Source organism: Microtus oregoni, unplaced genomic scaffold (assembly GCF_018167655.1).
Source record: "Microtus oregoni isolate MIOR12 unplaced genomic scaffold, Mior012 000118F_ref0000498, whole genome shotgun sequence".
NCBI lineage: Eukaryota > Metazoa > Chordata > Mammalia > Rodentia > Cricetidae > Microtus > Microtus oregoni.
The window spans coordinates 677,793-748,469 of record NW_024544747.1 but is presented as its reverse complement, the minus strand read 5'-3'; the positions used below and the strand labels follow the sequence as shown (position 1 = coordinate 748,469).

Genomic DNA, 70,677 nt, shown 5'->3' with positions numbered 1-70,677 from the left:
GGAATGGCTCAGGTGCTGTGTAAATACTGTTGCACCTACGCTGTGCCCTCAGCCCACCTTTTCCCTTTTATTTTGAGTCAAGGTCTTCCTAAGCTTCCCAGACTTGCCTTTGAGCTCACTCAGAAGTCCAGGCACTGAATCTCAGTACGCCTGCCTCTGCTTCTCCTATAGCTGGAACCGCAGGGGTGGTTGCCTTTGCTATGTGAATGTGCCCACTGTGGCTGACTGCAGGCTATTGTGGTGATATCACTGAAGACAGACGTGGGAAACGAGGTTACAGTTTGTGTTCCTGTTTGTTCCGGCACACACACACACACACACACACACGGGGTGAGGGGGGTGACTGCCCCCGGGCTGGGAGGCATCACATGTTCCTAGACATAACCTAGCGGCCACTGAGATATAAAGAAGGAACTGTGCTCTGACCACAAGACTTGAGCTGAGAGCCCAGACTTGCCCGTGTGGGCCCAGCCCCCAGCACCGCCCTGGTGACCCAGTCAGGTTCTGCCGGTTGGGCTGCAGGTGCTAGCAACAACTCTAGCCCAGTAAATATTATGAGGCATATAACCAGGCACAGCTCCCAAGACAGCCAGGCTGCTTCTGGGGAAAACTCCCCAGTGCTCCTAACCTGGAAGTGGCCAGGATGGTCAGGGGACAGATCCTAGGTTCCACCGGCTCACCAGCCTTCCCCTTGAGCCATGCAGAGGGTCCTGTCTTGCCATGAAGTTGGGGCAGATTCTACCCTGTCTGCAAGGAACAGTCTGAGAGAGGGATATTTTCAAACTACACAAGGCAGCCCACAGTCCACTAACAGACGCCTGTTAAGTGTCTCCACCAGCTCTGAAGAATGAAGAAGGCCTGGCAGCCAGTGAGGGCAATAGCACACTATGGCACGCTGAAGTACATATGGATAAGTTAACCTAGAACTGTGATGTAAATGGATTTATTACTCGATTCATTGTCTCAGAAAAGCTTAGGAAACTCTCTGACAGAAGTCCATACCCCTGACACACACAAACCCTAGAAAATACGAGCTGAGCCAAGTGTTCTGGCACACACCTGTGATCCCAACACTTAGGAAGCTGCCACAGACAGCTGACAGACAGAGACAGACTGTGGCCCAAAGTCAGCTTGAGCTACATGAGAGCAGTGTTTGATGTCAGGTCTAGGGTAAAGGTCTAGGGGTTAGCTCCTCTGGTACGCTGTTGGTCCGGCAAGCACAAGGTCTTTGGTTCAGTCCCTAGCATTACACATGGTACCACACACCACACATGGTACCACACGCCACAATGGCACCACACGCCACACACGGTACCACAGCCACACATGGTACCACACGCCACACACGGTACCACACACCACACATGGTACCACACACCACACACCACACATGGTACCACACGCCACACACGGTACCACACACCACACATGGTACCACACGCCACACATGGTACCACACGCCACACACGGTACCACAGTCACACATGGTACCACACACCACACATAGTACCACACGCCACACATGGTACCACACGCCACACACGGTACCACATGCCACACACGGTACCACATGCCACAATGGCACCACACGCCACACATGGCACCACACGCCACACATGGTACCACACGCCACACACGGTACCACAGTCACACATGGTACCACACACCACACATAGTACCACACACCACACATAGTACCACACACCACACACCACACATGGTACCACACACCACACATGGTACCACACACCACACATGGTACCACATGCCACACATGGTACCACACGCCACACATGGTACCACACGCCACACATGGTACCACACGCCACACATGGTACCACACATAGTACCACACGCCACACATGGTACCACACACCTGGAACCCCCGGTGGAGGTGGAGACAAGTTCATCCTCAGCTACATAGTTTGAGGGCAGCCTGGGCTATATGAGTCTGTCTCAAAAATAAAAAGTTTAAAAATAAGTTTCAGTAAAGCCTGGTGTGGTGGCGCATGCCTTTGATCCTGGCACTTAGGAGACAGAGGCAGGCAGATCTCTGTGAGTTCAAGACCAGCTTGGTCTACATAATGAGTTCCAGGTAAGTTAGGACTACAGATTGAGACTCAGTCTCAGAGACAGAGAGAGAGAAGCAGAGACAGAGAGAGAGAGAGAAACAGACACAGAGACAGAGAAAACAAGGTAAGAGAGAGAAGAGGTTTGGAGAGGACAGAGGCTGAGGCATCTCTCCCAAACAGCCCTGAAATTAGGAAATAACCTAATTTTTTTTTTTGTTTTTGTTTTTCAAGACAAGGTTTCTCTGTGGCTTTGGAGCCTGTCCTGGAACTAGCTCTTGTAGACCAGGCTGGCCTCAAACTCACAGAGATCCACCTGCCTCTGCCTCCCAAGTGCTGGGATTAAAGGTGTGCGCCACCACTGCCCGGCCTGAAATAACCTTAATTTCTTAACTAACCCCTAACCCACTCAGTTCCCAAAGGAAAATCATGAGCTCTTCCTCCAGTCGCCCTGAGCTGAGTCACATCTGCATGAGGTCAAGGCACAGGCGGCATGTTCAGAGGAAGACCTCGGGACTGGGGCAACAGACAGCAGCTTCCTGGACCTAGGGCCTGTCTATGACCACCCAGAATCTGGTGTTGGGGAATATGGACCAAAATGGCATATAACTGAAGAAGATCTGGCAGCAAACACATGCAGAGAGCCCAGATTGTGCTGGTGGAAATGGAGGAGCAGGGAGACCCATCGGATAGTCCTACACAGTGTCCTTGTTTCATTGCAAAGCAAAAGGAGGCCCAGAGAGGGAATCAGCTACCTAAGGTCACATAGCAAGATTCAGACAAGCACTTAATAGGCTGGCACTCCTTCATCCGTAGTTTGGAGCCTGACTGGGGTAGAGTCACCCAGAAGGGACCCTCAGTGCCTGTATCTCATCACACTGTCACCCACCACCTAAAACCTAAGTGCTGTGTTGGGTGCTTCAGATGCAGTGACCTAGGAAAGAATGACCTACTGTTCCAGCAGCAGTGGGGACAGTGCTAGGAGCTCACCGCCTGACACCACCTTCTACGCAGTCAGGAAGCTCTCCTGTCCAACCTCAATCCTTCCTGATGCCACATTAGCCTGGTTCCTTGCAGTCTTGGAGGCCTTTGCTTGCTCGCTTGCCCGCCCAGCCTGTACTGCCCAGGCTCTCTCCCAGCTCCTGAGTAGCTAGCCCATTGCTGCATGACCTTGCCTGCTACAGTGCCATGAAAGCTCCAGGGGCTAAATCAGCTTAAGTTTGGGGGGATGTGGAGACATGACTGCTGAAGGATGAAGTTGGTGGAGGAACTGAAGGGAAGATCCCACCCAGTGCCTGACTTTTAAAATCTGGACATGTCAGTTCAAATGTGGATGGGGGTATCTAAGCCTGAGGTACTTCCTGTCCTAGATACAAATAATACAAGCCTATTGTTGACATTTTTAAACAGCAGACAATAAAATAACTCTTGAAAGAATACAGGGCAGGAGACATGATTCATTGGGTAAGAAGCTTGCCGTCAAGCCTAAAGACCTGAGTTCGACCACAGGACCCATGGTAGAGGGTGAGACCTGACTTCCTTAAGTTATCCGCTGGCCTCCACATGTAGATGCCCACACACATACATAAAACATATGTAAATAAATAAATTTAATAAACTTTTAAATAATGTTAGGAAAATTAAAACAAAACTCTTTCAAAACTTTGGTCCCCTGGAAGCCACTAGAACATGAGGGCACAGCCTTCCAGGCACACAACTGCCTGCCAGCATCCTTGACTCGCAGCCTGTTGTCTTTACACTCACTGCAGGCCAGATGCTGTTCCAGCACTGGACACAGCAACTGGGAATCCAGGCCTGGGCTGAGGCCACAGCTCGTTAGTAGAGTGCTCACCCCACATGTTCCAGACCCTGGATGTAAATAAGGAAAAGAAGAGAAAAAGAGAAAAGGAAAGATAGCCAGCGTTGGTCTTACGTGTTACAATCATGCCTGTGATCTGTGTTTACGTGTGTGCGTATCTGTATATTCATACGTCAAGAGTGGCACCACATCCCGTGCAGAGGAAGCATCATTTATAACTGTCTATATGGTTTGTTTTAGTTTGTTTTGCTTTGGTTTTTCGAGACAGGCTTTCTCTGTAGCTTTGGAGCCTGTCCTGGAACTAGCTCCTGTACACCAGACTGGCCTCGAACTCACGGACATCCGCCTGCTTTTGCCTCCCAAGTGCTGGAATTAAAGGCGTGCTCCACCACCACCCGGCACATATGTGTTTTTATAGTGAGACCACACAATACACAAATATTCCAACAGGCTTCCCCATCTGTGCACACTGAGTGTTCTCTTACACAGCTTCTCACACACGCATACACACACGAGGGAGCCAGTGGAGGGAGCAATGTAGCGAAGTCCAGACCTGGTCCCAGACAGTGCCCAGGCTTTCCCAGGACAGACTCATTCCCAGCATTCCGGGCAGGAGCAAGATTCTCCCACACTCGACTCCCCCTACAGGTGGCCCAGGTTCCTGCAGCCTGAACTGTGCTGGGGACCTAAAGGAAGGCTACCCCAGGAACAAGGCTTCCCAGAAGTCCCTTCTCACCACCACCTCCTGGGTGCAGGGTGCCCGATGCTGGAATAAATCATCTAATACGGAGGAGCCTCCGAGAGCTGGTGATTCGCGGCCTTTTTCAGGACTTAAATGTCACAGATGGTCCCGAGAAAAGTCACAAAACTTAGTTGGGAAGCTGAAGCCTGAGTCAAAGAAAGAGCTAGGTAAGGTCAGGAAAACAGGTTCCCATGGGCTGAGGAGGAGTGAATGTGGGATCTCAGAAAAGAGACTTAGTCTCCCTAAGCTCCCCATCTATGATCAGGGAATAAGAACTCCTACTTCTCATAGGAGCGCTGTCCAAACCAAAGGCAGGCATCAGTTGTTGCTTTTGTCAGGATTAACATCAAACCCCCCTGGCCCTCTCACCTTCCAGGCCTGCCCTGTTGGATACTGGCCTTCCTGAGTCTACTCCTGCTCTGACAGAGCTTGAGAGTAGCAAGGCATGAGTTTGAACATGCAAAGAGATCATGTATGACCAGGTAGAACTGCCTGTGTGTGCTCACAACAGCTCTAATGAAAGGGTAGTCATACACGGTGGTACATGCCTGAAATCTGGAGGCTAAAACAAGAGGACAAAACCTGGGCAAACCCAGACTGTCTCCAGAAAAAACAAGACCCCCTGCGTGTATGGAACGTGTATGTTGAAGAGTGGGGGAAGCAGAGCCTTCGTGAATGAGCGCCAAGGGTGTGCGTGTGTGCCGATGTGTAAGGAGTGTGAGAGGGATGCAGCGTGCCAGAGCCAGGTGCTATGAATGTGTTAGAGCCGGTAGCTGAGGTTGCATGTGAATGCCCATGTCCCCACATATCCCAAACATACAGCACTTGGCATGGGGGCTTCGTCGCTGACAGCACTGTCTGGTGCTGTAGGACAGACAGACTCTGACTTGACTTTTTTCTCTTCCTAAGCTTTGAGGTTTTCTAAGGAAAAGCCAGCTCCACCCCGCCCAGCCTCACACCTCCTTCTGATCGAAACTGGAAAGAGACCAAAGTCAGGCTGCATGGGATGCTCCCTCTGGGTCAGACCTGTAGGCTGGTGTCGTTTCTCCACCCCTGTTCCTCTGAAGAGCTAACTGAGAACTTCAACCCCCTCAAGACAGGAAAAGCCTCTCAAACTGCCTGTTCAGGCGCACTCCCTGCCATGGGCCACCCGCAGGGCTCTTCAGAGCCCAAGACCATCTCCTTTCAGGGCCAGAGCTCTGCTCCACCCATATCTCTCCAGAAGCAAAATCAGGAAAGGACTAAGGGAGGGGCCCTCAAGGAGGAAGGGCACTCAGAGGACAGGGGGGCTGGCTAGGGGGTGCTTCCTTCATGGCCTCTCTTCCAGGAAGTCACCTCTTGTGGTTGATACCATGCACGAAGATCACCATTTAATGAGAAAACTAGTTTCTGCCATGTGACACCACTGGCTAGCCTCATTTTATAGCTGAGAAAACTAAGGCTCAGCCAGCCTACAGAACTCATCCTAGATCGCACAACCAAAGGTGGCAGAACTGGAGTTTATAGTCTCCAGTTCTGTAATGCCTCTTTCAAATCCTGTGTCTGTCTGCTCTCTGACTGGCATCAACACCCCTGCTCTTCTCCCCGCTCTAGGGGTAAGGGGAGCCCAAAGAGATAGACATGCTCACAGCAGATGGAATACCTAGGGTAGGTGGCCGGTGGTCAGAGGGACACATAATGACCTCAGAGAGAAAGGGACATGCATGAATAGAGGAGAGAGATGAGGAGGCTGAGATCGGGTCACCTCCATGGGGAGGGTGGGCGTGGGAGCTTGTGCAATGCAGTGCAAAGAGGATGGAACTGCAGGTCTTTGCCTAAACCCCTCAGTTCAAGTCAAGCTGCAATGTCTCTGCCCCCTAAGCCTGGGCCTTCCTCCCCACAGCTACTCCCGAGCAGGAGTCTAGGGCCCTTAGAGACCCAAGCACTGGGTATCATCCTGACATCCATGAATTCCAGTCCAAGAATGTACCAGGTTCTGTTTGTCAAACTCCCTGTCCCCAGAAACAGAGAGGCTGGGGGACCTCCAAGGGATTCAGTGACCAAAGGAGTGGTGGAGGGAAGGAGGGCCTGGGCAGGCATGGCAGAAGAAATAGCAGAAGCCGGTAAATGGGGAACGCTAGGGTGGGATTAAGGGGCTGGAGATGGGCTCCTCGCTGAGGCCACGCTAGAGCAGAGTGCGCTCAGGAGAAGATCCCATCCAGCTGGAAGGAAAAAGCAATGTCAACATCCGCCATGACTTTCTTCCTCCACGGACAGGGGTCATTTCGAATGACAAGTCAGTGAGATAGGAAAATTCCAGTCAACATCCCCTCCCTGTTTCTCCCTTTCCACAAAAAATAAATAAATAAATAAAAATAAAAAAATGTCACTGACACAGCAAGAGCTAGAGGTTGAACAGGTGAGCGTGTGCATCCATGAGACGATGGAGTCCGTAAGCCATGAGAGGAGGTCCAGGAGGTCCAGACAGATGGGAAAATGGTGCCCCCGTTTTCCCCTTCTTGCAGTGTTTTCACCAGAGACCAGAGCCTCTTTCTTAGTCTCTCAGGAAGACCCTGCGGGAAGAAAAGTGTTGCTTGCTATATTAGTACCAAATTTGCCTCTGCTTTAATAGAGAGCTGGAGAAAACAGAAATATTTATGGGAGCCAGATGTAAAATGAGGACAATAGCCCCTGCCTGAGTTATGGTGCCGATTAAGGGAGGTATTGACCATTTAGCCTGCACTGTAAGGGAAGGGTCGGGCACCTCTCTCCACCCAGGGCTAGAAAGAGGATGCCTGCTTGAGCAGACTGGCAGGTGCTAGCCAGGGCGGTCCAGACATTCTCGTTTGCATATCAATTGCTTGTGCCCTTTCTAGTCACCAACATCTGTCTCTCCTGTCACTACAGAGCCCAAATTCTCTGTCCCTGCTTTTATGCCATTTCCTGGACTCCTTATAGCTGGAGGACCCGGGAAAAAGGAAAGAGTTCAAATTGAGGGACAGAGGGTCGGAGATATGACCCAAAGTCTGAAGAAGCTATGGGCTTCTGCCGTCCGTGGAAAGCTAGCTTAGGGCGACCCCTACAGGACAATCTCAGAATGCAAGGAGATTGAGAAAAGTGAGCCTGGCTCCTCCCCTCTCCGCGCTCCCAGACTGTAACTCTGCCTCGTACCAAGGATCCCAGTAGATTCTGAGTCAGCCCAGAAGTTTACATTTCTCCCCTCCACTAAGTAACCAAGACCAAGTGAGTCAGCATGGTCTTACCAAAAAGCAGCGCAAGGGTATATGGGAACGTTGGGCTATAAGCGCCATCATTAAGTATCCAACATGGGTGCCAGAGCCCACCTTAGGCTCACGTGGCCCCCCAGAGGACCAGAGTGGAAAGGTTTGTGGCTCCACCTTGGGAAGAATTTAGGGAGCAGAGAGGATAAGAAAATAATGGGGAGAGATCCTCCCACGGCAGAACACGGAGACCCTACAAAGTTCCCGACGGTGAGGCCCATCCCACAGGGGAGAAAGCCGGACAGATGGGACGGAAGCCCAGGCGAGGAAGAGCTCCTCACAGCAGCAAAGGATGGGGGTGGGGCCCGTGTGACCTGGGAGGACTCCCTCTTCTTTCCCACCCAGAGTCAGTTTCTGCCTCTGCAGTTCAGGTGGGAAGGAAACACCCAGAGAAATGCAGCCACAGCAATACTGGACTAGGAGGGGAGGAAATGGCAAAAATGCTCTGAGCCTGCACTTGGCTTGTTGACATACACAGAGGATCTGCCTTTGCCGTGGGCTCCTCCACCTGCATGCACCCTTGCCTGCCTGAGCCCCGGCTGGCCTGTGAATGGGGGCACTGGAGAGGGCAGGGCAGAAGGGTGTGTGCATGAACAAGTGAAGTCATTCTCTCTGGGTGGTTCCTCTTAATTAGTGCCCTGAAAAACTCCCAGCCAGCAAAATCGAGTCCTGCCAACTGGGAGCCCCACCCTTCTGGCTCATCCAAGCCCTAGGGACAAAGGGGGGGGGTAGATAATCTGAAGGCAAAAGAGAAAAGGGCCTGCTGAGGGCCCAAATATTGAAAAAAAGCCTTCTTAGCCCTCCATAGACCCTTCGGTAGGAGGGGACAGGATGCAGAGGCTGGGAGAGCTTGTCTGAGAAGTTTGAGAGCTGGAGAGTTGGAGTGATCTCCATGTCCCAGACCTCCAGGAGTTCAGGCCTGGAAAATGACCAGTGTCCAGTCCTGGAGGTTACCCTGCTGATAAGACATCAAAGGCCAGGCACGAAAAAGTCTTCTGAGCTCCATCTGTTCCTTTCGCCTTTATCCAACTTTCTAAGCAAAAAGTCATCTGGTTCCTCCTGGCCAACCCCAGAGTCCACCAGAAGGCTGGAAGCAGTGGGGTTCTCTGTGGAGGGGACAGACAAGCATTGTCTCCTTCTTCAAGACCCCTAGCCATACAGACTAGGCACCCTTTGGCTTGTCACCTCTCCCTCAAAACCCTTTTCCAGGGTGACTCTTACCAAACTTCCTAGGACCTGTGTGTCCTGTCACCCGGTATGAGCACTCCATGGGGACCTGACATCCGTTCCCCCATCAAGTGTAGAGAACAAGGCCGGAGTCCTTCTGGACCTCACCTCCCTCCCAGACCCTGGCAGGAGTCAGACCACAATCTACTCACAGAAAAACGGCCAGGCACTGGGAGAGAGCAGACACATTCAGGACTTTTCTAGCACAAGGATAGGAAACCTATCTGAATCACAGCCCGACTCCTAAGAGTCACTGTGTGACATCAGATGTGGGGCTCATCCTTGTAGGTCTAAATTCGGTGAGGTGGGCGCAGGTCAGACATGGGTGCTCAGCGGAGAAGCGAGGTGAGCACAATAGTGAGATGCTAACTGGAAGGCCAGGCCGTCGTGGCCTGAGTTCTCAGCAGAGCCGGACAATCCAGGCCCAGGCATGGGGCTTCTTCCTAGTGCTCACGCTCTCTCTCTGTCTCTCTGTCTCTGTCTCTCTCTCTCTCTCTGTGTCTCTGTGTGTGTGTCTGTGTGTGTGTGTCTGTGTGTGTCTGTGTGTGTGTGTCTGTGTGTGTGTCTCTGTGTGTTTTTGTGTGTGTCTGTGTGTGTCTCTGTGTGTTTTTGTGTGTCTATGTATGTGTGTGTCTCTGTGTGTGTGTCTGTGTGTGTGTTTCTGTGTGTTTGTGTGTGTGTCTGTGTGTCTGTGTGTGTGTCTGTGTGTGTCTGTGTGTGTATATGTGTGCCTCTGTGTGTGTGTCTGTGTGTGTCTCTGTGTGTTTGTGTGTGTGTGTCTCTGTGTGTGTGTCTGTGTGTGTGTCTCTGTGTGTGTGTGTCTGTGTGTGTGTGTCTGTGTGTGTGTCTGTGTGTGTGTCTGTGTGTATGTGTCTGTGTGTGTGTGTCTGTGTGGGTGTGTGTCTCTGTGTGTGTGTGTGTGTGTGTGTGTGTGTGTACTCTAAAGAACAATCTTCAGATTCCTGCAGCTCCAAGGCTGGGGACAGGGACCACAAGGCAGAGAGGAGTGGGGTTACCCGGAAACCGTGCATGCGGGGCCCAAAGTTCTCTCTGTCTCCTTCGAGCTGAAGAGAGCTGAGCAGCCAAGTGCTCAGAGCCAAACCCTGCAACCCAGGACTGGCCGGGAAGAAACACCTCTGTAGACCAGCAAACCTACCCAGAAAGCCTTCAGGCCCTGCCAGTAGGGTATAGATTGGGGGGAGGGGTGTACCTTACGGCTCAGTTGTTGCAAGAGGGTGTGGTCTGATTTTAGGCAACAGTGGAAAAAAGATGGGGTGACTGGTGTTGGGGACAGAGGAGGGTGTGTTAGAAAATGAAGGCGTCCTGACCCTGGGGCTGAGTGGGAGCTGCACAGAACAGGCACCGCCCTGACGCGGAGGCCTCCTGCCCCGCCCAGCTGCCTGCTGGTTCCCATCACACCCTGGACAGTAAAACCTGATTTTATGGTTCCTGTGGGGGTTGCTGCTTTCCTGGTTGGGGGGGGGGGGGGGGAGGTAGTTGTGTCTGTAGATGGGCACAAATACACTTGTGTTAGTGTGTATCTGAACATGTATCCACGTCTAAGGTTCTGAGTGGACAAAGGCCCTGTGTGTTTCTGGGGCTGTATCTGTGTGACAGAGAAGCAAACCTACCATTTCTTGAGGATTTGTCAATTCCTAGACACTTTCTATCTCCACAGCAAACTATCCTAAGAAAGGACTTCCGGCTGGTCCTCCTGGGCTTGTACACAGTAGATGGCAATCCAGGCCTGCCTTCTGAACTTGTCTGGGTTTCTTTGCAGCTGCATTGTGCTGACGCCAAGGCCCAAAATGTCGGCAAATAGCTGGAGTCACCAAAGTCTTAGGATTATGACCTTCCTAGTGCGGTGCTCTTCTGAAGCAGAAAGTAGTCGGTGCTGTGAATGACGTGGAAGAAAGAACTTTGGCCATGAGACCGCAACAGGAAGTGCCAGGGTTCAACCCCACAGCAAACAAGGGAGTCTGTATCCTTTGAGAAGGCACTGGGCATCCCCATGTCGCTACCTGGGAAGAGCCCGGAGGGGTGCTGTAAGAACTCAGAGCCCCCTCCTCACTATATGCGCCTCCTACGGATGTGGGATGGCCCTAACAAGCCGGTGGCATGGCAGGAATGATCTACAGAAACTGCCCCCACCTCACCTCCGGAGCCTAGAGCTCCCCTGGGGAGGCAGAGGTCGTGGAATCTGCAGGTCGCCAGGGTCGGTCGGGGAGGGGGGACCTGGGAACCGGATGCAGCGGGCCACTGGGGGGGCGGGCGTGGCGGCGCGGGCCGGGTGGCAAGCTCACATTGGCTGTGTGCAAGCGCTCCCACGGCCGCCGGGGCCAGGCGGCGCCACCGCGCCGGATCCACGATGACTCACCCGCCACCGCACCCCTCTGGCCCTATGCCGTGCCTCTTCCCACCCAGGCCCTCCCCGCTAAGCCGGGCCAGCCTGAGTCAGCAGGGAGCCGCCCAGAGATGGTGGGGGTGCGGGAATTGCCCTCTGGGACAGTTTGCCCACTGGGGGACGGGGAGAGCAGAGTCTAACATCTGGGGGTGGGGGTTCCAGTGTCTATGCAGTGAATGAAGGAGCTTCTGTTCCCTTGAAATGGGAGATGTGAGGGTGCTTGTACAAAAGGAATTCTGTCTGCTTCCTTGAGGTTTGCAGGCCTTACTTTGGCAAGCCTAGATGACAGACTGGTTTTCTGGAGTCTCCAGGTTATTCCTTTGTGGTCACTCGATGGCTACTGTTTTCAGATCCTTTCTGCACCCTCTACCACCACCCCAGTTTTCTGCCTGGCTCAGGAATTCTTTGAGGAATTCTGCTCTAATTCTACATCCCTCCAGGTGGCCAGGGCTCTTGTGGGTCAGGCCAGATTATATACCATAGCCCAGACTCAAGGTGCCATCTCCACCTCCACGCTCTTGGTAGAATGTCAAAGCACAGCTGTAGAAGGTAACTTTAAAAGGAAAGAAACCATGTTTCCTGAATGTTTTGTGGAAGAATGGATGAAGAAAGTATGGAATATATACTTTTTCTCAAGAACAATGGCAATGGGGTTTTGATCCTACTGCACGTACTGGCTTTGTGGAAGCCTAGGTAGTTTGGATGCTCACCTTACTAGACCTGGATGGAGGTGGATGGTCCTTGGACTTCCCATAGGGCAGGGAACCCTGATTGCTCTTTGGGCTGACGAGGGAGGGGGACTTGATGGGGGAGGGGGAAGGGAATGGGAGGCGGTGGAGGGGAGGAGGCAGAAATCATAAAGAAAGAAAGAAAGAATGGGGGTTGACTCCGGTGGGGGGGGGAGGAAAGAAACCCACAACTGCCCTGCAGTACTTTTGGGGAGCATCCTACCTTCTGAATACAAGGAGCACCAGTCCCATTTCACAGAGGCCAAACTCGGGCAGAGAGGAGGACTGTCCCAAACCACACCAGACAAGAAAAAGGAAAGTCTAATTTGAACCCAGAGCCATCAAATTCTACATCATAAACTCTTGCACTAGCTCTGGCTGCCTGGGTTCCTCGTTAGTGGTCACCTGTGGCAGCCGTAGCACACTTCAGCAAACTTGGGCCACATCATGTCAACCTTACTCAGGCTTTTCCATCCCCGGGGAGGGTCCCTCCAGGCTGAATAGAGAACAGAAAGAAGCCACCTGTCAGCCTATGTGGGCTTGGGTGGGGGTGACAGAGTGTTCCCAGTCTCCAGGTAGGAAGGATATTTTGAGCTTAGCCCACACAGTATGTAAGGAGCTCCTGCAGACACACACACACTCACACACAGTGGCTACCACTGACCTCTGATCTCCATGTATCCCTGCACACACACGGCATGTCACATATTCACAGGAAAAAAATCATTTTTATTATTTATTTTTATTTATGTGTATGTGTGTGTAACACTAAATAAATATGTTTATAACTGTGATCTGTGTGACAGATCAGGACACTCATAAAGAACTTAGCTGCACACAGAAATACAATGGATTTCTTGAAAAACAAAACAGCACAATTGAGCTGCAAGCTACTTTTATGTTGGAACACTGTTTTTATATGAAAGAAGAATGAACAGAGCTGGGCGTGGTGGCACACGTCTGTCACCCAAGCTCTTAGGAGGATGCGGTGAGGTGAGAGGATGGTGAGTTTAAGATTAGCCTGGTCTACAGGGTGACACACACACAGATGTATATATCTGTATAAATATATACAAGCCCTCATGATGATTTCAGTGTTTAATCCAGTTTTCTACATCATATAACAAACTACAGCAGCATTCAGATGATCTGCCCAATTCTGAGCCAGTACTTTCCAGTGGCCAGCGCTGCTGCTACAAAATCCTGTGGGTGTAAAAGACAACTCACAGTGGCTAGGCCTGGTGGCAAAGGCCTATGGTCCCAGCTCTTCACGAGGCTGAGGCCAGAGGGCAGAGAGCTGAAGATCCGTCTGAGCTAAAGAGTGAGTTCAAGGCCAGCCTGGGCAAGTCAGTGAAAAACAAAACTTTTCAGTGAAGAATCCAGCTCTGGACATTGCTCAGGGTGGAGCACTTGCCTGCTGTCTGTATGGGAAGCCCTACATTCAACACCTAAAACCCAGCACAGAAGAAAATGAGCAGAGCTGCTCCATGCAGGCCTACAGTTGTTTGTGGTCATCTCAAACACACACAGACCCAGCAAGAAGGTGGTGGAATATGAGGATAAATCAGTCCTGGGTCTGGCCAGACCCACTCAAACTTCAACCTAAAATCTCAAGCCCTCTGTTCTCCATATCACTCACAGGACAGGTCACAGCAAGCTATGGCTTCAGGCCTAACACCTGGGCTACTCGTGTGCATAAAGAGGGACACACAGGTACACATACATACAGTCACGCATCCACACACACATGCATATATGCACACATGTGCACAGGAATACACATGCCTGTGGGAAAGACATCTGAACACTGACTCCCATGGATGTCTTCCCTGAACACAATATACAAAAGCCACACAAACGACATACAAAAGCCACACACAACATACAAAGGCCACATACAACATACAAAGGTCACACACAACATACAAAGGCCACACAGGTCTTTCAATAAATGCCACCCGGGCACGTGGCCTTTCCACAAACCTGCAGCCACGACACCTTACCAAGACCCGTGGGTGCATGGACTACAGAAACACACATGAATCAAACACATGTAATCACACATTTCACCCCAGCACACAAGGAATCCCCACAAGACACACCACTGCCCCCACAACCTTCCATCTTGGTGAAAACAAAGCCCAGGCTTGCCCCATCACCTCTCTCCCCTCCCTGCTGGAGACAGGCCTGCCCTACCTGCCCCAGCCTGCTTGGGTGGGGCCCCACCTGCTCCCAGAAGCAGCTGCCAGCTCAGCACAGGGCAGGCGGCCCATGCTCCAGCACACTGCCAGCCCCACCCCCTCCTCTGCCTGCCACCTCAGCATCTGACTTAGGCCAGATGGGGCCGGCCCTTGTCAGCAGGCCAGCGGTGGGAGGAGGAAACAGGTCCTTGACAGCAGGGCTGGGGGCCTGAAGGAGAGGCCCTGCTAGCTAGGCTCCATGGGAAGGGGCCACTCGGCTCAGAACTCCCCCATAACTGGGGCCTTCCTTTTCTTCATATTAACCTCTGTCCACCAACACTGATCCCCATAGTCTCAAGTAACTTCCTGGGGACAGAAAGCAAACACACTAGAGCCATGCTAAGTCTACGAGGTGTTGCTCCAGAAGCAATGTACTCTCACAGCCCTGCTGCTGGACCAGGAGACAAGAGCAGAGACGGTGGTTGAAGCACAGAGCCCTGGGACCCTGAGGTTCTGTGGGACCTGCTAAGACCTGCTGTCCAAAAAGAGTTGGCCTTGAAGAAATTCCAAGGATAACAAAAAGTAAAAAACTAAGAAAAAAAGCATAATTAAAGATGATTTAATTAATTTAATTAATCCCCACAACTACACATATACACACATATACATACACACATATACACACATATACATACACACATACACACATATACATACTCACACACATATACACACTCACATATATATTCTCACACACACACACACACACACACCAGTGCTGGAAGAAGCAGGGCAATAACAAAATGGTAGAAGAAGAATCAGAACAGGGCTGAGTTCAAGATTCAAGAAAGGGGACTGGTCAAGAAAGGTCAGTGGTTAAGAGAGGGGACAGAAAGCACGGGTCAGTGGTTAAGAGTACTTCCTGCTCTTTCAGAGGACCAAGTTCATTTCCCAACACTGACATCAGGTAGCTTTCAACCACCAGTCCCAGGGGTTCAACAGCTCTCCATGTGTGCACACACATGTGCAGGCACACACGTACACACACTTTGGGGGGGGCATTAAGAGACAAGGTTTCTCTGTGTAACATCCCTAACTGTCCTAGAACTCGTTCTGTAGACCAGGCTGGCCTCGAACTCACAGAGATCCTCCTGCCTCTGCCTCCCGAGTGCTGGGATTAAAGGCGTGTACCACCATCATCCAGTAACACACACTTTTTTTAAGGGTCAGGAAAGTTCCTCAAGCAGCACTGACAAGACTCAGGCCTTAGAGACAATAGGTGAAGGCGTGAGGCCCTTCTACCCTCCATTCTGCTGGCTAACAAGTCCATTGTGGGCCTTGGGGCCTGTTCCACTTCCAGATCTGGGTGTCAGCAGCACCATGCTCAGGGGTGGGAGACTCCACGAAGCTCTGTGCCTGATACAGAGCTTCTTCCACACTTCAGCAAACGTCTTTTGAACACCAGTCTGCCATTGCTCGTGTCCAGAGCCTCATGTTTCCTGGCTTGGTGTGAGCATGTCTGTCTGAGCCTGCTTATATCTGTCTGTGCCTGTGCACGTACAACCTCTGCATAGCTTACTCTGACCTCCGGTGCAGGGAGTACAAGCACACACGCTCATATGTACACACACACACACACGCAGGCACGCACACACGCTCATATGTACACACACACGCAGGCACGCACACACGCTCATATGTACACACACACGCAGGCACGCACACACGCTCATATGTACACACACGCAGGCACGCACACACGCTCATATGTACACACACGCAGGCACGCACACATGCTCATATGTACACACACACGCAGGCACGCTCATATGTACACACACGCAGGCACGCACACATGCTCATATGTACACACACACGCAGGCACGCACACACGCTCATATGTACACACACACGCAGGCATGCACACATGCTCATATGTACACACACACACACAGGCAGGCACTCACACATGTGCACTCCCTGCCAGTCATCCCTGTAGCCGCAGAGGGCAGAGGAAACACAAAAAAGTCTTGTTTCCATTTGGACAGCAGGTATTCAAGACACACCCCTTCCCTGCTGGGCACAGGGACACACAGGTCCTGACCTAGCTCAGCATGGGCTGAGGGAGAAGGGTCTTGTGGTGGATACAGAATGTGAGAAGTACAGCCTTACAGGGCCAGAGAAAGACTTACACAGAAAATCAGCTGTGAATTAAGCCCGGCAAACAGACAGGCAATACATTGGAAGCCTGTTTGGGACCAGGCAAACACAAAAACAAAGAGCAGATGGCATATGTTATCTTCAAGGACCCTGCCAGGAGCTCAGCTGCTGGTGGCGGCTGAGGGGGAGGGGCAGCTGCAGAAGTGGCCTTCAGTCGCACCACGCAGACCCCGACTCAGGCCTCCTTGGCTGTTTCCACCGAGGGAGCGCAATGGAGAGACACATGCTAAACTGAAGCAGGGCATTTAAACTCCCACTCCGGCTCTGTCCCTTGTGTCCTGACTACCCTCTTTGAGGCCCCAGAACTACAAGGTGCTGAACTTCTGAGTTGCTGGCACAAGTGTGCCCTTCTGACGCCTGCCATGTTGTATCTCCCTGTACTTCCGTCTCCATCTGCCAGCCCTGTGAGGCACGGACCTCCAGCCTTCACATCAGAAGGCTCCAGTGGTGGAGGTCCTTGGCTCCAGCAGGCAGGTGCGTCTCCTGATGGACAGATGGGGAACAGCAAGCAAGGCGATGTGCCTCTCTGATTTTTAAACCTGCAGTGCAGAGGCAGCAGAAAACGCTCTCCTTCAGAAAAAGGGCTGCCCGGGCTATCACATCCCTTGGTACTCAGCTCCACCGCTCACCCACCTTACAACGGGACGTTGTGGATAGGGCCTAAAACCCATCCAAATGTCACTCGGCACTTCTTGCTCTACCCAAAACAATGGGAGCTTCCTCTGATTAGTACAAAACTTGCCACTGTGGCCAGTTGCGGACTAGGAGCCGCCCGCGGCGGAGGGGCTGGCAAGCTCCGCTCCCAAAGCCTTCAGAGCAGTTTCCTCCATGCTCCTCTGCTGCCGCCTAGTGGACACGCGGTGTACTCCCTGTCTACTCAAACACTCGCCTTTCAGGGGGTTAGCCGGCTTAGGCAGCAGACTGTGCGGGAACTATGAAGTTGACTTCCAACCCCTAACCCTCATCGAGTTAGCGCAAAGGAGGATATAAAAGGAAAATGTTAAGAAAAGTAAATTTTGTTCAGAAGTATGCCTCCTGCCACTTCTCCGCCCCCTCATGTCCCTTTTTTAACCTCATCCCTTCAGAGTCCTGTGCCGCTGTCACCTGTACAAGCTGGCCCCTCTGGTCTCTGTGTCCTTGCCTAGTGTCATTTTCCAGAAACAGCTTCCAGTGTCCCACATGAGGTCAGGCAAGATGGATCCAGAAAGGTTGCCAGTGTCCCACATGAGATCAGCAAGACGAATCTTTTTTTTTCTTTTTGATAATTATTTCTTTTTGTTATTTTTATTAAGCTATACATTTTTGTCCATTCCCCTCCTTTCCTCCCTTTCTACCCTCTCCCATGACCCCCCCCACACACACACACACACTCCCAATTTACTCAGGAGACCTTGTCTTTTTCTCCTTCCTATGTAGATCTATGTATGTCTCTCTTGGTTCTCTGGGGTTGTAGACTGCAGGTTGATTTTTCTTTGCTTTATGTCTAATATCCACTTATGAGTGAGTACAGATGATATTTGTCTTTCTGGGTCTGAGTTACCTCACTCAGTATGGTTTTTTTCTAGATCCATCCATTTGCCCATAAATTTCAAGATGTCATTATTTTTTTCAGCTGAGTAGTACTCCATTATGTAAATGTATCACATTTTCTTTACCCATTCTTCAGTTGAGGGGCATCTAGGTTGTTTCCAGGTTCTGGCTATTATGAATAGTGCTGCTCTGAACATAGTTGAGCACGTGTCCTTGTGTGATAGAGCAACCTTTGGATATATGCCCCGCCGCGGTACTGCTGGATCTTGAGACAGAGCCTTTAAACATGTGAACTGATCGCTGCCATTTAAACATCGCTTTCATAGAAAACTTAATATTTCTACTGCAAAGGTGAAACTAGGCTACTCTGAAACCATATTCCTGGGTGGCTATGTGGGCAGGGCTGAGGGAAGCCACTGCCTGATGCCAGCTTCTGGGGAACCAGGAAAGGACACAAAAAAGAGACCATAACTCCCTGCTCTCCTGACCTCTAGTTCTTGGCCCACATTGAAAGGTGCTGGCAGACACTGGCTGGACAGACATAAAAGCCATAAATATATATGGAGAGAGACTCACTGTGTAGTCCTGACTGGCCTGGAACTCACTATGTAGACCAGACTACTCTCCAACTCACAGAGATCCTCCTGCCTCTGCCTCCTGAGTGCTGAAATTAAAGGCGTGCACCACCACTCCCCTTATTTTAGAGGGTGATTATTCCTGGTTTGTGTTTGTTTTAGACAGGGTCTCAGCCTCGTCTGACCTTGATCACTGCATCCTCTTGCCTCAACCTCAGAGTTGCAGGCCTGGGACAACATATGCAGTGAAATTAAGGTTAGAATAGTACTTTACACAATCCAGTGTAGCCTAAATCTAATTCCGCATGTAACTGGTATCCAGTATGTGTGCATGGCGTGTTCCTGTTCGTGTGTCAGCATCATTCCCTGCCTTACTGTTCAGCTTATCCAGTGTGTGTGTGTGTGTGTGTGTGTGTGTGTGTTACACTTGTGTGGTACACAGGTGCCGCAGCCGGGCATGGAGGTCAGAGGACAACCTTCAGACTGATTCTCAGCCGGGCGGTGGTGGCGCACGCCTTTAATCCCACACTCGAGAGACAGAGGCAGGCGGATCTCTGTGAGTTAGAGGCCAGCCTGGTCTACAGAGCTAGTTCCAGGACAGTCTCCAAAGCTACAGAGAAACCTGTCTCAAAATAAAATAAAATAAAATAAAATAAACTGATTCTCTCCTTACTCCATGTGAATTTTGGGGTTCCATCTCAGGTCATCAGGCTTGGTGGGAAGCCCTTTACCCACTCAGTGATTCATTGGCTCCCCTATCTGAGACAGAGCTTCTTCGCAGTGAACCTGGACTTTGTCAGTTCAGCTAGGCTTCCCGGACAGTAAGTACCCTGGCTCCACCCAACTTCACCTCCACCCATCCTTCCTCACCCTGCGATTACAGGTGGAACACGTGTGAAAAACTTACCCTCTTTCTTTAAAACAGGGCACTGAAGGTCTGCGCCCTGGTCCCAATGCTGGCACAGCAGCGTCGTCCTGCCTGCCCCATCCTCCCAGCTCCCCACCCCACAGACACGGCACTAAAATACTCCGCATTCTTTCCTCTGACACCAGCTCCTCATGCTCTGACGTGTGATTCAGCACCGTTGGCAGGGCTCAAAGAAGACCAGCTGTGTTTGGAGCACTCAGCAGGCACCTGTGACCACCACAAACAGCCTTTAAAGGCTTCCCCCAGCTCAGCAGGTAGAACTAGAAAGAGGGCCAAGCAGCTGTTGGCCATGGGTTTAGGCCAGTCCGAGGGGGGACTGGGGAACATGGGCGCTGTCTGAACATACAAATCCGGATCCTCGGATCGCTCTGCCGAAATGAAGGACCTTAGCCAAAGGAGTGACAAGCTGGGTGCCGTTAAAACAACGGGAACTGACTGCATCTTTTTACAATGTTTTTGTCAGGTCCCAAAGAAGCTCAGGACAGAGGGCCGTGCTGGTGTCCATGGTTCTCCTGTGGTGGGGAAGGGTGTGTGGAGGTCCATGGCCTGTGTCACCACTGGAGGCTGTATGGACAAATGGTCGTGGTCTGTGCTGATATCTGCGGCATGTCCAAGGCCCGTGTTATGATAGAAAGCCATATTGATGCCTGTGGCCTGTGCTCTAGCCAGAAACCCAGGCCGCCCCTGACTATAAGGGCAAGGAAGCTTTTTTTGCCGTGGTATCAGTGACTTGTTGAGAATGAGAGACAGAGAAACAGTCTAGACAGAGAGTCATTTTAAAAAAAAACTCTTTAAGATGATGCTAGGGATACTGGAGTGTAGCTCCTCGCCACTGATGGCTTCTGGCAGGGGTGGGGATGGAGAAGACGGCGTCCCACTGGGAGTTTGAGCATGCTCAGTGAGTATATGAATAACACAAATTGGACCTGGTATTTTTAAAAACCAAAATCTCCCTCCAAAGTATTCGTGTTATTGTTATTCAGGTCAAGTCCAAAGGTAACCAACTAGCCCTTTGAAATACATTGAAGGATCCACTACCTACATCAGGACAGTTCCCATAATGTCCACCAGGAGGCGCACGAAACCTGTATAAAGAGACCCATAGGCCCAGTGAAGGAGTTGGCCTTACCCACTGCCTAAGACTGACACCTCTGTTCTGTGGTCTCCTCCAGTACTCAGGTCTCTGCTAGGAGACAAGGGACAGGTGAAGTCATCTGGCAAAAACTGGGTCTTAGACCCAAGTCTGTTGCTCTGATCTAAACCTACCACCAAATGCCTAGGCTTCCCAAGCCACTGTTGGCTTCTGGGAGTCCATAAGGAGAACTGGGCCCAACTCCCAAAGACGGGAGGTTCAGATGAGGCAAAGCACACCTGAACACTCTGGACTAAAACTGAGTACAAGAGGGATGAAGAGGGCCTGGAGAGATGGCCCAGTGGTTAAGAGCGCCTGCTGATCTTCCAAAGGATTCAGGTTGGATCCCAGCACCCACACTGAGGCTCACAACTATCTGTAACTTCAGTTCTGGGGAATCTGACGCCCTCTTCTGGCCTCTGCAGGCACTATATTCATGTGGTACACAGACATATGCAGGCAAAATACCCAACATATATGCAGCAAAACATTCAAACATATAAAAGTAATTTTCAAAGGAAAGAAGAAAGGAAGAGTAGCTGAGCAGTTTGGCGGAGGCTTTTAATCGCAGCACTAAAGGTGCAGAGGCAGGTGGATCTCTGAGAGTTCCAGGCCAGCCTGGTTTACACAGTAAATTCTTGACAGTCAGAACTACCAAGCCAGAACTACTTGAACTTCTGATCCTCCTGCCTCCACCTCCCAAGTACTGGGATGCTGCCATGATTTCTGTGTTGCTGGGGATCGAACCCAGGGCACTGCGCATGGCAGGTAGGCATCCTATCAGCAGAGATGCATCCCCATCCTTCCGTTTCTTTTGTATGACTTGTAATCTTGCCAGAGCCTGACAAGAAGCCGGGATTGGAGACTCCATATTTAGCAGCTTCATTGACTACCCCTATGTGCCTGCTCACTCTGAGGCCCTGGAGCAACAGTGGGAACCAAGCAGAAGCAACATCCCAAGCCCAGTGGAGTTGAGCAGTGGTTCCCAACCTGTGGATCTTGACCCCTTTGGGGATTTCATATTAGACATCCTGCATATCAGATATTTACATTATGATTCATAACAGTAGCAAAATTACAGCTATACAATAGCAATAAAATAATTTTATGGTTGGGGGAGTCACCAAATCACGAGGCAAAGCATTAGGAAGGTTGAAAGCCACCGAGTTTGAGTGAACAGGGTAAGCTGGCATCATAAGACTTCAGCAGAGGAGTGAATGGCATTGCCTCCAAGGCTGAGACACCGGCTAACCAGAGAGCTTAATACAGAAATAATACCCCATGGGTGGGCAGAGGCCCAGCCAGAACAGCCCTCGGCTCAAGCCAAGACTGGCACTTTATCTTGGGAATAGACGTTGGTAGTTGAGCTTGGGTTTTGTGAAAGTATACCTGACTTCTAGGGTCATGAAATTACTCTAATGACAAGATGACAAAGGATACACGGCAGAGACATGTCCAGATTTATAAACTTCCCAACACTGAGTGAACCCTAATGTCGGCCACAGGCACTGTGACAGTGGCATGTCAAGATGGCTCTCCACGGGGGGAGCCTGCGCCTTCTGGGGGGGGGGGTGTGCCCTCGTGAAGCCAAGACAGGAACTTAAGGCAGGAGCTTGACGCAGAAACCAGAAGAACACAGGTTGAGGCTCTGGTTGGCCCCCACACTCAGGCTCATAGAGCCCAGGACGGGACTGCTACCGTGGGCTGGGCACTCCCATGCCAACGAGCAATCGAGGCGATGCCTCACAGACATGCCACAAGCCAGTCTGATGGAGGACGTTCCTCTGTTGAGATTCCCTCTCCAGGTGATGCTAAATTCAGTCAAGTTGATGGCTGAAGCAATATGCCAGGGCATGGGAGCACTCTAAAGCTTCCTCCCCTCGATTTCCCTGTCATCCTAAAACGCTCTTAGAAGAAGGTCTGTCTGTGGATGGAGTTCAGTGGGTAAAGGTATAGAGGAAGTCCAGAGACTGATCCCTGCACCACAGGATAGATCCCTGCACCACCTATAATAGATCTCAACATGCAGGGGGTGGAAGCAGGCAGATCAGGAGTTCAAGGTCATCCTTGGCTACTTGCGATGTGAAGCCAGCCTGGGCTCCATGAACCCTGTCTCAAAGAGAAAAGGCACTGTGTATTGTTCTATTGCTCTAATAAAACACTGGTCAAAAGCAATTAGGGGAGGAAAGGGTTTTATCTGGCTTTCAGGTTATAGTCCACCATCGAGGGGAGCCAAGGCAGGAAACCGAGGCAGGAACCGGAGGCAGGAACAGAAGCAGACACCATGAAGGGACATGGTTACTGTTTGTTCTGCTCGCTTCCTTACACAGTCTGGACCTACTTGCCCAAGGGTGGCACCACCCACAGTGGGCTGGGTCCTCCTCTATCAGTTAGCAAACAAGAATTGTGGGCCGTGGAGGCAGTTCCTCAGCTGAGGCTCCCTCTTCCCAGATGCATTAGGTTCACAGCCAAGAACGGCCACCACACCCACTACAGCAGGGAGAAAAGTCTTTTGTAACATAGCAAAGATCCCGTTCCAGGCATCAGGAAAACTTGGAGAGCTGGGCATTTCTCAGGGAGGACCTGGATCCTGGAGTGTGGCTGAAGGGTAGAATGTTAAAACACAATTAATAAAAGCTCAGAGAGAGAAGTTGGGGTTCAACCTGGAGATCTGAAAAGCAAAGCAGCCAGCCACTGGTTCTTACCTCGACCTCAGTCTAAAATGGCGATCCTGCCTCCAGGAATCTCAGAATGAGACCGTGTCTGTGAGCTGCCTCTTTCCTGCTTTATAATCCTCTCTAGGGCTGGGATTAAATGTGTGCACTCACTGAGATTAAAGGCAGGCACCATCCGGTTTTTATGGCATCTCGTGTGGCTACTGGGATTAAAGGTGTGTGTCACCACTGCCTGGTCTGTAAGGCTGACCAGTGGGGCTGCTTTACTCTCTGATCTTCAGACAAACTTAATTATTAAAATACAAATAAAACGCCACTACAGAATGTTTTCATAACACAAGTCGCCTCAATAAGAAAAGAGCAAGGGGCCGGGTGGTGGTGCATGTGCCATTATTCCAGCCCAAGGAGGCAGAAGCAGGAATATCTCTGAGTTCAAGGCCAGCCTGGTCGACAGAGCGAGTTTCCAGGGCAGTCAAGGCTACACAGAGAAAACAAAAGAGCCAAGGGCCCTGTGGTTAGCCAAGGCTGGTCCACCCTGACATGTCTTGTCAGGGCCCAAAGAAGCTGTGACTGGCAGTCTCAAGTCTCAAGGTGGAGCTAAAGAACGAGGGCCCAGAAAGGGGGTGGTGGTGGCAGCGGGTAGCCCAGAGTCCTGGACGATGACGAGGAAGTCACAGGCGCACAGGCGCAGTGAGTCTGCAAGGACAGCGTGGTGACTGCCAGGATCACTATACTTGACCCCCTCTCCTCCCTCCCTCTCAGCACTACGTGAAGTGGACGTCAAAGCAGTACTATGACAACATATGGTGCCCTGCCCTCTGTGGTAAGTCAACACAGGTAAAGTGTGCACGAGCACAGACCCGAGGGACCGGACCCTTAGCAAGAGAAACCAGGCAACTGGGCAGGGCTCTTGAATTGTGTAGAACATGCCTACGTGATATACACAAAAGTCTTTTTTATTTAAATTAGCTTACAAACGATGAAAATCCAGTGTGAACTGAAGGGCACTGGTGACCCTGGGGCTCTGAGCTCCCTTTCAGGGTCAGCAGTGGTTGCTAAGGGTTAGGTCTTAAAAGGAACAATGGCGGTGGAGGTGCCTATTTAATATATCAAAGTGGATCTGGTCACCAGATTCTTCCTACATCCCTCAGTCAGTCCCCACCTGCTGCATGGGCCTCCTGGTCTCCTCCAGCCCCTACCCTAAACTTCTCCAGCCCAGGGGCTGAGCTGCCCTTCCCTATATAATCCAGACATTTCGGTTACCTGGCGTCTTGGTTAGGATTCCTATTGCTTGAAGAGACACCATGACCATGGCAACTCTTATAAAGGAAAACAATTTCAGAGGCTCAGTCCATTGTCATCATAGTAGGGAACATAGCGGCTGGGAGTATGGCGTGTGCGGGCAGACATGGTGCTGGACAAGGAGCTGAGGATTCTGCATCTTAATCCAAAGGCAGCAGAAAGAGAACTGAAACACTGGGTGTGGCTTGAGCATAGGAGACCACAAAGCCAGCCCCCACAATGGCACACTTCCTCCAACAAGGTCACACCCCCTCATAGTACCACTCTCCATGAGGTTAGGGGGTCATCTTCTTTCAAACAACCACACCGGGTCTTTTCACCTACTCTCTGTGCCGGTCTCTTGGCCCAGGCTGCCCCTCTTGGCCACAGCTGCTCTCCGTTCTGCCCTCTCCCTCTCCTCACGTGGCCCAGGGTCATTTCCACTCTGACCTCTCCCAGATGTTCCTGCCTCTGGCTATGCATTCCTATGTGTCTACATTAAACTCTCTCCTCCACCTTACCTAGGAGCCGGAGCCTACAGGTCTTCTCCATCCCACCATTTTTTTCCTTCCTTCATTAACTGTGAGCCCTACAGGGAAGCAGGCGCAGCTGTCCCTGAGTCCTGGAAACTGATGCAGCTTCTCAGCCTCCACATCAAATCTCTGGGGCTCTTCGCTGAACCTAGTATACCCTCCCGTCACTTGACTTCCATTTTGCTTTGCTTTTTAGTTTGTTTTGGTTCTTTGGTTGGTTTTTTTGGGGGTTTTGATTTGAGACAAGGTCTGTCTAGATAGCCCAGGCTCGCATCGAACTCACAATCCTTTTGCCTCAGCCTCTCAAGAGCTACAATTACTAGCCTGGGCCACCCCAATTGAGCTCTTCCTTATACTTTGAGTGATCGCGGCATAGTTTTAATGTCATGTAATGCTACCTAACGTTAGATTGTTTTATTTAGGTAATAAGGACAAGGCAGGAGATCTGAATGTCTGAGATATGGGTATAGCCCTTTCCCTGGAATATTCTCCCTTCAGGGTTGGTTGACTCTCCAGATGGAGGACCTACAAGTGTTCAAGGCTAGGTATATTTAAGAAAGTTTATCTTCCGTTCTAGCAAGTTTCCTCATGTAAATAAGGAGTGTATTTATATTTATTTCTTCATTCATTCATTGAGACAAGGTCTCCATAGCCCAGACTGGCCCCTGAGTGCTGGGATAAAAGGCTTGTGCCACCATTCCTGGTTTATGTGGTGTTGGGGATCAAACCCAGGGCGTCACGCAAGCACTCTATCAACTGAGATACATCCATAGCCCTGCATTTGATTAAGGTAGAAAAAGATGTTTCTAGTGCTCAGGATGGAACCCAAGACCTTGTGCATGCTGGACAAGCCTCCACCTCTAAGCTCCACCCCACCCTCTGTGAATGTTTGAATGTGATTTTGAAAGTAATTCTAGCATTCAGGAGGCAGAGGCAGGCAGATCTCTGTGAGTTGGGGGTTCTGAGACAGCCTGAGCTATATCATGAGTTCCAGGACAGCCAGGACTACATAGTGAGGCCCTATCACAAAAAAAAAAAAAATAGGGGCTGGAGAGATGGCTCAGTAGTTAAGAGCACTGGCTGCTTTTCCAAGGGATTCAGGTTCGATTCCCAGCACCCACAAGACAGCTCACAACTGTCTGTAACTCTTGTCTGGACGCCATCTTCTGACCTCCGTGGGCACCGGGCACACACGTGGTGTCTTGTCCGGACACCATCTTCTGACCTCTGTGGGCACCAGGCACACACGTGGTGTCTTGTCTGGACACCATCTTCTGACCTCCATGGGCACCGGGCACACATGGTGTCTTGTCCGGACGCCATCTTCTGACCTCCGTGGGCACTGGGCACACACGTGATGTCTTATCTGGATACCATCTTCTGACCTCTGTGGGCACCAGGCACACACATGGTGTCTTGTCCGGACACCATCTTCTGACCTCCGTGGGCACCGGGCACACACAACGTGCACATATTTGCAGGCAAAACACCCAAACACTTAAAAACAAATTTTATAAAAGATTAAAACTAAATCAATACATAAGTTCTGACAGGTAAAGGAGGGTAACTCTCAAGCGGTGACAAAGGAGACAGGGTTCCAGAATGCAAGAGCTGTGCAGCTTTCCTTCAGCAAACAACGAGGGTGTGGCGATCATCTGGCGCTCCGAGAGGCCTCTCCCTCCCTGCCCATTGCCTGGCAGCAGGCCCTGATAAGACAGGTGGCTGGCTTTGAGGCCTGGGTGTGCCACAACTGAAAACACTGTCTCGGGGCACTAGTCGGCAAGAAGTCCCCCTCCCTGTGTTCCAATGGCCCAGAGCAAGCCTGGTAACCACTCTCCTATTTCCTGGGACTCGTTTGTAACCATAATAAAACTGAGTTTACCTCTAAGTGTGGTGGTGCCCTCCTGTCAGCCACCTGAGGCAGGAGGGCAGTGGGTGCAAGGCCATCTAGGCTGCAATAAGACTCTATATTTAAAAGAGAGAGAGAGAGAGAGAGAGAGAGAGAGAGAGAGAGAGAGAAACACGGAGAAAACGCAGACAGTAAAGGCACCGAATGCCAAGGCTGCCCCCCCTGAATTCCACTCCCAGGACCCACAGGGCAAACGTGAGAAGAGCTCCTAAAAGTCATTCCTGAACCTTCACATGTATGTCTATACACAATCAATCAACCAATCAATAAATCAATCATTAAATAAATGATTTTAAAAATACAGAGGGTTGGAGGCTGGAGAGATGGCTCAGTGGTTAAGAGCATTGCCTGCTCTTCCAAAGGTCCTGAGTTCAATTCCCGGCAACCACATGGTGGCTCACAACCATCTGTAATGAGGTCTGGTGCCTTCTTCTGGCCTGCAGACATACACACAGACAGAATATTGTATGCATAATAAATAAATAAATAAATAAATATTAAAAAAAAAGAAGTCACGACTGTGACTTCTGATAACTTAAAAAAAAAATACAGAGGATTTACCTGTGTGGTCAAACAGGTACAGTAAAAGTGGCCTCTTAAGCTGGTTTAAGAAAGAAAGAAAAAAAAAAAGACTAAGAATTTCCCCTGGGGCAGTGGGCAATTCCAAAGCAGACAGTGTCTACTCTAGCCAGTAGTGTCTAGGCCTTTTCCCCAACTCTAAAGGAGATTTTCTCAATGTGGCAGCACTGGAAGGGACAAAGACATCCCTGCCAAAAGAGATACTTGGGTCTCTCACTTCTGCTAACAGAGTACTAAAACAAAGCCTGCTGAAACTGTGATGCTCAAAAATCCTGGCCCAGGGCTGGAGAGATGGCTCAGTGGTTAAGAGCATTGCCTGCTCTTCCAAAGGTCCTGAGTTCAGTTCCCAGCAACCACATGGTGGCTCACAACCATCCGTAATGGGGTCTGGTGCTCTCTTCTGGCCTGCAGGCATACACACAGACAGAACACTGTATACATAATAAATAAATAAAATAAAAAAAAAATCCTGGCCCAGCCACATGAGGAGGGGGTCCCTGAGGTTTGCAGTTTGTCAGATACCTTGCCGGCCAGACTGGAGCCAAGACAGTGGTGGTGGAGTGGTGGGTGGGCCACACCCTGGCCAGGACTGCCTAGCTATGCCCTGCTCTGTAACACTTCAGGGAACCTATGTACACCCGAAAGCACACAGTCCACCCTCCAGATGCAAACACTGGCTCCACACACACCCACTCTATCGAGCACCGCACAAAATGGGAGAAAGAGGTGGTGAGAAGCCATGTGGGTGGGGGTTTCAGTAAGAGCAGGGACAAAGCCATGTATGCGTGCCAAGTCCTGCACTGAACTATCATGGCATCTGGAAATTACAGGCGTGACACAGCCATCACTAAAAATAGATGGTGGACATCTGGAGGGATGGGAACCCAGACCTCCTAGGTCCCTGGAAAAGACATCTAGACACAAGGAAGCTGTGTCTGCTGGAGGACAGGCTTGAGAATGGGCAATCCTGACTCCCAGGCCCAGCTCAGCCACTTCCTGTGAGCAGGTCTGGGCAACAGCAGTGACTCTCGGATAAGGTCACCCCAGACCTGGTTCCTTGCCAAGTGTGCTGCAGAGCCCAAGTGAACCTGGGTATCTGAGGCCCTGCTGTAATGTAAGAGGCTCTGCACTGGGAAAGAGCCATACTCCAGGGTGGCTCTGAGGTTAAGAGCACTGGCTGCTATTCCAGAGGCCCTGAGTTCAATCCCCAGCAACCACAAGGTGGCTCACAACCATCTGTAATGAGATCTGGTGCCCTCTTCTGACCTGTAGTGGAGACATACATGCAGGAAGAACACTGTAGACATAAAAAATAAATAAATCGCAGAAGGAGGAGGAGAAGACAACAACAACCATGGTCGGTAGCCAGAGAATCAAGCAAGGCACATTCTTTTGGAACAGCCTGGCGGAGTCTTTCCTGCCTTGCATACCCAGCTTCCATGGCCCAAGAAGGATGCTTCTGCTCATCCATCCCCACCCACATGAACAGACACATAGCAAAGCCAGTTGATGGAGCCAGCTGAGGCTTCTTTATTTTGGAAAATACAATTGAACTGGGTTTTGAGGGGAGTCGGGGGGTGGCGAGAGAGGTACGCCTCTGATCCTCTGGTGGGTCTCTCCTTTCCTGTACTCTGACATACAGATGTCTCCTCCACGGGCAGCTTTAGGAGCCCAGGCTGGCAACGTCTCCAGGGGCCGTTCACTTGGGCAGGATATCAGAGGACTCAGACACCAGCTTCCCATCGCGGGTTTCAATCTTCTTCACAACCACAGCCTTGGTGCGACTATAAGAGCTGGAGCCCCCGACAGAGCCGAAGCCGGGCTGGAAGGAGCTCACGCCATAGTTGAAGCCAGGGCTGGTGAGTCCCCCATAGGCTGAGTTCAGCCCTCCTGGTCCAGGACAAGGGAGAGAGGCAGCCAAATGAGCACAAGGTTAGTGCCCTCTCTCCCTAATCGCTCTCTGCTACCCACAGATGAGAGGCTGGCCCAGACCTGACTGATGGCTATGTGGGGCACAACTCAGCTGTCTGGAGAAGCAGCCCCAAAAAGGAAAAGCTTCCCTCCAGCTACATGTGCCTGGCAAGCACTCACCTGAGCCCTTCTCTCGGCAGCTTGGAGGGAAATGTGAAGGCATAAAAGCCCACAATAACTCATGTAGGGAACTTCACACGGGCCTGGTGCACAGCTTGCATCTATGTGTGGCTTTCTATTATGAGTGTGCTCTTTAGGTTCTTAGTCTGTCACCATTCCCTTTGTCCCTGTCAACTGCTGAGCACAGCCTCTCCCAGAGCCCTGACCTCCTTGGTCCTCTGCCTTTTATCCCCGAGGACACTCACCTGCATAGCCACTGCTGGTCTTTGTATGGATGCTCAAGTTCTGCATCCCAGACTCTAGCCTGTAACCAGATGCACGGGTGTCAGGACCAACTCTTGTCCTCTCACAGCAGAATCCAAATCCCAGGAAGGCTCCAGACACCCTCCCCATTCCAGGTCCCAAGAGAGACCTCCAGACCCACCTGCTCTCCTCGCCCTCCAGCAGCTTCCTGTAGGTGGCGATCTCGATGTCCAGGGCCAGCTTGACATTCATGAGCTCCTGGTACTCGCGCAGCTGCCGCGCCATGTCCTGCTTGGCCTGCTGCAGGGCGGCCTCCAACTGGGCCAGCTTGGCGTTGGCATCCTTAATGGCCATCTCCCCTCGCTGCTCGGCATCGGCAATGGCAGCCTCCAGGGTAGCTTTCTGTGGGACGGAGACACATGAGCAGATGGTACCTGGTGCATCTCCTCTTCAAATCCATCCACATTGAGTTACTTTTTATTGTCATTTGTTTTGAAGCCCAGGCTGGACTGGAAGTCTCTCTATAATCCGAGCTGGCCTTGAACTTACAGCAGTCCTCCTGTTTAACCCCAACTATTGGTGTTACAGGTGTGCACCACCAGGCCTGGTTGTATGCGGTACTGAACACAGGGCTTTGGGCTTGCTAAGCAAGTACTCAAGCAACTGAGCTGCATGCCCAGGCCCCACCTTGAGCTTCTTTGAAAGTCTCCCCTCCCAGACTTAGACCAACTCCATCCAGCTAAAAGGAAATTCTACAGGTCACACTGAGCAAGCCTGAGAAGCAACGGGAGCCGCTTCCAGCCACTTCCCCCTCACTTCCACCTGTGGAGACGAAGCTTTGCTTTATCTAGATCGGATCCAAGCTTCTAGAATGTTCATAAAGCAGCAACACACAACCTTGCCCCACATGTGGCAGACTAAGTAGAGAAGGCCTGGGGGGATGGGACCTGGATTCTAGTCAGTCATCCCGAGACACTACCCATGGAGAACCCCACAGCAGCTAAGACAGCTCATTAGAAGCTTCCCCTCCCACTCTCAACCCCAGTTCCCTTCCTGACCTCCCACCCAAGCCCAGCAGTACCTGGCCTTTGAGGCCGTCAATCTCTGCCTGCAGGCGGCTGATGTTGCGGTTCATCTCAGAGATCTCAGTCTTTGTGCGGCGCAAGTCATCCCCGTGCTTCCCAGCCAGGGTCTGCAATTCCTCATACTGCAGGGGCAAGAAGGGAGGTCATTTCACCCACCAACCTTCTACATATGTGAAGAAGTATGCATAAGTACGTCATGCGTGCGCACTCATGCACACATGCACACGTGCACACACAGACACACACACAGTCACACACACACACACCAACAAAGGTCCCTTTCCAGAACTCCAGGCTTCCATTCTGCAAAGCCAGGCCCAGCAGGCATAGTGGAATTTGGAACCCTGTTCCCCCGTCATGATCCAGGGCACACAATTGGTCAGGAAGGAAGACCCAGGCTTGTAAACTTGTTCTTTACCTTAACTTGGTACATGCTTTCAGCCTCAGCCCGGCTGCGGTTGGCGATGTCCTCATACTGGGCACGGACTTCAGCGATGATGCCATCCATGTCCAGGGAGCGGCTGTTGTCCATGGACAGCACCACAGACGTGTCTGAGATCTGAGACTGCAGCTCACGGATCTCCTGTAGGGCAGGGACGTGGTGGTAAGGCTGTGTCCCTGTACACAGGGTCCTTTGCGACATGACAAAGGAGCAAGTGACAGCCAGAGCTTAGTTAACAGTGGAAGGGAGACGACCAAAACTCTGAACCATGGAGGGAACCAGCAAGGGAAACCTAAAGTTAGGTAAATAACCAAGAGGAAGACCCAGTCCCCACTCTCAGCCCCACTCAAGGCCGAGAGGCCTTGAAGACAGCATAAAGACCAGGGATAAGAGCTTCGAGGGCACCACAAGTCTGCTGGGCTGTGCCACTGAGGACCCAGAATAATGGGTTATTTCCCTTCTCAGAGCCCGTTTCCCCATTTCAAGTAGGGCTTGGAGCCTCTCTAACAGTGTTAGCTGGTGGCTGCGGCTATGGGGCCCTTGTTGAGTGGCATGCTGGAAGACAGGGATAGACTGCCTGGGTACCCGAGAAGGATACTGACAGGCTGGGGGACCTGCCCACTCCAGCCCCCGAGAAAGTACCTCTTCATGGATCTGACGAAGGAAGTTGATCTCATCAGTCAGCCCTTCCAGGCGGGACTCCAGTTCCACCTTGTTCATATATGCTTCATCCACATCCTGAGGGTGAGGTGAGAAACCTGAGTTCAGTACCCAGGGGCTCCCCAACATCTGCCCATGGCTGAGACTGGAGGCTGACCGTCCAGTCCAGCCACAGTCTACTCCCTTGGATCCCAATCATGAACTTTAATTATCTCTGCTTCCCTCCAGAAAGCTAAGGTTAGACCACTAACTTAGTCCAGTTTGATACTTGGAACACTATCTAACTACAGGAAACACTCTGTCTTGTCTACCTTTCCAGTGTGTTGTCTGGAAGGCATCAGATGGCAAAAGAATTTGTCTTATTCCTTAGAAAGCAATGAGGATATCAGAAAACTCCTAGTCTGAGTCTCAAAGCTCAGCCTCCTATGTCTTCTTTCTTCTTTTTTTTTAACTTATTTTTAATATTTTTAATTATGTGCAAGTGTGTATGCTTGCATATGATGTACACGTGAATGCAGGTGCCCTCAGAGGCCTGAGGCATCAGATCCCCTGGAGCTGCAGTTACAAGCAGTTGTGAGCCATTTGATGTGGGTGTTAGGAACTGAACTCGGGTCCTCTGAAGAGAGGCAAGCGCTCTTAACCACTATGCCATCTGTGTAGTCCCCAGTCCCTCACCTTCTTGATGAGGACAAATTCGTTCTCCATCTCTGTACGCTTGTTGATCTCATCCTCATACCTAGTAAGAAAAGACTTGGAGTCAGTGGATGAAGGTGAAGGCTGCCCAGGTCTGCTGCTGCCAGGGATGGAGCCCAATGCAGCATACATGCATGCATAGCTAAACACAAGCATGCAGAGACCTTCACTCCTACCCACCTTGTTTTCTTTCTTTTTTTATATATTTATTTATTATGTATACAATATTCTGTCTGTGTGTATGTCTGCAGGCCAGAAGAGGGCACCAGACCTCATTACAGATGGTTGTGAGCCACCATGTGGTTGCCGGGAATTGAACTCAGGACGTTTGGAAGAGCAGGCAACGCTCTTAACCACTGAGCCATCTCTCCAGCCCCCCCCCCCACCTTGTTTTCTGATGGGGGAAATGAATATCTAGAAAGTTTAGTTCAGAGATACAAGGCATGAGAGGTTGGTCTTTCTGCCCTCGCTACCGTGTTCCTCTCCCCACCCAACCTTATTCTCAGCCAGTGAAGAGGCCAAAAGCAGGAATGCGCGCTCCAAATACACACTAGATTTGGACTGTTGAGAGAGTTAGCATGGGGCACTCTCTGGAGCTTGCAGAGCTCATGGCTGCTAGTGTAAATGTGAGGACTGCTAGCTGCCTCTCTCATTTAAGTGCAAAAAAAAATCTTACTATGTAGCTCTGGCTGTCCTAGAACTCACTATGAAGATCAGACTGTGTTTACATAATCCTCTTGCCTGTCTCCTGGGTAGGATATTACAAATGTATGTCAGCATATTCAGCTTAGGTACTCTATTTAAACAGGAAATTTGTTTCCCGAATCTAGGCAGTGCTGAGACTGAAAGCAGGCTAACGCTATTATCATCTTGAATGGCGAGCATAAAATATATTGCTGCAAACAAACTAAACACAAGGCCACAGAACCAAACTGCCCATAAACAGAGGGCAGTGGGAGCACAGGCCTCTGTCCCAAAATGTGGGACAAGGTAATATGACTTCATTCGGGGAGGGGCTCACTTGTTCTTGAAGTCCTCCACCAGGCCCTGCATGTTGCCAAGCTCCGCCTCCAGCTTCAGCTTCTCCTGGCCCAGGGCTTCCAGCTGCCGCCGCAGGTTGTTAATATAGCTCTCAAACATGCTGTCCATGTTGCTCCTCGATGTCTTCTGCTGCTGCAGCAGGCTCCACTTGGTCTCCAGCATCTTGTTCTGCTGCTCCAAGAAGCGTACCTGCACAGGGAGGGCACAGCAAAAAGGTCCACGTCAGGTTAGGGTCGAGGTCCAGAGGGACACAAGCTGTTTGTTCCCTGAGCTCAGGTCACCTCTGAGTGGGGGGATAGCACAGTGAGACGGTGGCGTCAGGAGCCGCATCCCTGCAGCACTTGGCAGTGGGGAAGGCTAGCGGGTGCCCGCAGCACACATCTTATTTACATGGACTACACACCACAGATCAATAAAAACAGCCCCATTTTCTAAAGGCTCTGATTACCTTTTATGTAAGATTGAGAACGGTGCAGATCAGTCATGCCCAACACTCTCAACCATCACTGGGGGGACTCTGCAGAAAGCCCTGGAAATTTTAGGGGACTTTCTCCCTAAGGTCCAGAATGCTTGCTAAGGCTTCTATGTCAATACTGCTTCTAATGCGAGCTGTATAACTTGGTCTGGGTCTCCCCACCCTTGAAAAGCCTCCAGAAGCACAGACACGTCCTCTGGGGATTCCCTTCTCCACACATAGCCCACTTTTAGCTCAGGAAGAAGCAAGAGAAGACAGGTCTCTCTCCTTCCCACTCGCCACTTTGAGATTCACAGACTCTGGAGTCTCCTCACGCTCTTGCCCAGTATCTACAACCCTCCCCTCCTACCACAAACACAGAATTCACATCTTAGAACATGCAGTCCAAGACATGGTACAGGAGAAACTTTTTCGTGCAGATAATAGAACGCTCCAAAGGAGAGAACGCTATAGCTCTAATCTGGGGGAACCAGAAAGAGAAGTACATTCGGAGTGTACAGTCAGATTTCCTTCCCACAACCCATGCTATAGAGCCTTTCTTCCCATAATGACTAAAAATTAAACCAATAGCCCTAGTAATTCTAGCATTTCATCCTAATGGAATGCTGAATTCGGGCCAGGCGCTGCGAAACTCCCCTGAGAGCTGAGCAGGCAGAAACTGATTTAGGACCCATCCATTTGACAAATGAGGAAGTCAAATTTGACAACATGGCCTATCCGCGGAAACTGTGGGTCCCCGTAAGCAGAAGTCTCACTCCACACCTGCACCAACTGCTCTCCTTCAGGGGGTAACAAGAAGCTAGGGGCCCATGGACAGCAACTAGCAAGCCCTGGTTAAAGGGGGAGGGGGGGGCAGGTGTTCCTGAGGCCGCCTACTCCATGGGCTCCTTTGCATGGTGTTTTCCCTCCTCCCGTTCCCACACAGCCACTTAGGAGCCAGTCAGCAGAAAGGGCCAATCGTCCAGGGAAACGATGGCCACCTAGCTACAGAACTGCAAAATCTGGCCTGCCTCTGGGCTTGAAAGAACCAGGCAATTGGGGCGGAGCCAGGGTAGGAAGCATAAAGGGGGTACAAGGGCTAAGCAGGCAGATGGGCGTTGGTAGGCCGATGCTATCTGAGGCCATAAACTCCGGTTTTAACAGGTCATGAAACCGGGGTGGAGTGTCCAACGCCCCGCAGACTTTGGATCCCGCACCGTCTTTCCCGAGGCGGAGTTCCGCGACTTCCCCTCCCGCCCCCCCCCCCCCCCCCCCCACACACACACACACGACGCCGGAGCTCCTCCTGGTGGAAGGGCAAACCCAAGACACCGACCTCCGCCCTGGCTCCGCAGCGGCCCCGCCCACACCGGGCGAGCAAGGCAGGGGCCAAGCAGTGACTCAGCCTGAGCAGTTTTTGCTTCTGGGCACCAAAAACCTCCATCTAAGTTTGCCGGGTTCAATCAAGACACCTGCGACCTTCTAGAATCCTACCCAACCCTTCATTATTTATCAGGAAGAAAGAAAAATGCTCCAGGGCACCAATAGGAAATCTTGGGGCAGTGCGAGGGGGCAGGTTTCCCTGACACCAGAAAGCTGAGCGACACTGAAGGCGCCAGGCCCGCCAGTGAACAGGCAGGTCAGAGCGCGGGATTCCGGTGAGGGAGTGCAAGAGGAAGACGCCCCAGGATTTAGTAGGAGCACTTCAGACTCTCTCGTCCCAAACCAAAGCGTATTGAGAGAAGCTAGAAGGGAGTGTGGCCAGTATGGGTGGAGCACAACAGGAGTTCACGGGAGGGCTAGAGATGTACCCATCCTCTGTGGCGGAAAAAGAAAGGACGTAGAACAGTTAATCGAGCAGAGAAGGTCTCACCTTGTCAATGAAGGAGGCGAACTTGTTGTTAAGAGATTTAATCTGCTCCTTCTCCTGGGTGCGCACGGCCTGGATGTTGGGGTCCACCTCCAGCTTCAAGGGGCTCAGCAGGCTCTGGTTCACCGTGACTGCTGTGATGCCTCCTCCTACACCAGCCCCGCTGAAGCCACCCAGACCCATGCTGGTGCCCAGGCCGCCCCGGAAGCTGCTGCCGCTGCCCACCCGGGAAAAGCTGGAAGAGCTGATGCGCGCACCGGGTCCACTCGTGTACGAACGGCTGCTGAAGGCCCGGGGGCCGGAGGTGGACACCTTGTAGGACTTCTGGGTCACCCTGATGGACATGGTGAAGTCTGGAGTAAAGGCGGTAAGCCGAAGACAGAGGTTCAAGAGCAAGCGGAGAGCAGCTGCTAGGCCGTGGGACAGCGCCCAGCAAAGGCCCTTTATAAAAGAAGGCCCAGCCCCAGGGGAGGGAAAAAGACCTCTTACCTGAGTGGCTAGACACTGAGAGGGCAGGGCCTAAACCAACGCCTGCTACCTCCAGGCAGAACTCAGGTGAGGGCAGCAGAGAGCTGTTCCCACCCGGGATCTCTCCCCAACCCCACCCTAAAGTCCAGGAGAGAGCAGTTGAGCCCCTGTGAGGTCAGGAAGTAAGCCAGGAGTCCCCCAGCCCTGGAATCTGGGCGTCCTGTCTCCTGCCCTTCTGTGAGAACTACTCTGGGAAATCTGGGTGAAAAGGGTTCCCTGGCATTTGGGGTCTTTAAAAAATAAAGAAAACAGAGTATCAGTTTAACTAGGCTGCTTGAACTCACTAGATTACCAAAGCTGGCACCTACTTTTACCACCCTGGCACGGAAGTTCTGGGTTTGTGGGAATACCCTACCACATCTGGCTGGTCTAAGAAACACCCGGTTAGATGGGCTAACCAGTCTGGCCAGCAGGACCCTTCCATTCCCAGGATCCTATTTGCCTGGTCTGTCCAGGCTACAGCACCACCACCCCGCCCGCCTTCCTACACCACATTCTGCAAACCACAGACTGCCAAAGGGTGCTCACAGCCCAGTACTGTCCTTTCCTACAGACCCCAGAATTCCCTGGGACAGGCAGAGCACTGCAGGCCTCAGGAAATAACAAAGAATGAAGAACAGAGGCCAAGGCAGAAAAGGGAACCCGAGAACAGAGGAGAGGTATGGGGGTCTTTGTTGTTGCTCCTTTGGGGACACCTTCCCGGGGCTCCCAGGGCAGTGAGTCACCGGAAGTGAGGAGGTGGAAAGTGGACCCGGATGGCCCTGCTGGTGAGTCATTCTCCAGCCACCTAGACCCTCGGCCTCTTCCCCAGCCCCCAAATGGTGTGGCATGATGAGGGAAGTATCCTCTGCGGCACCTGTCTCTCTGAACTCATTATCAGGGTGAGTCAGGAGAGCAAGTTGGGGCACAGCGTGCACCTGTGGGAGGCTGTCCTGCAGGCCTGGGTGGGGCAGGCTGTGGCAGGTTGTGGGTGGAAGACAAGAGGTTTGAGTCCCCAAGGCAAAGATTCCACCTGCAATTAAATTACTAGATGGATTGGGCTCTCTGGAAGGTACTGCAGGGTGTGTGTGGGGATTGGGTGGGCCTTAACTCGGGAAACCAGAAGATGACAGACATCCAAATATCCTAGGGGACAGGGTAGATGGCAGAACCCTTAAAACACAAAACAGTGAAAGGGGGCAAACAGCCTCTCTAGGAGAGCAGTCTATGGATCACGCCCCTTCTCCAGGAAAACACCCAAGATCCCAGAAGTCCACCATATACAGGCACATATAGGCCCCTACAAAAAGGGACAGAGACCCAGAAATCCACTCCTAGACACACACAGACAAGTTCCTTTCACAGTACACTACACCACACACACACACACACACACACACACACACACACACACACACCTGAAGTCACTTCCAAAAAGGCCTTTCTAGAAATTCCAAAGGGCATGCAATGACCATGCGGCTTCCTTGCATGCCTTCTGCCTCTAGCCCAGCCCTCAGTCCCCCATCTTAGCTTTCCAGAATGCTAGGAAGAGGGAAATCCAGTTCGAGCCTATTACACCAGGTCACCTCTCACAGCCCCTGAAACAGCACTCCATTTGAAGGTGGAAAGCGATTTGGGCGTGTGTTCACCACCCGCTCTCAATACAGGCCCACACCCAGCAAGACTGGAGACTTTTTTCCAGCAAACTGAAGGGAGGGAACTGGGGCTGGTGCCAAAGCAGTGAGAGAAAACGGAAGGAGAAAAGGAGGGCTGGTCAGACAGGTATGGCAGCCCTGAGGAGGGACAGCCAGCTAGCTCTCACTTTCGTCCCTTCCCCCACACTTTTGGAGGGACCAGAAGGGGAAATGCTCCTAAAGAATTGATTTGGACATAAAAGCTAGCCACCCAGCACCCTTCCTGAAATCTCAGCTTCCTCCACACCTGACTCCTTGGTCCTAGGAGTGTCTCTTAAGGTGAGGACAAAGGGACATAATGGCAAAGTCCCCAAGCTGTGTGGACTAGAGCATCAACCCAAAGCTCACAAAGGAGGTGCCCCTCATTCCTGGGCCAGAAAAAGTTGCATATTGCTTGTCAACTTCCTGTTAGTGCCCAGAGACCCCAACCAACCCCTCCCAGCATGACCCCTGCTCATCAAGAGAGACCAGAACTTCTTCAGGGCAGGGGTAGAAGGGAAAGGCCCCAGGGACTAGGGCCAAATCGTCAGGGGAGAAAGAACCAGCCTGGGGCAGCCACAGGTACAGCTCCTTGTAAGGCAGTCTCTGGCCACTGTGGTCACAGCAAAGTGACGCACACGCTTGTGATGAGGTGAGTGTCCCCTGCACAGACAGCTCTGTCCCGCTCTGCTCTTTTGTCCCCAGAGCTATGGGGGAAAGGAGGACACATTCTCCCTCTGTTAAGATGCAGCTCCCTCCAGTCTCTGCACACCCACACACAAATAAATGTAATTTTAAAAATCAATTTTTGAAAAAAAAGAGGAAAAGATTTGTGGCTAAGAAGGTGGCTCAGTTGCTTGCCTTGCACACCACAAACCCTGGGTTTGGTGCCAGTCCACATAAACGGGGTGTGGCGTCCACGCCTATAATTCCAGCACTTGGGAGGTGAAGGCAGGAGGAACAGAAGTTCAGGGTTATCCTCAGCTACGTTTTTTTTTTCGAGACAGGGTTTCTCTGTGGTTTTGGAGCCTGTCCTGGAACTAGCTCTTGTAGACCAGGCTGGTCTCGAACTCACAGAGATCCGCCTGCCTCCGCCTCCCGAGTGCTGGAATTAAAGGCGTGCGCCACCACTGCCCGGCCTCAACTACATTTTGAGTTTAAGGCCAACCTGAGATACAAGGACCCTGTCTCAGATGGGGGAAGAAGAGAGGGGGCACTCAGAAGCATAAGTGAGTTCCATATAAGGAAGAGTTAAGTTTGGAGACCAGATCTGGGGCTAGAAACAGGAGGAAAAGCAAAAGCTGTCCCTGCACGAGGGTGGTGTCCTAAAGGCAGTCAAATCACTTTGATCAATGGAATGATTTTAAATATTGATAGGTGGCAGTATATAAACAGCCGGGGGTTCACTGAGGCAGCTGAACAATTTAAATAGGAAGCCACAGATGGCGTGGACAGCCATCTGCAAGCCACAGAATTAGTAATGAAGATTGCTGGCTCCGTGTGTGCTGTGAGCCTCAAGGTGAAGTTGCTCATTGCCATGCCTAACAGAGATGTGTATGGCGGGCAAGTGTTCCATCATGGAGCTAGGGCCCCGGCATCTCTTCAGTCTGCATTTTGAGACAGTCTCACTAAGTTGCCCTTGTTGGCCTGAACTCAGTCTGTCATCCAGGTTACTCTTGTAACCTCCTGCCTCAATCTTCTAGACAGATGGAAGGGATTACAGACTAAGGCCACTAGGCTTAGCTGATAGATATTTTTTTTCATGGTAGGTCATGGCTCTGATGATAAAACCCCAGGATGGAAATGGACTGACTACCCAAAAGAGAGCAAACAAGCCCAGGAAGTTTTCATTCTAGTACAGCCACATGACACTTATATGGCACCAGGAGATGCCTTGTGGTAGCTGACCAGTGGTGGCGCACGCCTTTAATCCCAAAACTCAGGAGGCAGAGGCAAGCGGATCTCTGAGTTCGAGGCCAGCCTGGTCTACAGAGCAAGTTCGAGAACAGCCAGAGCAACACAGAGGAAAACATCGTCTCGAAAACCATTCATAAGAATGCTATAGAATAGGTAGAAGGACAGAACTGACTCTCACAAGTTGTCCTCTGTCCTTCACAGGCACACCATGGCATGTGCATGCACACACACAAGGATGGATGGATGGATGGATGGATGGATGGATGGATGGAACCTGGCCAAAGTCATACAGCTGTGTGGCTCTGTCTCCCTGCTTAGGACTGTGACGGGCTCTGCAAAGGGCGATGAAGAACAAGGCAAGTTGTACGAGAGTTTAACAGTGCGAGATGGGCGCCCAGAAAGACGGAGTCTAAGAGAGAGTGTGAACAGCTATAGTTGATGGGAAGAACAGTGCCATTGGGCAGAAGAAAACTGGAGAACTCCGTGCTAGGTGAGGTGGCCAAGTGTTCTTCTTCACACCACTGACGTTTGAAGCCCACCTGATCTACAATGAAAACTTCCAAGTTTCCATTTGACCTTCTCCTCCTTTCTTTCCCATCCCTTGGAATATCCTAGGCCCATCCTTTAGAAGGGGAAGTCTTTTGTAGTTGGAAAAACATCTTCCAATCACCCGCCTAAATGCCTGTGATTCATGGGGATCTCTGAATGCCCTGATACCCCATAACTTGCCAGGGCAGGACAAGGAAGCTAACAAATCAGATCAAATGCCTCTGGCTCTGGATGTTCTGGGCTATTCAAGAAAGAGACAGTTGGGGCCAGAGTTGTTCAGTTGGAAAAGTGCCTGGCCAGCGTGTTCGGAAGCCCCACTCCAGAGCCTGGCCAGCGTGTATGGAAGCCCCACCCACTCCAGTGCCTGGCCAGCACGTACGGAAGCCCCACTCCAAAGCCTGGCCAGCGTGTACGGAAGCCCCACTCCAGTGCCTGGCCAGCATGTACGGAAGCCCCACTCCCGGTACCACACACAGTAAGCATGGCAGTGAACCTGTAATCTTACCTCCTGGTGGTAGATGCAAGAGTATCAGAACTTCAAGGTCACCTTCAGCAACATAGCAAGTTCTAGGGTCAGCCTGAACTATATGGTAAGCTCAGAACCAATGGCCTGTCCCCAGGTAAAGAGAAGGGTCCTTTCCTGCTTTCCAGGGGCATAGGGTCAGTGACACATCCAAAGCAGACATAAAGGAGAAGACAGTGACAGGGTGGCCTTTGGGAGGTGTCTCAGTCCACTGTGACCTTCTGCACAGTTGTGTCATACACAAAATGGTCATTTCTGTGTGGCAGGATGGAGAACAGAAGGGTTTTGATACTAGGTGTAGGGAGAAGGGAGCGAATAGGGACCAGAGGGTAAGAAGACAAGGCGCTTTGGGATACACATTTAATGGCCAATGTGGTCAGAGCCCACTCTGCACAGCCATACCGTCAGACACCCTGGCCAGGGACTGGCTTAGGGAGATCGCTCTGGTTTGTGTAGTGAGGCACAGAAGCAGGAACAAGAAGCATTAGAGAGCAAAGAAACAGGCACAGCCAGGGCTGCCTTGGAGACAAGGCTAGGGATCAGGGGCCCAGATCAGAGCTGGAGGCCACAAATACTCATATATGACAGAGCCTTACTAAATCACCAGCCATAAAAGCAACTGCAGTCTTGGAGAGGAAAGGCCAAGGGAGTCTCCTGGAAAGGGAGTGCCCCAAGGCCAGCCCTGCCCACCAGTCCATCTATTTGCCTCTGATCTGGGAGACTCTTCCTGTGCCCCATAGGTCCTACCTGTCAGCTTCCTCCTGTGATACTCATGGGTGTGTCTGATACTTACAGCTTCACCAACATCAACCCAAGTTTCATGAGTCTGTGTAGCATTTGGATATCTAAGGAGTTTGGCTTTGGTCATTGGAAAGCAATGAGGAGTTCTAGTCGGTTGGAACTGATGCTAATTGACAGGCTGTTGTTTTTAATTATTAATAGTATTTGTGTAAGGGGTGCGTGTGTGTGTGTGTGTGTGTGTGTGTGTGTGTGTGTGTGGTCAAGCTGAGGTTGCACAGCATGTGAGTAAGCTGCTGAAGGCGGGTTCTGGAGACCAAACTGAGGTCACCATGCTTGTACAGCAATGGCTTTTGTGACTGAGCCATCCTGCTGGCCTGGCAGAGCAAGTGCTTTGGGGAGTATGTATACAGATGAACGCAAAGCTGGGAAGGACCTCGGGTTCTCTCCCAGAAAAGCAACTCACATGCCACACAACCTCAATTTACCTCAGAGCTCCTCCATCCCTCATATGCACACACGCGTGCACACACACACAAGTTCTGCCCTTTCTCATACGTGTGGCCCGTGCACATATCCCAAGGAGGGCAGCCACCTTGCATCCCCATGATACATACGAGCATGAGTGCCACCCTTTCTTCCCCCGCCACTCATCATCTCAGACGCATAAATATTGCCTTCCTATACCTATCACATGTGCACACATGTGCAGCAATACATAAAGCATATGTCCAACACACAACACAAGCTATAGCTCTAGGCTCTTGGCAGCATATGACAGCTCCAACATATACGGTCCTTTATTTGCTCTCACAACTGGGCAGGGCGCATTAGACTTGCACTCTAGGCAAGGGACTCAATGGCTGCTTCCTTCTCTTTTGGTCTCCTTCTCAGCAGGCCGTCTCCAGGCTGTGATAAGGATGGATACCACCAAGGGAGTGTTCATTTCCAGAGTCTTCCAGCTGAAGTTCCATGGGCCGCTCTCCTTGGGCTGGCAGGTCACAGGCCTGTCGCTGAACCAAGACTTCAGTCAGGAGAATAATAAAATGCTGTCATTTGAGCTAGAGTTCCTGGGAAAGGGGGAGGGAGTCAGGCCTACCCAAACTAATGGCAGGAGGGAAAAGAGATGATTCACCAAAAGGGGGGGGGGGAGAATGCTGGGAGCAGCAGGCAAAAACAGCAGATGTTCACCAACCTAAATGTACACAGATAAAGACGTGGAAGCTACACAGTGAGCCAACCTCTGGTGCCTTGCCAACAAAATACTGACTTTAGATAAATAAAGGATTGAGACATGTTCCCTAGAACTTTGGGGGCAAGGGGACCGTTGAGCAAACTGGATTTAGAAGAAAAGACAGACTCTATAACATAGTCCATGCTGGCCTTGAACACATAGCTATGCCCCAGCCTCAGCTTCCTCTCCCAGGAACCACCACACTCAATTTAGAGAAGTAAGGTGTGAAGACTGGAGGGAAAGCTTGGTGGTAAAGTACTTGTCTTCATTGTGAAGTCCTAGGCTCAATCCCCAGCACCATAAAAACAAAAACAGAACTCAGGGTGGCACATATTTTTAATCTCAGCGCTCTGGAGGCAGAGGCAAATGAATCTGAGGCCAGCCTGGTCTACATAGTGAGGTTCCGAACAGCCAGGGTTATGTATAAAAACCAAACAGAAACCCAAAAGTAAGATGGATGGAAAGATCTGGAAATGTAAAAAGCCACCGGGCAAGCACAAAACTCCCTCAGGAAGAGTGGAGCAGCTGGATAGTGTGTCAAAGGCTAGCGTATACTCAGTAGTTCACAGAGGCCAATTCCGGTGACCTATTTCTCCCCTGCTGATCAAGCCACACTGGAAAACAGCAGCACTTTGGGGTCGGGGATGCTGGGCTCTACTGCAGAGCTATGTCCCAGTCACCCAGCTCCAATTTAATTTCTACAACTGATCTCAGGAAGTGCAGCAGCGAGAAGATGGTGTCTAGGACACAGCTAAAGCTCACGTAGCTGAGACAAGGCAATGTCCCTGGCTTTTCTCAAAAGTTCTGCTGTGGCTAGGGCCAAGACCCCAGAACAGGAGCCATCTGAAGAACTTCTTGTGTGAAGTTGAGCAGGTTCCTTTCGGTGCTCCCGAAATGAGCAGAGTGTGTCCTTCAGAGAGCAAATGAGAACAACAGGCACAGCAGTCGTCTCAACTGGCAGCAGCTGAACTGGAAACGTCCAGCATCTCCTCTGCAGCACCTGCTGGGCAACAAGAGGTGACTGAAGAAAAGCCTTTGCAGTGAGGATTGAGAGTACCTAAAGGGGGTGATAAGAAGGGTTCTATAGGGCTGTAACAAAGAGATAATAGGCAAAAATCTGCCTCCATGCAAAATCCACGCTTGCAAATCTAGTTCCCAGGGAGTGAGCCATGCAAACAGTGCCCTGCCTGCTGACCCTTGTCCCTGCCAATAGTGAAGGTGGCAAGAAAGTGACAATGATGGCTCTCTTCTGAGTGTCACAGGGTCGTGTTTCTTACATACATGATATAGAACCCTAAAACAGCCAGTGAGGAAGGCAGCATTCCCACTTGCAAATAGGAACAGTAAAGTTCAAAACTCCTCCTGCCAAAGCAGTGCGGTCTGATTCTGGGCCACACCCAAAGGCTACATGTGCTCTCTTCAGGGGTCCCACTTCAGACACCTGTTCAACTGTCTCCATGAGAAGAAGCAATAGTCAGGTCTGAAGAGATGGCGCAGTGGTTAGGAGCACTGGCTACTCATCCAAAGGACCTGAGTTCAATTCTCAGCACCCACATGACAGCTAATCACTGTCTGTAACTCCAGAACCGACACCCTCACACCTACATGCAAGCAAAAACACCAATGTATATAAAATAAAGAAATTTAAAAAAAAGAAGCTGTAATCACTGGGCAGTGGTGGCTCACACCTTTAATCCCAGGCAGAAGCAAGAGGATCTCTCTGAGTTCGAGGCCAGCCTGGTCTACAGAGCGAGTTCTAGGACAGCCTGGAACTGAAAAGAAAAGAAATAATAGTAGGGTTGGCAGGATGGCTCAGTGGATACAGTGGGTAAAGATGCCTGCTGCCAAGAAGGGTCTACATGGTAGAAAAGGAGAACTAATTCCACAAGTCCCATGGTGCATGTGCCCTCTCTCACACAAATATACACACATAGAAATAAATGTAATTTGAAAAATAAAGCAATAGGAAAAAATGCAATACTTGTCAGTAGAGCAAAAGAAACACTCTCAAACCCAAAGTGGTATAGAGCCCATCTACACATACAACCACCGTCTCGTGAGCCTCAAAACTCTTCTGCCCACTAAAGGTTCCAGCAGACTTGAGGGACCTCTGTCCAGTGCTGTGGAATGTGACATACAACAGAAACCATGACTACCTTGCAAACTGCATACCTACAACATGAGAAAACGCCTCGCTGAACTCCAGAACATGCTGACCGAGTAAATCCAAAAGCTGACTTGGCCTTCTCTACCATGATAAAACAAGACAGATAGGGCCAGGAATAAAGCCCAGTGGTGGAATGCTTCCTAGCCTGAAGATGGGTTTCATCCCTACCTGGGAGGATGGAGAGAAGAAAGGAGGAAGGGAGGGAGAAAGAATGCAAGAGGGGTTTAACTAAAGAAAGACCTGACCTGCTACCTACTACCCTTTAACCCACCTATCTTTCAGATTCTCTAAGGGTGGCGATAACTCCAAATCCACACACAGTGACCCATTCATAGGTCTTAAAGAAAAATCTGTTGACTTAGACAGTGAGATTGGACTGTGTTAGGGCCAGCCTGAGCCAGTTTAGCCTCTAGGACTTGTTAGACATGCTCCCATGGCAACACATTCCTGACAGACCTTCGACATCCAGTCCCCATAACCCACCCTCTCTCTTCCTTCTGGCCTCTCCCAGTCCCAGGTGACATCCAGGGAACACTAAGAGTTGCTAGTGACAGAATAGCAGTTTGAGGAACCCAGAAACCGTAGGGAAAGCCCCAAGAAGAGAAGGGAGGGGACTCAACCCCCAGGCCAGTGTTCCTCAGTCAGAAGCCTCCAACTGTCCCCCCACCCAGTTTCCTAGTCATGCTCCCAGAGCTGTGGACACATGGCCCCAGTGTCCTCCACATCCAGTCATTCCATATTCCCCCCTGACCTGACCCTGCGCCTCTTGACTGACAGCTCCTCAGGAAACCTTTCTACCTCTGGAGTTCTACCCTCTCACCAGCCTCCTTGTACCCCCGCCAATCCCTCTAGCTTGGCTTTGCCCACAACCTCCTCCAGGAAGCCTCCAGCATGAACTCCCTCTAGTCCTCCAGCCCTGAGTCTCCATGTAGTCCCATTTCCACAGGACATTACAGGCCTGGACATGGGTCCAAGCACCCCATGGCCTAGGGTTCTGTACAGAAAATGAGAAATAAGCAAAACATACACTCTGGAGCTGAGGAATCTGAGCATGGTGGTTAAATCTAGGAGCTAGCGAAAGCCAGATCTGGGCCCTGTTCAAAAACCCCCACCACACACTTCCAAAGAACACTAGGATTTGTGGTTAAAATTTTCTTGTTTTAGGGGTTGTGACTCAAACCAAACAAAATTCCAGGCAGGACGATGATTCAGCCGGTAAAGTATGGCCACCAAGCCTGACGACCTGAGTTTGGTCCCTCGTCCTCAGACCTTCACAAGGACACCATAATGTTGGTGTTTCTACACACGTTAATTAAAATATAGTGCCAGGAGTGGTAGTACATGCCTTTAGTCCCAGCAACAGGGAGGCACAGGCCAGCCTGGTCTATAGAGAGTGCAGGCTAGCCAGAGCTACATAGTGAGACCCCATCAAAAAAATAAAAAACTTTTTTTTTTTAAACTTTAACCAAACTTCAGTACAATTTTCGCTTTTAGAATTATCCTAATATACAGAACAACGTAAACTAGCAAGAAAATTCCTCTTTGGAATGAAATGACCTGTGTTCTAGTCCCAGCGAGTCTCTAAGTTGCTGAGCTATGCTGAAAGAGTTCCGTCTCCTTTCAGGCCTACAGCAGACACCATGGAGAAAGCATCAGCTTTGACTGGGCCTATTGCACATGTGCTCTCTTGTGCAAAACAAATTTCACATTAGAAGGTTTTGTTCAGGGGCTGGAGAGATGGCTCAACAGTTACGAGCACTGGCTGCTCCTCTAGATGACCCAGGTTCAATTCCCAGGATCCACAACTGTCTAATGCTAAGATCTGACACCTTCACACAGACATACATGCAGGCAAAATATCGATGCAAATGAAATAAAAGTAAACAAATTATTTTTTAGAATAAGTTTTTCCAGTCAGATAGTTAGTTGTACAGCATGCTTTAGTCCCAGCACAATGTGTGTGTGGGGGATCTCTGAGAGTTTACGGACATCCTGGTCTGCAGAGCAAGTTCCAGGACAGAAAGGACCATTCTGTGAGACTCTGTTTCAAATAAACACATAAATTATATATATTTTTTTCTCTGTGGTACATCCCCCACACACACCGCTGCTATCTGCTTCCTGTCTAACTCCCCTCAACTAAAAAGGTCCAGGCTCAGCAGAGCTCTATAGTCTGCCTCAGTTTCATTTCTCAGTGCACTGGCATCCTGTGTCCTTTCTTCTACAAAGCACCGAAAAGGAGCAAAGGGCTAGAATAATGAAAGGCCTCCCTAACCAAACTCTGTTGGAACTGAGAGGAGTGACCTGCAAAGGAAGGGAGAGTCTTGTCAGGGCCAGGCCTGCCCAGAAGCCAAACACACGGTGGGTGGGACAAGCCTCCACAGGACAAGGCCTGGGGACCTAGAGAGATGACCTCCAGAGACTGAGAAGCTCAGTGGGCTTCTGAAAGCAGAGCTGTCAGACAGTCTGAATTCCTGGGGTAGCCTGAGTAAGCCATCCCCCCTGCCCCGCCAGTGGAATGCAGCTGGGTGGCCTGTGTGCAGAGCTTTACCCAAACAAGTGCAGTAGGAGCCATAAACCTTATCTTCCAGGCTCTTCTGAGGTTCCCGGAGCTCAGGCTGAGTCAGAGCCCAGGGCTGGGGCCTGAGGCACACCTGACTCACTGCCGGATGTGTGATCCTTCTGGAATGAAACGGGAGCAGAGGGGACCCGCCTCTCTGCACAGTGGGGTGAAGAGGTGGACCAGGTGATCGATTCTCAGGAAGGCCAGGGTCTTACCAGCCAGCCCTAAGCCAAAAATTCCTCTCCCAGCAAAGCTAGGTACAAACTGTCCCTCAATTTTTCCTCGTTCCAAGATCTAGAGTTGACACCCAGTTGTTAATGGGACCCAGTGGTTTCTCTTTCTATGCGTTATAAAACCAAGATCCAACTTAGACAGAAGCAGGGTTGGGAAACAAAGGGACAGCCTGCTGCCAGGGCTGTGCCCCCTGTCACGCCTCCATCCTAAGCAGACCTGGGAGGAGAGAAGGGAGAGAAAAGAGGCTCTGTTCTCTGGTTCCTGGTGTCCCTGAGAAATTCCCCAGCCCCCTGCCAAGCGCCTCTTCCCTCCTCACAGGCCAGTGAGGCCAGTCAGGGAGACCGAGTTTATAGGCCCCTCTCTGCAGGTGGTATCGATGACATCACCATCCTCTCTGGAACCGCACTTTCTCTTGCCAGGTAAAAAAATGTTCCTGTCTCCTCCTCCCCCATTCGCTCCAAGTTGTCCTCTGCCAGTGCTCAGGGAGGCCAATCTTCTACAAACACTGCTCTGATCCAGTCACTCCCCAGCCCCGAGCTTCCCATCACATTCTGAATAAAGGTCACGTCTCTCATCTGTCCGCTGGCACTGACTGCCACTGAGTCTCCTCTCAGGGCTGTGCCCTCCCTCATACAGTGCCTCCTGGCCACCTGCACCTGCAGCTGAAGCCTGACCCTCCCTGCCAGTCCCATACACTGCAAACATTTGCTGAAGGAACACGACATAACAGCCTCTCCTCGCAGCAGCCGGCGAGAAGCCACCCCTGGGACCCTCCTGACAGGCCTGTCACACCCCTGGATGGGTTTTGCTTGCTGTTTGCATAGCTGTGCTCTGCATCTGATTGTAAGCCTGATCTATGTGTGGACCATGGTGTTCTTTATTTGTCCTGTCAGATTCTGACAATGACCTTGAGAGTTCAGTATTATTATCCTTATTTACGTGTGAGGAACCCAGGACTTGGCGAAGCAGCTCGCGCTGTGAATGGTGGGTAGTGGTTTGGGTTCTGTGTCCACAGCTCCCACATTGCAGCGGTTTGGGTTCTGTGTTCACAGCTCCCACATTGCAGACCCCAGCACCGTCCTCAGCACAAGGCCCTCCGCGTTCCCTTCAACGGAGCGAGGTGTGAGCAGTTCTACCCAGACAACTCCTGTTCTCTGTTTTCCTCCCAAGCTTGTCGCCCTTGCTCTGGATCCTAGACAGTGGAGGACAGGGAAGAAGTGAGCAATGTCTGCCCCTCATGGATCCCAGGAATAACAGCTAAAGCCTGGGTAGCAGGGCAGAAGCCTTTGCCCCCACCCACTGCCTGTTCTGACGGCCCCCAAGTGAGCTCCAGCTCTTCTCTCCCGCCCTTCCCAACTCCAGTGGGACACAGGTTGGGCGAGGGGGCAGCAGGCAAGACAGAAAAAAAAAAAGGTAAGGGGCCAAAATGCAATGACTCACCCTCCTTTGTCCTCCCCTGGGGGTTTAGGGGCGGGACTCTTAAATTCCAGTCTATCCCTGGGAGACACTTAGATGTCAGTTACCTGGACAGCACGAGGACAACTCTGTTTATCCAAACTAAGAGCCTGCCATGGCAACCCAGGGCCAGTGCCTTTAGGGCTGGGAGCAAAGGTCCTGGACAAAAGGGGTGGAGTCATATGTACCTAGCCTCAGAGTTCTGCTGCCAGCCTGTCACCTGTGTGCCCCTGGGGCCTGCTCTAACCCAGCACCCCCTTGTGGCCAAGTAGGAACCACCCATCTTCTAAAAACACGTCCCCCCTCCCGCTTCTCCCGGACACTAAGATAGGAATGAGGAACTGAGCTAACTACGGAGGAGAAGGGAGCCTGGTGGGTAGCATCAGGAGGAAAAATAGCAAAACCTTCAGAGCCAAAGAGATGGCTTCTTAGATGGAGGAGAGCCCAGAACACTGGGTGAGGTGGCAACACCCTCACTCCTGTCTCCTGGGACCCCTAGGGCTGCCACCATTCATTTTTTTTTAAGATTTTTTTTTTTAATTTTACCTTCTGTGTATGAGTGTTTGCCCTGCCTGTAAATGTGTGTTAACAGGTGCCCTTGAAGTTCAGGAGAAGGTATCAGATCTCTTGGAACTAGGATTGATGGTGTGTGTCAGGAACTGAACGTGGGTCCTCTGGAAAGACAGCCAGTGCTCTTAACCACTGAGCCATCTCTCCGGCCCCAACCATCATTCTTCTGTTTTCTTTTGTTTTGTTTTTCAAGACAGGGTTTCTCTGTGTCACCCTAGCTGTCCTGGAACTTTCTCTGTAGACCATGCTGGCCTTGAACTCACAGAAATTCACCTGCCTCTGCCTCCCCGGTGCTGAAATTAAAGAGGTGCACCACCACCGCCCAGCCCCAACCATCATTCTTAATAATGCACTTTTTGGCAGACCATGTGCCCTTTAAAACTCTGACATGCACCACGAACAGCTAATTGTAAAAACCTGCCTGCAAAACTGCCGGTCCTGTAGCCCTTCACTAAAGCCAGGAACAGGCCTGGAGACTTAAAAACACACAGACAAACACAAAGACAGAGACAGACAGAGAGAGACTCCGACATGGGTCATCCTTGACACAAGAATGCCAACTTTATGGAGCTCAGGGGCACTTTATATAGGGCTCTGGCCACACCCCAGCTCTCGGGATCTTTCAGCTGCAGACCCATCAGAAACCACTCCCCTGCCATCAGAGTCTGCTCAGAGCAGAGGAACACAGGTTGTTTACAGGAAACTTAGGGTCTGGGTCTGTAGTCCCCACCAGCTCCCACCAGCTAGTGACTCGGGAACCCCCCTACACACACACACAGAGGCAGGAACCCCCCTACACACACACACAGAGGCTAACAGCTAGTGACTCAGGAACCCCCCTACACACACACACACACACACACACACACACACTAACAGCTAGTGACTCAGGAACCCCCTACACACACACACACAGGTTAACAGCTAGTGATTCGGGAACACCCTACACACACACACGCACACACACACACACACACACACAGAGAGAGAGAGAGAGAGAGAGAGAGAGAGACTAACAGCTAGTGACTCAGGAACCACACACACACACACATATAGAGACTCAGAAACACATACACAGCCGCTATTAGGATCTGCCTTCATCTCTTTTCTTCTGGGTAATCCTTGCATGGCAAACATCTCTGAACCCCCATGGGAGCTGCACAGCTGTGTTTCAGTGGTCCTTTGGATATCTCACCTCAAATCTGTGGGTGCTGTGCTAAGTTGTTCTGTCTGCTTGACACAAACCCAAGTATACCTGGGAAGAGAAAATCTTAATTGAGAAAATGCCTCCATAAGATTGACCTCTAGGCAAATGTGTACGGAATTTCATAATGAATAATTGATGTGGCAGGGCCCTCACCCACCGTGTGCACTGCCATCCCAGAGAGAAGGCCAAGCAAGACAGTAAGGACCATTCCTCTATAGCTTCTGCTTCAGTTCCTGCTTTGAGTTCCCGCTCTGACTTCCTTTGATGATAGTCTCTGATGTGGAAGTGTAAGATAAAATAAATCCTTTCCTCCCCAAGTTGGTCATGGCATCTCATCACAAAACAGGTTCCAAACTGAAATTGCTTTGTAACACCACTGTCTAAGCCTTATCGCCTCCCTTGATTCTTGTCTTGTGGACAGCAACCCCTGCTCCAAAACCAAAAGCCTGGGTCTGCCTGACGTCCAGACACAAGAACGTGCTTCCCCAGTCTAGATCAAACAATGTGACCCCTGTGAAGTGCAGTGCCTGGTCCGCCTTACATGTGCAAGACGCGCATTACCGTCATTTTAAGAGGTGTATATTGTTTTGTTGGTAGTGGAAGTGGAGGCAGGAAGATTAGACGTTCAAGGTCATCCTCAGCTACACTGTAAATTCAAAGCCAGCCTGGGATACATGAGACCTTGTCTCAAAAACCAAAGGGACAACAAAAATTAAGAACTTCTTATTAAAAATCATTGTTAAGAGAAGAAAAGGATTGGGCTAGCAAGATGACTCCGGCGATAACGGCTCTTGCCTCCAAGCCCGATGATCCACATGACGAAAGGAAATCAACCATCCTTGAAAGCTGTCCTTTGACCTGCACAGGTTTCTCTACAGAGGGTGCCCATCACAGGACTCAGAGACACCTAACTAATTAATATGGTAAAATTTGAAGAAAGGGAGCTGGAGAGATGGCTCAGAGGTTAAGAGCATTGCCTGCTCTTCCAAAGGTCCTGAGTTCAATTCCCAGCAACCACATGGTGGCTCACAACCATCTGTAATTGGGTCTGGTGCCCTCTTCTGGCCTGCAGACATACACACAGACAGAATATTATATACATAATAAATAAATAAATATTTTTTTAAAAAAATTGATGAAAGTAGCCGGGCATAAACCACAGACCTTCAGTCCCATCAGGAGGCACAGACAGGAAACCCCATGAGTTTTAGACCTGCCTAATCTGTGTAGTGAGTTCCAGTACAGCTATGGCTACATAGTGAGAACCTGCCTTGAAAAACAACACACAAACAAAAAGAATAAAAAGATATTACTGAGTGGGAGGAAAAACATTGTAAATCATATATTACAAAGAATGTTAATATTTACACACACATTAATATACATGCACATAACCTATTTTATATATACAAATAACACATATAGATTAAAGCCTCAAATTTTCATAATTTTAAGCCCATAATTTTCTATGATGGGCTAAAGATTTGAGTGGTAAGATCAAGGAAGAAATACTTACTGGGCATGGTAGTTCAAATCTACAATTCTAGCATTTGAGAGGCTGGGACAAGAGAATTGCCTCAAAGTTTCAGACCAGCTAGGTTGTATAGTAAATCATTTTTTATTATGGATCAGAACCCTATTTCATTCATAAATAAATAAATAAATGAGATTTTAAAAGAAGAGAATAAGGAGGAAGAAGATATGTAAATCACAAACCAGTACTTGAGAAATGCTTAATCCAAGCTTGGTGGTGTACACACCTGTAACCTGAAACAGGACAGCCTTCCTGAGCTACCCAACAATGTCCCTTCGGTGTTTTCCAGCCGCCCTACTCAGATCCCAGAGTCCTCTGCTAACCCCCCCCACACACACACACAGGTCCCTCCAACTCTCCATAGTAGCACTGCTCTTTTGCTACTGTTTTGACTTGGCTTTTTATTTTTTAAAGATTTATTTATTAATATTTTTATGTGCATTGGTGTTTCACCTGCATGTGCATGTATATCTGTGTGAAGGTGCCAAATCCCCTGGAACTGGGGTTTCAGATGCCATATGGGTGCTGGTGCTAGGAATTGAACCTCTTCTTCTGGACGAGCAGTCTCTGCCTTTAACTGTTGATCCCTCTCTCCAGCCCCTGAAACAGAATCTCCTGTAGTCTGGGCTAGTCTCGGGATTGCAATGGAGTCGAGACTGGCCCTGAACTCATGATCCTCCTACTTTTTTTTGAGTCGGGGTCTCTCTGTGTAGCCTGTCCTGGAACTCTCTATGTAGACCAGGCTGGCCTTTAATTCGGAGATGCACCTGCCTCTGCCTCTCCAGGGATTGCAGACAGGCACCACTACACCTGGCTCCTTCTCCTGGTTTTTACCCAGCTGGTGGCAGCTGCCATGTCAACCTCCCTCATGCTTCCTATTAGAGGAGAAGCAGAAACATGGCAGGTTACCTGAGTCCCAGCTCTGCCACCTAACAGTGCTGTCACTCCCTCAAGACCCTTACCTGGAATCAGGGGTTTCTCCTACCAATTTCCATTACCTTTAGACTCACTTAGAATAGCAGCAAGCCTCAGTGCACTGCTCTCTGTGACGGCTGAGCAGCCTCGCTGCGCATTGCCACACTCGCTGGGGAAACCTTCCACTCACCCTGACACCTCCAGGGGCATGGATGTCTACCTGTTTTCTTCTCAACAATCTGATGTTTTGTCCTGTTGTGGTACGAGGAATGAAGCCCAGGGCCTTATACGTGTTAGGCAAGCTCTCCACCATCCCCTATCCCTTTACGACCTTCTTTTATTAACATTTGATTGATGGATTGATTTTGAGATAGTGTTTCACTACACAGGCCAGACTGGTCTTGAACTCACAGAACTCACAGAAATCCTCCTGTCTCTTCCTTCCGTGTGCTGGAATCAAAGGTATATACCGCCAGGCCAGCATGCAATCATTTTTATATTTATATTATATATGTATTTGTGAGTGCACACACATATGGCGGTCAGAAGACAATTTGCAGAGTTTGTTAACATCTTCTGCTATGTGAGTTCCAGGGATTGAACTCAGGTCTTTAGTCTTAGCAGCAAGCAGCTCACAGGCCAGTCTCCATCACTCCTGTTCTACAAATGCGTCAGCTCACAGGCCAGTCTCCGTCACCCCTGTTCTACAAATGTGTCAGCTCACAGGCCAGTCTCCGTCACCCCTGTTCTACAAATGCGTCAGCTCACAGGCCAGTCTCCATCACTCCAGCTCACCGGCCAATCTCCGTCACTCCTATTGTACACGTGCATCAGCTCAGAGGCCAGTCTCCGTCACCCCTGTTCTACAAATGCGTCAGCTCACAGGCCAGTCTCCGTCACCCCTGTTCTACAAATGCGTCAGCTCACAGGCCAGTCTCCGTCACCCCTGTTCTACAAATGCGTCAGCTCACAGGCCAGTCTCTGTCACTCCTGTTCTACAAATGCGTCAGCTCACAGGCCAGTCTCTGTCACCCCTGTTCTACAAATGCGTCAGCTCACAGGCCAGTCTCTGTCACCCCTGTTCTACAAATGCGTCAGCTCACAGGCCAGTCTCTGTCACCCCTGTTCTACAAATGCGTCAGCTCACAGGCCAGTCTCCATCACCCCTGTTTTACAGATGCGTCAGCTCACAGGCCAGTCTCCATCACTCCCATTTCTTTCCTTTGCATCACACTTAGGTTCTATCCCAATGTTCTCAGCCATTGGTTGCAGAAAGGGCTATGCATGGTGCTGTGCAGAGTTCTAGGACCCCCAACCAAGGACACGGAAGACACTGCCTCTTTCCAGCTTGCATGAAGGCCAGTCACACCTGCTACTACTGCATGTTCTTCCAAGCACCAGCTCTGGTTTTCTAGGTACTTAAAAGGCTATCTCTCCAGGTTTGCCCGTAGCTCTGCCAAATCTAGAGGCAGCAGGAAAAGGTATCAGTCACAGCAAATTTACTACACAATTTTAAGAGCGGATCCTTGGCCACCCTACTGTCCCGTTTCATCCTCTTCCCTGCAGACTCAATCTTAGTACCACATTGCCACTGCTGGGCACAAAAGCTAAGAGTTTGCTTCAGATTATGTCATTTGCCGGGTGTGGTGGAGCACGTCTTTAATGCCAGCACTCAGGAGGCAGAGACATGAGTGAGGCTAGCCAGGTCTACAGAGTGAGTTCCAGGACAAGTTCACTGGGGTTCAGAAAGGGAAGGGAAGAAGAGAACATGAGATCTGGCAAAGTCACCCTAGTGAAGGGGGCTGGAGTGGAGAGCAGAGGCCATGGAAGCTCCTAGGATTCTTCTCTCAGCTTCAGCACCTGGAGAACTCTAGCAGCATGCAGGTTCTCCTCAGCATTAACCCTAGGAAGAACCCTCTGATATGAACAACCGAGGCAATAATACTGAAAGTGCCCCCACACTCCCACTCCAGGGGAGCATGCTCAAATGGAGCCCTCAGAACCCCACCCCAACTCCGCCGTCCACAAACTGCCCTAGGACTTCAACAGGGAGGACAGCCCTAGAGAGTTCTGAAGGTCCTTCCTCAGTGCCCCCTGCTCCCCAGCTGCACTTGAGGCTGCACATTTTGCCTCCCCCCCCCCAGGCTCTCTCCAGTCTACCCAACCATACTTCCTGACTCTCTAGAACCCTACTTTATGTTATTATAGACAAGATATCCTGGTGGCCTAGGCAGGCTTCAAGTTCCCTATGTATTTTGAATGCCGGATCCTCCTGCATCCATCACTCAGGGCTTCCTGACAGCTAACCAAGCATTCTGCCATCCCAGCTACACCCAGCCGTGATTGTACTTGTTTGTTTTGTTAGGGGGGTACTCACACAGCCGAGGCTAGCCTGAAACTCCAAATCTTCTTGCCTTCACCTCTTTCTGCGCAGGCGTCACAGGTTCGTGCCACCATGCCCAGCTCATCCTTTTCAATAACGGTTTAAAACCCAAACCATCTACTGAGCTCCCCCTCCAAGTCCATTCTACACCAAACTCATTTTACCCAAAGTTCCACCTCATTGCTCCAGGTCTCAGAGTGCTGCCAAAACCCCTCCTCTGAGGACACTGGATCGCCTTGCCCCTCTAACACTCCCACCCCCCACCACGAAGTCTCTATTTTCCCCCAACACTGAGTCACTTCAAGTAGAGGCTCAGGTTGGGTGTGATGTTACCTGCAATCTCAGCACTCTGGAGGAGCATAAATTTGGGGCCAGCCTGGGCTACAGTTTGAAACTGTCTCAAACGGAATAAATAATCATAGGACACACTCCTTTGATCGCAGCTCTTCCGGAGGCCTAGAGGCTGATCCCTGAGTGGAAGAAAGATGATGGAACCAGCCTGACACTCACGTAGAGACCCCACCACACAGACCTGGAATGACATTCTGAAGACCCTCCACCCCCATTCCCCCATCCTCCACCCCAGCTCCTCTCAGGGCTGGGCCAGGGAAATAGCCAGACTGATAACAATCTCTGGGCCTTCTGACCCCAGACCCTCACAACGGTAATCCTCTAATCTCCCGCTATCTAGTCTGCACGGAGCGTGGCTCTAGCCCTTAAAAGGAGAGTGCGCCTACGTGCGAGGAGGACGACCCCGCCCACCCCACAGTCACCACCGAGCTTTCTCCCAGTTAAACTTGCAGTGCAGGTTTCCTCCCCCTCGGCGGGACAAGGGAATGTAGGGCCTGGGGAAGGGAACCACTTCCTTTACCCTCCCCCACTCTCTCCCCCACCCTCACCCCACCGCTCAACCCACCTCTTTTCACTCTTTGTTCTCAGCGCTTCTCGGCTGACCGCTCACGCCTCTCCCTCTCCCAAGCTTGGTTCCGCTGCTACCCCAGTCCCTTCTCTCCTTGCCCCCACCCACAGGCCAGAGGCCCAGCCCTAGGGATCTTGGAACGAAACTATCTCCCCCACCCCACCCCGCGTGCCCCTCTCCCCAGCGCGCCCACTGATCAGGCTGAGTTTTTAGGCCCGATCACAGAGGAATCCGGAACTGCGGGGAAGGGGCAAGCTGGCACTGGACTCCTGCGGTCGGTATTTGCCCCAAGCTGCAAGAGGTCAGGAATGCAACCGGCTAAGTGAGATAAGGAGACGTTGCAGCTCTGCAGCCCCACTGCAAACTTCCCCACCACAGAAGGGCCGGCGCTTCAGGGGTGAGGCAAGATCAGAGCAGGATTTACCAAGGGGCTTACAGAAAAATCCTAGGGTCCTGGAGTCACTACTGAAAAAACTCAAAAGTCCCCCAGTGGTCCTCCGTGATTTGAGGCCTCCTGGAGTCCCTCTTTATACCCTCCTGAATGAGGCCTTACTCTGCAGTAATTCCTATTTGTTTTAGAAGGAGCATTGTAACAAGCCCATGCTTCGCTTACCAGAAGACTAGACAGGCAGTTGTTGGCTTTTTTCCTCCCCAAAGAAGTGAAAGAAAAAAAAAAAGCTCAGTTAAGTGACTTTCTGAGGTCACCCAACCCGCAAAGTGCCCAAGTTGGATAACTTGAAGCTTAAAAAAACAGCAGAACCTGTTCATGGAACATTTAACCAGTACACTTCAATGTATGGTCCCATAAAATAGGACAGTTGTGGAACTCAGTGGGATAATTTGTAAGATTAAAAGCCCCTTTCACTGGCTGGAATCTCCAACCCCCAAGAAGCCTTCATGCAAAGCCAGTGGGCATTTGTTTGTATGTTAGTTTGCATCCATTTGCCTGGCTGTCTCTGGCAACGCCCAGCCTCCACAGCCAGCTCCCGGGGTCCTCCAGGGTTTTCCCATCCAGAGGAGGTAGGTTTGGAACAATCTGTTCACACCCTGCCTCCTCCTGATCTGCTGACCTGGGCTCATTCTAGGGCCCCTTTCTCTCCCTGTTTTACTTTCCTGTCTGCCCACAGAGTCAGTCCAGCTGGTCGCTCGATAAGGATCAATAAGTCCGCTCCAGAGCAAAGAGCACGGCCGAACGTGTGACAAATCCCAGGGCTGGCCCTCGTGGTTTCTCCATCTTCATTCAAGAGTGGTCAAGCAGCTGGTGGGGGCTGGGGTGTTGCACAAGTTTGGGGGTTTCTCCAAGGAACAAGATGGAAATTTGGGGATCATTATGAAGACTGACCAGGAAAGAAAGAAGGCCCAGGGAGCAGGAGGAGGGGCCTGTGTGAGCAGGGGGTTGGGAGGATAGAGAGAAAAGCCATCTGGTTCAAGCCTAGCCAGGTGTTTCTATGCATCTGTCTTCTCAGATCCCAGCCTATCCAGACACAGTGTGGTCTGCAGGACAGACAGTGCTCTTTTCCCTGCTTTCTTCCCATGGCTACTAGAAAGGGCGTGACACACAGTCAGTGTCCAGCAAATACTGGTTAAATTGTAAGTGCTATTGGGCTGGGGGTGTACTCAGCAAACAGAGTGCTGATGTCAAATATGAGGACTTGAGTTTGATCCTTTGCACCCCATAAACTCGGTGTGATATCTCATGCCTGTGATCACAGGAACAGGAGGATCAGGGGCTGAAGGCCATCCTTGGCTACATAGAGAGTTCAGGACCAGCCTGAGCTACAGAGGATGTTCAGAGACAGTACAGGAGCTAATTAAAGAAATGTGTTCCGAGGAAGTGCGTTCCTGTTTTGAGAATATAGATTTCCATAGCTCCACGCACACACGTGTTTAGCAATGGACAGAGCCACAGCACTGTCTGGGAACCCGGGACGCGAGACCAGATTGTGGAGCGCTCAGGATCGTATTTCTCTTCCTCTTTATTTATTTATCAATTTTTTTATGTGAACTGGTGTTTTGCCTGCATGTGTGTCTGTGTGAGGGTGTCGGGTACCCTAGAACTAGAGTTTCAGACAGTTGTGAGCTGCCATGTGGGTGCTGGGAATTGAACCCTGGTCCTCCTAGAGGGACAATCAGTGTTCTCAATCATTGAACCAACTCTCCAGCCACTCTCTTCCTCTTCTTGAGCTCCCAGCTTTTCTTCCCCAGGACTCCTGGGGCTCCAGGACTGTCCTCCGACTTAAGCTAAGGACATTCTACAAAATCTTCACCCTAGTGGACATCTCTTCTAACTGTGCAAAAGGTATTAAAAGCGCTATATCCTGCCCTAAAAAGCGAAGGCTAACACCACCTGCTATCCTTCGTGCCCCTGATTAGCCACCCCCTTCCCGGGCGCTGAGGGTAGCGTACAGTGCTGAGAGCACGTGATGCGGCCAAGAAGGGCTGCGACCAGGTAGGTCACAGGAGTCGCGCGCTCTTGGCGCCCGCGGCTCCGGGGGCGGGGGCGGGGCCTGCAAAGAAGGTCTCCTCCTCTTTCCCTCAGCGATATAACAGATCGAGGGCAGCCACTCTCTACGGCCGTCGGAACCCCTGTCCCGGTCTCTCGCTTCGCTCTCCTCTTCAGACAACATGAGCTTCACCACCCGCTCCACCACGTTTTCCACCAACTACAGGTCCCTGGGATCTGTGCGGATGCCCAGCCAGCGGGTCCGGCCTGCCAGCAGCGCGGCCAGCGTCTATGCAGGTGCTGGGGGCTCCGGTTCCCGGATCTCCGTGGCCCGCTCCTCAAGCGTCTGGGGTGGCTCCGTGGGGTCTGCAGGTCTGGTTGGGATGGGTGGCATCCAGACCGAGAAGGAGACCATGCAAGACCTGAACGACCGCCTGGCCAGCTACCTGGACAGGGTGAAGAGCCTGGAGACCGAGAACAGGAGATTGGAGAGCAAAATCCGGGAACATCTGGAGAAGAAGGGGTCCCAGGGCATCAAGGACTGGGGCCACTATTTCAAGACCATCGAAGACCTGAGGGCTCAGGTAAGGACATGGGGGGAGGAGCCATTCTGGTCATCCAGTGCCCCACCCCCACCCCGAAAAAAAATTTAATAGTGTGTGCGCGGTTGACCCCTTCCGCTCTTTTCACATCCGTCTCCACTCTGGGACGAAGTTAGAAGTACTTCGGATTCTCACCCACAACCTAGGAATTCCAAGGGTAGTGGCTACACACGGGAGTTGGCTTCCCCCACGGGGTGTAGTGGGAAGGGAACAGTATTGAGAATCTCAAAAAAAAGAAAAAGAAAAAAAGTGCCATAAATTGGAACCAGACACTCATTTCTTTTTCAGTGGGGACAGTTAACAGGGTTAAACGGATGTAGCTAAGGCTGAGTCATCTAGAGGTAAACAGGAGGCTACCTGTGGGAGGGGCCTATCAGGGGGGTGGGAGGCCCAGAACAGGGGCCTAACAGGTGCACCTGGAGAAAAAGCCGGGAAAGGGTGGGAGGAGAGAGTTGTTAGAAGCTGCTCCTTTGTAGGCGGGATAGTACAGGCCCAGGCAGAGGGGCAAGGTGCCAGGATCTAAGAATCCAGGAAGGGAGCGGAGGCACAGGTGGAAAGGGTAGATGGGAGCCCTAGCCTCTGGCGGTTCCGGGGACTGGGACGGGTTCGCTGAAACAGAAGGAGAGTGTGTGTGTGTGTGTGGTGTGTGTGTGACCTGGCACTCTCACCGCAATCTTCTGCTTTAATCCACCCAGATCTTTGCGAATTCTGTGGACAATGCCCGCATCGTCCTGCAGATCGACAATGCTCGTCTTGCTGCTGATGACTTCAGAGTCAAGTAAGTCTGAGGCTGCAGCTAGAGCGAAGAATGGTCTGCTCCAGGGCCCAAGTTGGGTGGGTGGGGTCCTTGCAGAGGCTTATTCGGGTGAGGGTCCATTGAGTGGTCATTCAACTATTAATTCGTGCAGCCCAGTTTAAGCCTACTGCTCCTCACAGTCAAGAATGATGCCTGACCCAGGCAACTGGTTTGTGTTGGGTGCAAGACTAGGCTAGGGAGTTGGCACTGGTCAGATGGGACCCACTGATCTCCTCCACTCCTTCAGGTATGAGACAGAACTGACCATGCGCCAGTCTGTGGAGAGTGACATCCATGGACTCCGAAAGGTAGTGGATGACACCAACATCACGAGGCTGCAGCTGGAGACAGAAATCGAAGCCCTCAAGGAGGAACTGCTGTTCATGAAGAAGAACCATGAGGAGGCAAGTGGGGCTGCTGTGAGGCCAGCAGCCTCGCGTGGAAATTAGAACCACGAGCCTGGGTTATCAGCCTGTTCTGATTAAGAGCAAACCCAGTGGATCATATATGTTCTATGGCTCACCCAAGTTAGCCCACATTGTCTTGACCTCATAATAGTGTACCTGACCTGCAGCCCCACTTGGAAAGCTGAGGCAGGAGAGTTGATTCATTGCCAGCCTGTGTGAGTGAGAGGAGATGGAGAGGAAGGTAGAAGTTGCCGGTCTGAGGACATGGGCAGATGGTGGAGCTGCTAGGGCTTCTGGAAGAGGTTTAAGATAAGGTGTGAGGGAGGAGGCTGGTAAGATAAAGAGGAAATGGGCAAGTTCCGACAATGAAGGAGCAGAAGCCCTGATCTAGCCTTGCCAGGTGCAAGTCCAAGGTTTCCTCCACTCCCATCATTCCCATCACTGCCTCCTAGAAAAAGACCCTCAGTGAGGAACTCTGACCTTCAGTGCCCCCTCTTAGGTGCCCTCTCCCCCGTTTCTGCCTTCTTCAGGAAGTTAAAGGACTGGAAGCCCAGATTGCCAGTTCTGGATTAACCGTGGAAGTGGATGCCCCCAAATCTCAGGACCTCAGCAAGATCATGGCTGATATCCGGGCCCAGTATGAGGAGCTGGCTCAGAAGAACCGTGAGGAACTAGACAAGTACTGGTCCCAGCAGGTATGCAAGAGGAAAGGCTGGTTGCCAGGGTGTGAGGGGGAGGCTGCCAAGGAAGGCAGGTCTTGACTGACCCTCCCCGGGGACCCTGCAGATTGAGGAGAGCACCACAGTGGTCACTACTCAGTCTGCGGAAATCAGAGATGCTGAGACCACACTCACAGACCTGAGGCGCACCTTCCAGGCCTTGGAGATTGACCTAGATGCCATGAAAAATCAGGTGAGAGTCTCCCAGTCACCTACTGAAGTTCCTTTGGACCCGGACCTCTGTCACTCGGCCTCAGCCCCACTGTCTTGCCCCCAATCCTCCTCCACACATAATCAAGAGACCCCTAAGACAAATCACTTCTGTGTGTTTCCCATTTCCTCCTGCACTGGAACCTAGTATTGACAGACAAGTGGTCCTGACGGCCCTGTCAGAGAAGGAAAGGCTGAGCAAGCTAGCACTTGGGACTCACCCTCCTATCTTTCTTTGCTCTGCAGAAAATCAGCTTGGAGAACAGCCTTAGGGACGTGGAGGCCCGATACAACATGCAGATGGAGCAGCTCAATGGCGTCCTTCTGCACCTGGAGTCAGAGCTGGCACAAACCCGGGCAGAGGGGCAGCGCCAGACCCAGGAATACGAAGCCCTGCTGAACATCAAGGTCAAGCTTGAGTCTGAGATTGCCACCTACCGCCGCTTGCTGGAGGATGGCGAAGACTTCAGGTGAGTGGATTCTCCTAGCCACACAAGTGAGGGTCTTTTCTCCACTTCTGGAACTCTGGGAAGTCCCAAGGTTTGTCTGTTTATTGGTAATCCCTGAGCAGTGGCTTCAGGACAGTGAACATACTGTCTCTTGAGAAAGAATGACTAAGTATTGCCCCTAGCTGTGTTTGGGATCATTCAGCCTTGAGTTTCCCTTTTCTGGAAGAAATGGCTGGGGAGAGTTTGGAAGTAAAGACACGGATCAGGGAAAACTTCTGAATTTCTGGTCTCCTTTCTACTCTGTGGGGCTGCTTATAACTAAGGCTTCATCATCTGTTACAGTCTCAGCGATGCCCTGGACTCCAGTAACTCCATGCAAACCATCCAGAGGACAACCACCCGCAAGGTCGTGGATGGCAAAGTGGTGTCCGAGACCAATGACACCAGGGTTCTGAGGCACTAAGGCTGAGAAGGAGGCTACTACCCTGGGGACCAAGGAACCAATAAAAGTTTGTGCCTTCCTTGGCAGTCTTCCTGCTTGTGCACATGATGTTGAGTCTACAACCCCATCTTGGGTCAGACAGATGTCTCTTGACCTAAGGGGTTTCACATGGATGGAGCAGTGGGCGAGGAAGAGTCTGGGTGCTTAAAATACCTAAAAGATGATGAAGGGGGAGATATGACTGTCCTAGGCACAGATGAAAGCATAATAAAACTGGTATCTCCCACTCAAGAGACCTGGTGGAGAAGTCAGGCATGGTGTATACGTGTGATCTTGATTCATGTTCAAGACCAGTCTGGGCTATATCGCAAATTCCAGGGCAGCCTACGTCATGTGCCAGTGTCCCACTAAAACAAAAGCAACAGCTGGGTGTGGTGGTGCACATTTAACATCCCAGAGCTCGGTATGGCAAGAGGATCAGGAACTCAGTGTCATCATCTGCTACAGAGCAAATCTGAAGCCGACCTTGGTTATGTGAGACCTTGTCTCAAAAAGGAGACTAGGGAAGAACTTAGAAAACCCAAGCATGGTGACAGAGGCAGGAGCATCACGAGTACAAAGCCAACCTGGGATATTCCCACTCTCTCTGGGAAAAAAGAAAAAAAGAGAGAAAAAAACAACTTATGCTCATAAGACCTCAACAGAGTCCAGAGAAAACCTGCCCTTCCCTGCTCCGCCACTCTTTGCCCAAAGCCCAGAGCTTCCGGCCCAAAGATCCTAAACCCCATCCCACACTCATTACCCATGGTCCCCTAGGCCCTGCTCAGTCACTCTGTGGAGACATGCCCTTCTGAGGATGGCGGTATGGCCAGAAGTGAGGAGACATGATTACAGAATAATGAAGCCGAAATGTACATGGGGATCCTAGCTAGGCAAGTAGACACTGAGCAGAACCTGGGGATCCTATGGCACCATTGTATTGGACTATATGACCAAGGATGGAAGCACCACATGTCTAAAATAATCTGGCCAGGTGTGGTGGTGCACACCTATAATCCCAGCACTCAGGAGGCCGGGCAGGTGAATCTGTGAGTCTGAGGCCAGCCTGGTCTACACAGCTAGTTCATGGCAGTCAAGGCTATATAGAGCGGTCCTGTCTCAAATAATAATAAAATAAAATGAATACTAATCTGTTTTGATTGGGGGGACAATGTGCCTTTCTTAGTTTAAAAAAATGTGGAAGTTAACATATAGTCCAAAAGGAAAGAGGAAAATAAAATTGGAACCCCATGGCTCTGCACACAAAGTTCATTTCCCACAGTTAAATACTTCTTTAGGAAAAGCAAATACAAATATTCATCTTTCTTTATAAATGCAGGTTACACTGAAAATTCTGCCCTGTAAGTGCTTCAATTCTGCATTCTTCATTTAACAATGTATCTTGGAAGCGGGGGAGAGGGAAGATGGGGGCTATGTGTGGCGGCTCAGGTCTGTAATCCCAATGCTCTGGAGGCTAACGTAGGAAGAGAACCTTGAGATTTAGAGCAGCCTGGTTACAAAGTAAGGCCTTGTCTCCTACAGCTACAGTGTGGAGTACGAAGTGACTTAACCCAGACATCGGAGTTCCTAGAGATGTCTTGATCTCTAGCAGCTTCGTTTTAACAAAAGGCTGAAGTTAATGTCCATGTGTACGTCTGTGCTCCACGAGCGTTTCTGCGCATTAATAGAAACAGCACTGTATAAACACAACCGAAGGGCTTCCTTGGACTAGGCCCTGTGCTAGGCTTCAGGATATACATGTGAATAAAATTTCTGTTAGTACCCATACAAAGGTGACTTCTTAGGATACAACGGACAGAACCCTTATCGCTGTGGAAATTACATTATGGTGATGGGAAAGCACAAAAGACAATAAAGACGATAAGAAGCCTAGGTACACAGCAAGCACATCAGAGGGGCTGAGCCTTACAGGCTGGGGTGAAGCAGGCAAGGAGCCTTGGAAGTGGAGTGTCAGGAAAGAGAGAGAAAGGGTCACAACTGGGAGGGAACGTGTTTGCCTGAGAAGAGCAGCGTGTTTAGGGCGTCCTAGGTGGAAAAGCTAGAGGTCATGAGCCCCAGAGGATGGTACTAGCTTGGAAAACCCCAGGCATGAGCCTCCAGTCCAGGAATACAGCAGAGCAGGCCCCGAGAGAAGAAGAGTCAGGGGAGGATGTTCAGTGGACAGACACAGGGCCGGCCCGCTGAGCAAGGTCTGAGTTACACAAGAGGTTAACTGGAAGTTTCTGTAGAAGGGCCCCTGCCATCAGACTTTGAGAGAAAACATTCTACCTGAGAGCAAGGACCGGTGACTCATACTCTTTACACAGCTGTCAATCATCGTCCCATTGATCCTTTCCGCATCCCCCCCGCCACATCCCCCAGCCACTGCTTTGCCTGGCCCCACTGCAGAGGTCTACAGGAGACAGATCTGTTGGGAGGGATGGCTGAGCTCTACTTTCTGAGGTTTGTGTGGGAAGAGCAGTTGAGGTGGTTTCCTTCTTCACTGTCTTCCACATACACAGGTGTCACACTGAACGTGTTTTCTCAAACCAAGATGCCAACCTGACCAAAGCTAAACAGAAAGTCCCTGGCAGAGCCCGGTGGGTGCCTGCAGCCGAATCCAGCTGATCCGAGAAACCCGAGCCGAGGCACCTGATCCGATTATCCCTCCCCACACAGACAGGGCTTCACAGTTCCCAGGGCTCTTACGCATTTGATCCTCATTACAATCCCGTGAGGTATGCAAGGCAGCGGCTCCTGCTGGCTCGGGATCAGAGTCGCACACTGAAGTACACGGACATCATGTGACCCCACCCCGAGTGTGCAGAGATAGGAATTGAGGCGGGAGTGAAGTCACGTCTCTGTGTTCTTTCTGAAATGTCTCACTTGATTTTGGTTCTGTTTTGTTTTGTTGGGTGGGTAGGTGTGTGTGTGTGTGTGTGTGTGTGTGTGTGTGTGTGTGTGTTGTGTGTGTTGTGTGGCTTTACAATCTCTCTATGTAGCCCTCCCTGGCCTTGACTTTGCTGTACCTTCCAGTTTCTGCCTCTCTACTACCAAGATTGTGTGCTGGGATGGTATTATGTGCCACAACACCTAGGTCTTGTACTCTGACTTAATGGCTGGCTGACCATGGAACCCTACACACACTCCTGAGGCTTGAGTCATCAGATTCAGAGATTCTAACTCAGTTGTTCAAGGGTGAGGCCCCAGGGCTTAGGGGAAATATTTGAAAATCTCCCTTGATGATCCTAACAGGCAGCCAAGTTTGAGAGACAGGCCCATGTGGTCCCTAGGGCCAGCATCATGGCATTCTTTCCTGCTGCAGGTCAAGCTGTGCCTATTTTAATTAAATGACACCCTGCTGCAGAAGCCCAAAGCCACTTGGCAATTCTCCTCCCTCCCCAGCAGGAATGACTGTGGACAGCCTGTTGTGTGCCTGGAGCATCAAAGGGGAAAATGAGTCACCTGTCCAAGCTGTTGGTATGTGTCCCAGTCCATCAGTCACCTGTCCCAAACTGTAGGTACCTATCCTGGTCCATAAGTCACCTTTCCCAAACTGTAGGTACCTATCTCAGTCCATCAGTCACCTGTCCCAAACTGTTGGTGCCTATCCCAGTCCATCAGTCACCTGTCCCAAACTGTAGGTACATGTCCCAGTCCGTCAGTTACCTGTCCCAAACTGTAGGTACTTGTCCCAGTTCATCCAGCCCAGATAATAAACCAAAAAATAGCTGAAAATTACAAGCAGCACATATCATATAAAGCCTCTTGGGTAAAACCAAAAATATATAGCTAAATTAATTCATATGTCTATGGAAAGATCTCCCAAAGGATACACAAGAAACTGGAATTAATGATTGCATATGAGAGGGAAATTGGTGTAGGGAGTAACGAAGGTAGGAACTTATTTCCAAATCTGTGTCTGCCAACATCTTTCAAATCAGTTATTATTAATACATTTTATTTATTTATCTATTTATTCATTTGTTTATTTTTGTTTTTCGAGACAGGGTTTCTCTGTGCAACAGTCCTGACTGTCCTGGAACTCACTTTGTAGACCAAATTAGCCTTGAACTCACAGATATCAGCCTGCCTCTGCCTCCTGAGTACTGGAATTAAAGGCATGCACCACCACACCCGGCTTCTAATACAATTTTTTTTAAAGATGGGGGAATTTTCTGCATATAATGTATATCTATATATATAATGTATAATACATATATACTTTAAATAAAATACACACATGCATAGATAGATAGATAGATAGATAGATAGATAGATAGATAGATAGATAGATATAAACTGGGTAGAGTGGTGTTTGCTTTTAATCCCAGCACTTGGGAGACAGAGGCAAATATCTCTGTGAGCTTTAGCCTAGCCTGGTCTACATAGTGAGACCCTGTCTCAAAATAAACAAGCAAACAAAAGTACTTCTGGGCTTAGGAACTCCTACATGCCAGGTCAACACTATACCACTGAGCTATGTTACCAATTCTTTTTTTTTTTCCAATTTTGGTTTGAGCTGGGGTCTTGCATAAGTTACCCAGCCCATCTATGAACTTACCCTGTAGCCCAGGCAAGCCTTGAACTTGTGATCTCCTTGCCTTAGCCTCCCAAACAGCCCCCAAAGCCAGTTTTGTTAAGTTTTGTAAAGGTACAGGAACTCCTAGCGTGCAGGAAAAGGAACGCTGCAGCGACTCTGCCCTTCCCCTCCACCCAACATGGCACACTGCAAGCACTGACCACTCACTAAGAACTGCTTCAGGCACTAGGGATACAGAGCTGAAGAAAACATGAATATATGGTATACATGTATAGCTACTATGGACTTCGCATCCTAGCAAATACAAGATAAACGAACTGAATGAACCATTAGTGTGTTAGGAAGGTGAGTGTGTGCAGGGCTTTGGCACACTAGACAAGCATGCTGAGCTACATTTCCAAAGCAGCAACAACTTAAATGGGGAGGGCAGAAAAGAATAAGGTACTTCATCTCTCCGAGCCCAGCTTTTTCTTCTGTGACATGGGTTTTATAGTAGTAGGAGCAGTAGTACTTTGTTTGATTTTTAAGACAGAGTTTCTCTGTGTAGCCTGGCCATCCTGGAACTTGCTCCATAGACCGGGCTGGCCTTGAACTCAGAGATCCACCTGCCTCTGCCTCCTAAGTGCTGGGATTAAAGGTGTGCACCACAACCTGGCCTGAGTTCTATTATTATAATACAACCAGTTTATAATAATACTATCAGTTCACAGGGTTGTTAGAATTAAGTGAAATAACACAGGACATGCAAACACTGGGAGAGGTTTTCTGCAGATAGTGCACACTAAATGTTGGTTAGCGTGGCTGTAATTATGTTCATCCCGGATGATTAGGGATGTAACCTTTGATTACCTCTGATCCATCCAGACAACCTAGAATTTTTCGGAAGGAATGTCTTAAGACAAGGTCTCATGTAGCCCAAGCTGACTTCATACTCCAAATTTGCTCTTAGTCTATATGGAGGCTGATCTTGAACTTCTGATCCTATTGACTCCACCTCCCAAGAGCTAGGCTTCTAGGCATGTGCCATAACCACCCAGAATAATCTTTGCATCTCAGGATGCTTGGTTTGCATGGCACAGTCTCTTTTGCCAGGTCACGTAACATATTCACAGGCTCCAGGGATTAGAGCACTGATATCTTGGGGGAGGAGACCATTAGGCAGGGTAGACTGGGTAAAAGGTGACATTTGAGTCAAGACTGGAGGAGGCAGGATTGTAGGCCTGACAGGGCAGTAAGAAAGAGTGTGATCCTGGGTGAAAGCTAGCATCCTCTGCCCTTATCCCTCCCTGGTACACAACGCTCCTTCTTCCTTGGGACCCTCAGACATTCTAAAGAAATGGTATCTTTCTGCATACCTTACTCCAGAGTCCTATCTCTCCTGAACTGCCCAGGGGACACCATGGAAGCCTAGAAGGTTCCTGTGTCCCTTTCAGCTTCTATGATCCTGGAACCTTCTTCTCTGGGCACCAGCATTACTTCATTCGGGGTTCCCCACCTCTGACTGTCTGCCCCCTTGGTTAGCCTGAACCCTGGCTTCACAGGCTGTGTTAGCCCTCTGAACCCTGGCTTCACAGGCTGTGTTAGCCATCCTTCTCCGTGGGTAACAGTTTATATTCAGGTCTTATAGCTTTTTTTATTTACTATAGTGTGTGTGTGTGTGTGTGTGTGTACAGAGGCCAGAGGAGGGTTCTGAATCCCCTGAGAGCTATAAGTCACTTGACAAAGGTGCTGGATTCAAATTCTAGACCTGCGTAAGAGTAACAGGAGTTCTTAACCACTGAGAAAAGCCATAACTCCATCCCTCCACCTCTATTTCTTGGTTTGTATTTTTTAGCTGCTTTGGTTTTATTCTACAACATGACACACTTAGCTATTTCTGTCACCTCTCCCATGAGATTATAGACACCGTGAAGATAAATAGCATGTTACTCATCCTTTTATCATCCTGGAAAAGTTATAGCAGTGGCAATAACTGTAGTAATCATATAAGTGAAATCACAATAAGCGGCATCAAGTGAGCACTCTCTGTGTCAGTTACTGTGCCCAGTGCTTGACATGTGCTATGTTAATTTGCTCGGTTCTAACAACCCTGGAAAGAGGCAATATGATCGTCTCAGGCTGGCCTTGAACTCAAAGACCCACCTGCCTCTGTCCCCTGGGCGTTTGGATTAAAAGCACGTGCTGCCACTGACAGTCTTTAAAAGAAAAATGTTTAGGTGCCAGAGAGGTGGCTCAGCAGTTAAGAGCACTCACTGCTCTTGCAGAAGACCTGGGTTCAGTCCCCAGCACCTACCTGGTAACTCTAGCTCCAGGATCACTAACTGTTCTCTAGCCTCCACAAGCTCCAGGCATGTACTGGTACACATACAGGCAAAATATCCAGACACATAAAATAAATTAAATAGATATAAAGCATTGCATTTATCATTAGTGCATGCACGTTTGATGGTGTGTAACACAGTGTGTAACTGTGGAGGTCAAAGGTCCACTTTCAGGAATCAGTTCTCTCATACCTTGTTAGGGCAGCATCTCTCTCATGGCTGTACCTCTGTGCTGCCCCATTCTTGGC

The 70,677-nt window shown here is 50.5% G+C and overlaps 2 protein-coding genes and 1 long non-coding RNA gene across 3 annotated transcripts; 2 read left to right on the top strand and 1 right to left on the bottom strand.

The window, feature by feature from the left end:
* Positions 1-29,292: 29,292 nt before the first annotated feature.
* Positions 29,293-36,799, bottom strand: Krt8 (keratin 8). Its single transcript, XM_041645966.1, has 9 exons — positions 36,374-36,799; positions 34,027-34,235; positions 32,988-33,048; positions 32,295-32,390; positions 31,629-31,793; positions 31,207-31,332; positions 30,307-30,527; positions 30,128-30,186; positions 29,293-29,681 (listed from the first exon to the last, which is right to left on the bottom strand). Exons 1-9 carry the CDS (start codon positions 36,713-36,715, stop codon positions 29,491-29,493), a joined length of 1,470 nt encoding a protein of 489 aa, XP_041501900.1. The 5' UTR covers positions 36,716-36,799; the 3' UTR covers positions 29,293-29,490.
* Positions 36,800-36,936: 137 nt separating this feature from the next.
* On the top strand, positions 36,937-43,377 carry LOC121444174. The gene is made up of 3 exons (XR_005973758.1): positions 36,937-37,557; positions 40,786-40,957; positions 43,172-43,377. It is a non-coding gene; the product is annotated as an uncharacterized LOC121444174 (long non-coding RNA).
* A 16,620-nt stretch (positions 43,378-59,997) lies between these two features.
* Positions 59,998-63,605, top strand: Krt18 (keratin 18). Its single transcript, XM_041646037.1, has 7 exons — positions 59,998-60,485; positions 61,199-61,281; positions 61,547-61,703; positions 62,237-62,401; positions 62,493-62,618; positions 62,882-63,105; positions 63,427-63,605. The coding sequence occupies exons 1-7, from the start codon at positions 60,084-60,086 to the stop codon at positions 63,545-63,547; spliced, it is 1,278 nt and encodes a 425-aa protein (XP_041501971.1). The 5' UTR covers positions 59,998-60,083; the 3' UTR covers positions 63,548-63,605.
* The last annotated feature ends 7,072 nt before the right edge of the window (positions 63,606-70,677 follow it).

Bases quoted from the DNA above. Each gene is read 5' to 3' on its own strand.
- Krt8 (XM_041645966.1), bottom strand. From the start codon at position 36,715: ATGTCCATCAGGGTGACCCAGAAGTCCTACAAGGTGTCCACCTCCGGC. The intron at 32,391-32,987 runs GTGAGGGACTGG...CCTCACCCTCAG, and splicing joins AATTTGTCCTCATCAAGAAG to GATGTGGATGAAGCATATAT. The intron at 30,528-31,206 runs GTACTGCTGGGC...TCCGTCCCACAG, and splicing joins TTGACGGCCTCAAAGGCCAG to AAAGCTACCCTGGAGGCTGC.
- Krt18 (XM_041646037.1), top strand. From the start codon at position 60,084: ATGAGCTTCACCACCCGCTCCACCACGTTTTCCACCAACTACAGGTCC. The intron at 62,402-62,492 runs GTATGCAAGAGG...GGGACCCTGCAG, and splicing joins ACAAGTACTGGTCCCAGCAG to ATTGAGGAGAGCACCACAGT. The intron at 63,106-63,426 runs GTGAGTGGATTC...CATCTGTTACAG, and splicing joins GAGGATGGCGAAGACTTCAG to TCTCAGCGATGCCCTGGACT.